Consider the following 72,089-nt stretch of genomic DNA (forward strand, 5'->3'; position numbering starts at 1 on the left):
TAGACGCTTATGTTCATAAACGTTTGATTGTAAGACATTATTCATTTAGACATTTAGATGTTATTTGTAAAACGTTGTTTGTACACATCGTCTATTAGATGATTCAATAAGAGCAATATTTTCTTTTCTTAGACGTTGCTTATAAACTTTGTTCATTAGACAATATAGTCTAGAAAACATTATTATAAGTTTGATTTTGTCTATAGAAGATGTTTCAAAATATTTTTCTCATAGACGTTATTTCTTTAAAACAACTTTTCATACATAACGATATTTCATTTGATGCTTTTGTTAAACTTCAAAACCTGAGTTGCTAGACGGTCTAATCTCTAGACGATCTTGTTTTAAAACAAGTGGGCCAGTGCAACAACTCCCCAAACATATCCTTCACATGTTTACAAGTCTTTGAAGAGAAATAAGTACAATACAAGGATGAAGGTAGTGCTCTTTGTTAAAATATTACATCTAACAAGATGTAAAAAGTAGGTCCGTGCGACTTACTCCCACTACTAGTTCTCACAACACAACATTCGTTTTATAGGTCTCTCAACCAACTCAATCTTACTTATGGACCACGACATTGCCTCAACTTAGATGTAACTTCGCATGGTCCACGCCCAATAAGTCGGTAAGAGTTTCCAAAGCCACTTCAAAGTCTAGGACTTCATTCAGACATAATTCTCCCACTATGGGCAGATGTAGTAGTGTAGACACCTCATCTCACCAACAAAGGCATGGAAATTATTTGTCTCTCTATGTCATCTCTCAACAAACACCAATATCAAGCCATTATCAGTGTAATATTAAGAAATATCACATAAAGACAACAAACTGAAATTCATCACAAAATTTTGAACAACCAAATGACATGCTCTAAATTTGTTTAATTTTTCTCATGAGAGACCAACTTGATCTCCCATCGATCCTAGATAAAACAATTGCATATAAAGTTCAAACAACTAATAAAGCATCAAAATTCAAAGAAATATTCAACTACTTCACTAACCTAGCCGTGCCACAAGGCGAATGCAACATGATCGATATAACTCGTTAACAATATCATGTGGACCTCTAAGATATCCACCTACTTCATGTTATTCTTAAACAATATCCTCTGTTGCTTAACAACATCATGTTACTCTTCAATAACATTTTGTTCCTGCTTATGAAGATTAGGATGAGGTAATGTTGTAGCTTTTTCAAGACAACCTCTTCTACGAGCATATGTCGTAGGTCTTTTTCTGACTTCACCTTGTGAAAACTCTCAATCCGATATCTAGATGCATCTCATATTCTTGCCAATTCTATAACAAACAAATTCACAACAAATTAAAATCAATAACATAAAAAATAACTAATTTAATGAAACAAAATAAAAAAATAACACAAAACTCATACAAAATTGTACATAAACATTAAAAATTACAATAAAAATTAATATATATATATATATATATATATATATATATATATATATATATATATATATATAAACCCTATCACCTTGAAGAAAAACGTAAACAAATAAATAAAATTAAAAAAATAAAAAACAATAACTATTAAAAGTAAATTAAAATATATAAGAAATAATTAAAATAACAAATTAAATTAATATAAAATAAAATTAAATATATTAAACTTTTTTTTAGAGATTATAGTCAACATTTTCTCAATATTTTGAAAGATAAAATATTGAGACATGCATTAATCTTGCTTAGTCATTTGAAATTTATATTTTTCTTATCATTGTTATAATATTAAAATGAACTACTTTTTTCCATGCAACTTTTGGAAGGAAAACATTTTGCAGTAAAACAGTAATTTTGATTATTAAAATCATTAATCAAACACATAAATGCGTTTTTTCTGTTGATTATTTATTGAGATGAATTAAAAAAAAGTGATTAAGTATAATATGTAATTTAATACGTCTTCTGCAAAGGAACATTTTTTTTTATGCAATTCTTAATTTTAAAATAAAAATATTATTTTGTTAGTGTTGAATAAAAAGTGAATAAAAAATATTTTTGATACAATGCAATCACTCATAAAGAGAAACATCAATTCACCTCTTATAAGCTTATTTAAATGAAAAGTAACAGATTTGACCCAATTAATCACTACTTAAAATAATAAATTATTTCACTAGCTTACTAGGTTATGAAAAAACTCTTACTTTAGTAATAATTACTTATCGTTTAATTAATTCAAAGTATTATAACTAATTTTCCAGTTAAAAGGCCAAAAATTAGGTGATAACAATCTTTATCTTCGATTCATATTTCACACAATAAATTGTGAACTCTACTAATTTGAATAAAGAAAATCAGAATTAAAAAATAGAGAGAAAAATTGTGTAAGCATATATATCATGAGTGTATCAAGTATACTCATTAACTCACAAATAAAAATTAAAAATGTTTGAGAATGCAAGAGACAAATTAAAAAAAAGATAAAAAATAAAAAATATACTAGGACTGAAAATCATTTAGTAACTCTAACCTTAGTAACTTATGTTGGTTTTAAGTGAGAGACTAAATTGAACAATTTATTGATAAATGATAAATTACCAACAATCTCATGTACACACAAAAGATAATCAATAAAAATTACATTAATAGTGCTACATATCTTCATAAAGATGGACATTTTTTCTTAACATTGAACACTGAGTCTTTAACCATTATCTTTAACTATTAGAAACATGTTCTATTGAGATAATAAAAGAATAAAAGAAAATTAAGCTATCATTTATCAGAACCAGAAAAACTGATACAATCTTTATTACTTTGTTTTTAATAATTCATCAAATGTGAGTAAAATTGAAAAGCCAAACTGTTTTCTTGAAATTTGATTATTCTCTACTTGAAAAAATATATATCTTTTTTTAATAAAAGTTGTTCAAACTAAATATAATTGTTCAAAAATTTATAATCTGGTAAAAATTTGAAAATCCTTAAAAATGTTTGATTTTATTTCTTGTGGAACTTTGTTTTCAATAATAATTTGGGTTAGTCCAGCGGGTTAAAAAATTGATTTTCGTACCTCCTTTTACTTATGCACCCTCTTTTTTTATGTGTTTTTTGTACTTATTTATAAAAAAATATATTTTCCAGTTCTCTTGATTGTGATAAACATTTTGGCATTTTATTTCAATGTTAAAAATTACGTCTATAGATTTAATTCCAGAGTATATATTTTATTATTTAAGTATTTCAGAATTTGATTTTTCAAATATAATTTTTACATTTCCAAAACTGAATAAATTTTAGAATACACATATAGATAAGAGAACTTCAAGAATCAAGGATGTTCCACAGAGAATTAAAACAAAAAGATTTACAAAAATAAACAGAAAAAAAATGTACAATTAAAAAGAAGAAGAGGATTTCATCTTTACATCAATCTAAATAGGGTCCAATTAAATTGAGTGCTGCATTTGTTATGACTGTTCTTTTGTTTCTGCATGACATTTTAATTCAGACATTTTAACAGCAAAGACTTTCTTTATTATTATTATTATCTTCCATAAATTTCAAGTGCTTGTTCTTGACAGGGGACAACAAAGTGTAACATTTGGTCATAAGCCATGAAATTACTGTGATAACAGAGCTTGGCTGTGGAGATGTCAATCGATTCACTACTCAAAATCATGGTAAAACATTGAAAAAGTGGAAGAAATAATTAGTTTCTTTGATTTGAATGTGAAGTGGAAAACAATTTGTTTCAATGTCACTGTGTGATCATGTGATCCTTCTGGTTCAACAATGTGCTATAATGTGAACTAGTCATGACACATGTATATTTGTATATCACACAGATGACATTTCAACATGAATAATGTACACAAACAAACAAAATAGTTGACATCTTCATGTCACAAGTGTTAAAGAAAAAAAAAAGGCATGGATCTTTGTGCAAGATTTATATATTTGTTACAACATAGCCAAAAGTATTTGATTCCACGTATCAGGAACTCCAGGCAAACACCAGTGTATGCAATCTGCGTTTTCTGGATTAGCCCTTTCCTCTTCATTCAACAGTTTCCCTCCAGTTTCAGTGTAAACTGAGGAATGGCCATCAATTCTGTACTCTGATAACTGTGTTATGTTGATGAATGTCACTGGAACTTTCATTTCCTTCACTACTTTGGACACCACACTCATTATTCTCTTGTCAGAACCAGTTCCCCAGTGCTTCTTTTTCATCACTGGCTTTGTCTCATTGAAGCATTTCACACCTTCCATGTTGCCCCAGTCTTGGCTTCTGAGAAACAACACACTCGAATTGTTACAATATTGAGCATTTTACTGAGAAATATAAAGGAAGCAAATAACTGCTTGACTTATGTTTTTTTGATTTTGATGTGATTTATGTTCGAGGATAGATTAATCTAAATGTAAACTAGTGATAAACTTTGGTATAATTGTTTATTGTCCAATGGAAAAAACTAGTTGAAGGGCTTCAACTTGATACTAAAGGATGTGAATATTTACCTAACTAGTATTTGAACATGGCTGTAGAGAATTTACTGTGAATCCAAACATGCATTTAGCTTATAGCTTAAGTTGTTGCTATAATAATAAGTTGGACTTAGTTTTCTTAAGAAAGAGACCTTGTGTGTGTTGGTGACATAGTGGTGAAAAAGACCCTGGTTTTGTTTGGATTGATGGTTGAGTCGATCCAATTGGCCCACGTTTTCAAAGCTAACTTGTAAGCAATTGGGGTGTCAAATTCTTCATACCCTTCTTGTCCATTGGCAAAGGAACCCCATCTGAAATTTGTAAACTAGAGGTCAGACACTGTCTTCTTGCTTTTGTTAAAGATCAAATGCTGAAAGAGACTACTGAATGTTTGCCATGAATAACAGAAATATTATGCTGATTTAGTAGTATCAAAGAAAGTTTACATTGTTTTTATCCTAATACCACTCATCCACCATACGTAGGTGTTGAATACAAGGATGTCCACTCCTGTCCAGTTTTTGGCTCTTTCAGCTATAGCATCCACTTTTATTATCCTTTTCCTTATATCTATGATGTCAATGTCACTGTTGGACTCCACAAGATAAGGGGCCCAATAGAATTCTATGGTGGCATTGTATGCCTGTGAAAGCACAGATACAAAAAAGAACGAGCTTGAGTTTTCAGAAAAGAAGCATGATCTCTCAGTGTTAGTGTGTTTATTTACTGTGTTTGTGCCAATTACACAATTTCAAATGTGCTTTTTTGGTATTGTTTTCCAATTAGAATTGGAGTTTGACATTTATAACTCATGTAACAATTTGATAAAATATTTTATTGAAGTGAAGCTCCAATTCTGATCGGAAAACAACAGCAAAAGCATTTGTAAAACTGCATCTAAGTTTTAATCAATATATTTAAGCATCATTTCAGTCAAGTAATACCTTAGCAGTGAAGACTGAATGAACTCTCCCCAGTCTCATAGATTTATGCTTATGAGGTATGATCCATTCTACCAAGCAGACAAAAGACTCCCACTGGTTTCTCTGCAGTGAATCCCCAACAAATAGCAGTCTTTTCCCTTGAAGCTTTCTGAGGGCTAGCTCTGGGTTGAAACTGCAAAATATAGTCATTTTTTAATGTACTTTACATAAAGTAAACATACATGTATATGATAAAAGATTGGCAAGTTGGAGTGTGGAACTTACCGTGGCAAGGTGCAGTCTTCTGGCTGCCACTCCCAATGGCGATAGTCAGAATCATTCCTCCCATTCTTGACACAAGAAAATTGTCTATCTATATATGGACAGCTTATGTCAGAGTAGAGAGGCGTTACTGAAGAGTTAAACACCCATTTTCCATTGGCAACATTGCACTCCTCAGGGTCAAAATCAAACCTGTCATCAATCCATGATGATGATGCATTCATAATCACAACATCTTCATCTGCCTTTTTGTCACCTGCTTTTTCTTCATCTGCCTTTCTGTCACCAGTCTTTTCTTCATCTGCTAGGACAATCATGATATGATGAGATAAACTGCATTAGAATCTCAAACTGATAATAGATAAAAGCATAAGAAGGCAGAGATGAGGTGAGGCATATGAGAAGGTGACTTACTAGACTTTGGTTTTGTGATTTGTCTAGGACATGGTTTGAACTTGAAAATGGAGTTGGAAGAGAGGAAACTGAGTCTCTCTGCATACAAGATAGCCACAAAAACAAGAACACAGGTTGTGATGATAATGATGGGGAGAGGAAGCTTTCCTCTGGGAGGCTTCATTATTCCTGAAGGGATCATGGGGATTAGTGGAGCTTAACGGTGGGAAGAAAGAGTTAATGAGGTGGTGCTCAACACAACAGAATGATGAGGACATTGTACAAAGGGTTTAGAGGGGGAGGTTTTATGCATTTTTGAGTAGGAGTGAAGTTAAAGCATAGTATAGTTTGGCATGACTAAAAAATGCTAAAAGATACTGGAGGTTAAGGAATGGGTTGAAAGGCTAACATCTTGGCACCTCATACTTTGGTCATGTAGACAAAGCTATGCATGTAGCCTCACATCATGCTTTCTAGTTTCTACATCATTAAGTAGACCCAGTAGAATATTCATTGGGTGGGAAATATACTATTCTTGTCAAGTTTCTGTCTCTCATATGAATAGTTGAATATTCAATAGATCTGTTCTCACCATCAAGCAGATGATGGTCCCAAATTATTACTATACTAAATTGTGTCTTACTCCATTTTAATACATTACTTTTTTATGTACGGTATAAACATTATGAATGACTCACACACATTGTGTATGAGTTGATGAATTGTCTTTGTAGTGTACTTGTGCCAAAAACTTGCTGTGGGATATCAGAATTCATGTAAGTTAAAATTTGACTTATACTTGGTAAATAATTTCTTTTGAAAAATTGAAGTTGTTCAAGCATTAAGCCTTTCAAATTATATTCCTAACTTAATCATGATTCTCTATTATTTTATAAAAGTCATTGTCTAAAAATTTTATATCAAGTCGTTAAGGTATTTGAGTAATTATACACCTAACTTAATCATGATTCTCTATTATTCTCCATTTAAAAGGAGGAATCATGTTCAGCAATTGAATGTTGTTCTCTACTCAAACAGCTACCAAACAAAGAATGTTAAGATCAGAAACCATGTTTGAATATATTCCTCATTCCCCAAACATGACTTTCTCTGTTGCATAGAATAAGTCCAGTGATATTACTCTGTACATTATATTGACCTATGTAAATTATGCAAGGTTGTCCCACTATTGAGTGGGACATGATAGCTTCCGATTTGTTCTTATTTCAATACTCAACTTATCCTTTCCTTTTTGATAGCAACTATTGGTTGCATGGGCAACCATCCTTCTTTCCACCCTGTATGTCCATTTGGCCTTTTGTGGTTTTGGAGGATTCTTGAAAATGCTTGAAATTTTGAACATCAATATATAAATGCTGGAAATTTTAGGTAAAAAAGGTCATGTTTTTTTAGTAGAAATGGCTATTCATGCTACTCTTGTAGTGTTGTTTGATTTTTTAAGAAATTTTACCTTTATGCAAACAGTGAGAAGAGATTATTCAAATGCACCTAGTTACCAAGAATGACTAAATTGGTCTAATTTAAAATGAAGCTAAGACAAAGAAAAGGGTGTGAAAGTAAAGAAAAGAAACAAAGTCTGAATTGATTAAGTAAAGTTCTCAAACAGAAATAAATCTATGGTTAAGGGATGAATTGCGTACGATATTGAAAGTAGACAAGAATACACAGTTTGATTGTACTTGAAACTTAGCATAAGAGGGAAACTTAGCTAATTCATTTTCACTTTGAAATTGAGGGATGGCTGAAATTATTTTCCCACATCCGAAAACAGTAATTAATTGCCTTACTTAAAATATTTCTGCTTATAAATTTCAATACTCCGTACCCCACCATTTATTTTCTGAGCTGATCTTGGTAATTTGAACATGTGCCAAATCCATTAACGATTGGTGAAGTCATTGGGAAGAAAAATGAGTAGTAACATGCATGCTAGCCAATTTTATATGGGTGTAATCAAGTGTATGCAGCAGTTGTCACATACAAAGATATTATTCATTTTCAAGAGCAGGTAATTATGAGGATCATTGTTTAACAAAGTGGGGTGTAAGGAGTGTGAAGGGTGAGCTGTTTTTGTGGAGAAGTTGGAGAGCAGAAGATGAGAATAGCTCCCAGAGAAGTAGCAAAGCAGCAATGAACCAACCCTAATGTGGGAGGCTTTAACAGCTTTGAAATTAATTTCATGGTGAAAGCCACCCATGATCTTGGCTTTGAAAAAGTTTCCAATTAAGAAATTGACATTACAACCTATAATGCACACAGTGGTTGCACTAACCTAGCTAACCAGACCGTACTGAAAATTGACATCCTTAAATTAATAACAATCAAAGTGCTGAATCAGATTATCATACACAATATCCTTAATCAACTCAACAAATCCTGAATGGGTGACCCTACAGTATTGAGGCTGAAAATACACCCAGCCAATCGTTAATAATCATTAGGCAATAGAAACCTCCACTGTAATCCAGCATCAACATCAAACTCATTGCTAAATTGGGTATAATGAATAAAGAAATCTACCACTTGCAATTTGAGGGAATTTTGATTAATCTGTTGCTTGAAAAGTGGATTTGACCTAAACCCATTACGTCAATTTTCTAATTGTAGGTAACACAAATTTCCGTCTAACTTTCTTTGCATACAATCTTGATCTTGTTTACTAGGCGGAAAGAAAATAGAAATATGTAGTTTTTGGTCAATGGAGAGGGTTGAAATAGTGAGTTTTCTTTTAGTCAGATGAAATATTTATTTCTGTCTAATTCAGAAGAAATATTTTGTTCTTTTCTTGCTGCATCTTGTGGGTCTTGAACAAATTAAAACCCATTTGTAGGACAAGGAAGAGTGGGTTTATGTTGCAATCATGGCAGTTTCTTTATGTTTCTTCCTACACCTCCTATAAACATACTTTACATTTTGTCTTTTTATAACCTCGCTATAATACACAACCTAGAAGTATTTTTTATCAAAAAGATGATGGCTTTTAGATTATATAATCCCAACAAAAAAGTACTTTAAAATAGTGTAATTCAGAAGTCAAAAGTATCTTTCAAGTTAGGGAGAATTAAGAAAAAATAGTTTTTAATTGTAAGTTATTTTTTACATTTATACTGTATAATGTTTAAACTTTTTAGTTGTCACAGTTTAAACCAAAAATTAAAAAGAAAAATTCTAAATTATACTTGAAAGTTACTTTTAGCTTTCGAATTATGTAATCTAAAAATGATTTTCGGATTGTAATATCTAGAAGAGCTGGAGCTGCAATTGCATTGTAGTCATTTGTTAGAAATTTCTTCCTTACATCTCTCATATTTTTTATAAGAAAAATATACTTTTAAACATATAAATTTTTTATATTTATTTGATACAATTCTTTCTCAATTTTTACCTTTTATTTTCTGAAAAAATACAAAAATTCACTTTTTTATGGTAATTTTATTCTTATACTATGTGTCAAATGAATATAAAAGTGAATCATTTTACTATGACTTATATTCGATATAGTTCTAATTTTTATAATTTATGTTCAATTTAAATAATCATTTTTCTTAATACTGTCTAAATCTTTAACAACAGATGAAATGTGTAACATCCCAAAAATATAGCATAAAACTATATACAGGTGTTATCATTTAACAATATAATAAAATAGTTGTTGTATTAATAAAGTTAAACTTACAGTTATTACAAAATAACCATAAAATTTAAAACTTTACATAAGCTTCCTATACTACTACCAAACTAGATTCATATACAGGAACAACTGTCTTAGTATAACCAATGTATTTAAGCCTAACACAAGGGCGAAGTCTAATAATAATAATATAGGAACTATCACTAAACAGAATACCTAATCCAATAAGACTGATCATAAAGACATAACCATTAACACTTCAATCACTCCCTAAACCGAACGGTCATGTACGATTGAGACTCAAATGCTAACTCTACTAATAAATTATTAACTAATCATGACCGAACGGTCAAGACCGAACACCCAACATTCCCCAAAATCCAGAAACATACATTTCATACAATCATATACCAATCATCAAATCAATTCATTCCATACAGAGTCATATCAAACACAATTAAATTAAATAACTTCCCTTACCTCTTAACAGACCGAACCACTCACAATACAAAATGTGTCCACCACCAAACACACAAAGCCAAGATTCACTGTTTAAGGAAAACAGACCACCCAAAGGACCAGAAATGTGATCAGATTTGAAGAAGAATACGAAGATAAACACATGCAAATAGAAACTTAGTTTGCATGTACCAGAAACTAGATTTTTCTTAGAAGTAGAAAGACCTACCAGATCAACCACCGATTGATCGTTTGAAATGAGAATCCTTGCCACCAGCAACCCTCACACACTCTCTGATGAATGATTAGATGAAGAAAAACGTGAGAGTCAATGGAGGAAAATATGACAGTTTAGAGAGAAGTTAGAGAGAAGGATGAGAAAATGAGAGTTTAGAAAGTTTGGGGAAGAAAATGCATGCATAAAGTGGCACCAGATTTAAAATTTTTACTTAAGTACTACCGTCAAAACTAATCGGTCCACTCTGCTGCTCACACCTATCTTCCACTGTTTGAAGCTCTGAATTCCCACCCTTCCACCTGACTTCCATTTTCTCTACAACATTTAAAGGTTCTGACAAAATGTATGTGTAACATGTTAGTTCGTGATTTTTATAATTTTTTTTTAAATTTAAAAAAGTTGGACATATGTAAGACAATCATGTACCATATAACAATATTAATGTTATCTGTCAAGTCAATCATGTACCATGTAACAATGTTAATGTCATGTGTCAAATCAATATCAATATCAAGTGTCAAGTTACTATTAATGTCACATATTAGTGTCTTACATTTAATTTAGTTTCAATTTCCTTAATTGTTCAATTTAATCTCAAATTTTATTAATTTTGGGTCAAAATAATATATATATATATATATATATATATATATATTATTTTCTTAATGTTTAATTTTATAATCTTTTATTTACATATTTTTTTAATTAATGGTTTGACCTGTTTTATATCGATGAAATGAGTTCAATCAAGGTAATTTCTTTTTCATTATAATCTTTGTTAGGTGTATTATTAATGATAAATGATCAAATAGTTTTACATCTCACCTTTGAATATTTATACTCAATTTTTTAATATTTTTATTTATTATGTTTTTTTCATAAAAGTATTTTGGTCTTAATTTTAAATGTTTAATGGGATAAACCTTTCACTTAATAGGTAGTATATAAACCTTATCTTTTTTTCCTCTTTAATCCTTAATTTTTGTTTCATATGAAAAACTTTTGTTTTTCTAAAACAATTTTCTGAATTTATTAACGGTATGACTATTTTGATATTTGAAAGGTTTTTCTTACATTTTCAAGTTATCATACTTTTAATTATACATTTATTTTTCTTTTTATGTGAATTTATTGGATGATATATCAAATTGTTTTGATTTTTGATATAATTATTTTTATTTTTTAACTTATTTCATAAGTGTAATTTTATCATGTAATTGTATAGAGACATTTCATTTAGTATAATATAATAACTTAATGTTATTATCATACAACATTCAACATAGATTGAAGTTTGAAAGATAACAAATCTTTGCTAAAATTTAATTATTATTAGTTTAATTTCTATTTTTTTGTGTGATTTCTTTTAAGTGATGTACTATAATTTTTATTAATGTATAAAAAAATATTTAATTATAATTTAGAGGGAAGAAAAGAGACATTTAAAATATTTTTAAATTTAGATACTTTTTTTATAATTTTTAAAAATATTTTTTAATTTTATCAATTTTGTTTCATTAATGTTTATAAACTTAATAAATATTTTAGTTCTTAGAAAATTTTATTTGGTATTGAAATATATACAATTATAATTTTTTTCTAAATATTTGATATTAAAAAAATAAGAATACATTCTTTGATATTGAATATTTAATGATATTATGTTTTTTTATCGTGATTTTTATAAAAGTTAATTAATTAACATTGAAGTAGTAAAAAAATGGATAAGAGTATGGATATATGAGTGTATACTCATTATTCAGTAGAGATGATGATGAAATAAAAATATTATACCTGTTAGGTATAAGTATGGGATGAGGATGAATTTTTTTCTTTAAATATGATTATGGGATCGTTAAACCTATCCCGACCCATATGTCATCTCTGTTGCTATTCTAGGATTTCTTTAAACATTCATATTAGAAATATCTAAAATTGTTGTTTGCTAGTTATCTTTTTTCTCTATCTCTACCTCTTCCACCTTAAGAAACAATTCTTTCTCATTCCCAATACTTGTATCATTTTATGCAACCTAATGATTGTTCACCATTGAATTATTTTTTATGTGTAAAAATCCAAAAAAATAAGCAAAGAGTAATAGTAATTTTAAAAAAAGACACTCAATTATTTCATTATTTGAAACGTTATACTATAAATATAGTTTCTATTAATCGAGTTTCATTTAAAAAAAAACTATTATCTTTCTAAAACTTTTTTCTTTATAGTTTTATCCAAATCTTTGACTTTTGATATGGGCCTTTGGAGAGAAAATCACCAAGAGCCACAATACTAGTTAGACACTAATTCAATCACATTTAAGGAATTGATACCATATTTACCTAAAAACTTAAAATATTGATTTTATGAGTTTTTATCCCTATGTAGTGCTTAATTTTCTTAATTTTACTACTTAACCTTATATTTGAATTTTCCAACATAACTAACGTCTGATACATAAGAGAAACATGAACGTTAAGAGTAAGATTAATTTTGAATCCGAGCATAATACAAATTACGAAAATAAATACCATTTATAAAAGAATAAAATATAAACATATTAATTACCAAACATGAAATAAATAGATTGAATATAATTATCAAGATATTATAAATAATTAAGGAAAATGGTGGTGTTGAGTGATGGTTTTCGCGTGAATGAAGGAGACAAGGTGGCAAAGAGGAAGAAGCAACATTGTTGTTGCCACGTGTGGTGAGGTGTGTTTTCAACAAGTTAGAATTATAAACTTTTGTTGGGAGGAAACATATTTTTCCATCCATGCATGGTATACAAATTGGTCAAAATATTTGAAGTTTTGTTTGACCGTTGGAAAAAAAGTTCACGAGATGTTTGAAGATAAAAAATGTGTGATTACATATGTGTAATATATTCTAAAGTGATAAAGAATTTTAAAGATAAAAGAGACACATGTATATACACAATATTTTAATTTTAATTTTTTGTATTTTAATTATTAACTAAAATAACATGTTATGAATAATTTTACATTCAACTGCATATTCATAACATAAACATCACATTGAATTATATCAACGCATTTATAATATTGCAGTATTATTTAATGCTATTATTGTTGTATTAATATTTTTACAATGATCTATTTGTTTATTAAAAATTTGAATTTATACCTTTGAATTTGATTAAATGGGAGGAATGGTTGTAGAAAAGTCCAAATCTCCATCAAAACCACGACTACAGTTTTATTTTTGTCCAACTTTCTGAAGACGACAGCGTTGTGGAACGCATGAAATGGTGGACTATGCTAAAGTTAAAAGTAGCAACGTTTATTACAAGAACAGGTTGTGTTGGTCGATTACATCGTACATGCCACCGTTTAATGTCGATCTGATTTCATCTAGATGACCCTGAAAGATGAGTTTCAACCTAATTTTTCAAGCGTTGTCATGTGATACAGAATGAAGGTTCGTATTTTCTCCCAATGTTTTGAAGAATTAATGTGGGAAAGGAATAACAGAAATGTTGGAATTTCTTCCTAGACATCCTTTTCATCTACATGTATTATTGTGAATAATGAGGTTTATACAGTTTCTTAGAATTAATTTGATAGTTTTCTTCTCTACATGAACGAAGTGAAGAGAAATTTCAATATGGTTGGTTTTTTCATGGTGAGAAGGATTTGTAGGAATGTGGTAGCCTTGTTGTCACAATAAACAACCACATCATCAGTTGTATAAATATGAAAACCAGTTAATAAATTTCTTAACCAAACAAGTTCAGTAGATATAGATATATAAATATTCGTGAATAGTATAAGAAATATTAGGTCTTGAGATTGTTAAATATAATAACCTCCCTATAAGGCATCTATAATTCCCAGGATTAGTAAGGGAGGTTCCAAAATTAGTGTGGAGCTTCATATGAAGTACCATAGGAACAAATGATGGTTTACAAGCAAGCATCCCATACAATCTTTAAGAATGTTCAGAGCATTTTGAGATTTTGAGAGTTCACTACAAAAATAATTAATTTTAAGAGGGGTTATTTACCGGCGGTTTTAGAAATCCCGAATAATTCCTGCGGTTTATGTCTAAAACCGCAGGTATTTCTGGCGGTTATAATAAAACCGCCCCTAAAATATAATTTTTTAATTTTTATCCCCTCCCTCGCCTTCAGTCATTAATTTCAGGAATATTCCATCTAATCTAATTCTCTGAAACTATCTCTAAACCCTAACCTCCTTCCCCGCCTTCATCAAATTTTCCCGCAAACCCTTCACCGCACCACAATCTTCTCCTGCTTGGTTTCGTGTTCGTCTTCTCCTACTCTCCATCGTGTTCGTCTTCTCCTGCTTGGTTGAGCGTGTAGTTGAAGGCGTCGAGGTGTCGAGGCGTCGAGCCATCTGTGGATTGAGCGAGTTCGAGGTGCTCTGGCGCGCTCCCGCACTGACCGTCAAGGTAAGACTGTGTTCGATCTTGGCTCTCTTGTTCTTTGTTCAATCTACTGATGTTCGATCTTTGTGTTGTAACTCAAAACATTTCATCTCTGGAGAAGTTGTCTCTTTTGGAGTGGTTTGCAAATGAATATAAACGGTTTGGTTGCACTCTTGAGTTTGTCACCGATAAATCTCAAGAAGGTTCACAGTTTTGTAGAGGTTTTGGTGGGATAGGTGGAATCTCGCGTTACCAGCTTGATATGCGAACATTTGATGATTTCTCTCATGATGGAGGCGTCTATGACTCTGAATAGCAATCAATGAAATACTTCCTACTGCTGGTGTAGGAAAGGGGAGCCAAAATACCTGCACCAGTGTTGGAGCTGGTTGCATTCGCTGCTCCTCCTCCTCCATATCTGTCCGTCGTGTTGTTTGGAATGTTTGATTGTGAATCAAGGTTTAATTTTATTACCCTTTTTTTGTTTCATTTTTGGAATAGGTTTTAGATTAGGTATATTGTTCTGTTGAAAGTAAAGCAAGTTTCTCTAATTCTTTTCTTAATATGGTTTTTTCATATGCTTTGCCTCTGAAGTGCCTCTTTCTGATATGAGTTACTTTCTTGTTCTCCTATCTTGCACACTCTGGCTCCACAAATTTCTACAAAGCTTCTGGCAACACCCGGTGAAAATTTAGCATATCCTCTTACATGTAGTTTATTGCTATTATTTTTACTTAATGTGCGCATAATAATTTCTCTAAACATTGCTGTTTTTTGTTTTCTAGCTCCCCAGCTCTCTATTGCTTGCCCCCAGAAAAGCCAGAACAAATATATGTTCCTTAGAGAAATGCTGCTTGGAATCAAAGAAGGTCAGTACTCATCAACGAACATACACAACCAAAAATCTTTTATTCCTTTGGACATTTAATTTTAAACTGCTGAAAAGCAGAATGTAGACGTTGAGCTGTTTCTCATGCTTTCAGATCCCTCACACTGGCTGCCATCTTTCTCATATTCTATGCTATGCTAATACACTTTTCTTGACCATAGATCCACTGTGTGAAGAACTTATTTTTCTGGCTTAAGAATTGACTGACTGTTTCTTCATTGTTGGACATAATTGATGCCAATAGCATTGTTTCTTAGAGACTTTATGTTAAAGATACATATTCTATTTGGATTATTCAATGAAGGATTTTTTTTATTTAAATAACGGATATCTAAACTTTAACCTTATCTTTTCGATTGCCTTTTGAATTTGGAAACGTATTTTGTGGCTCTAGTTAATTTTGTCTTACTCTCCGAATTTATATCCGAGCTTAGATTGCAATCTTTGGCTATAGTTTTCTGTATTCTGGTGCATTCTTTTTTATGGTACAAGATTTCAAACAAATTGAAAGATTCTTTACATTGTAGTTTTCATTGAACTTCAAGCTGCCCAAAGTTTATATTTAGAACCTTACTTTTTAAGTTATTCTGCCTTAAGGTGCATTTTTATTTTTACCTTTTTCAATTGAACATGATGTCACATACAGTTCTTTGTTTTTGTTGAATAATAAAATGTTTTTTTATTAATGATAAGGTGGCTAATGGATTTTTTTATTTGTTTCATGTTCTGAATTGAGTAATGGTTTTGTAGGTGAACCCAGATGCTTCGCTGTACGCAGTGTTTTGAAGGATGCTCAAAACCATACCCTCATCTGAAGTCCAGGTTGCCCCCTTCTTCTTCCTCATTATTTGATTTCCACCAATTGTTAACAAGTTTGATCAAATAAAATACATTATCTGATCAACGTTCCTTTTAATTTTGTAGATACATTGTTGTGTTTGATCCTTTGGATGGATCCTCAAACATTGACTGCGAAGTTTCTATTTGAACTGTATGAATTTTAACTTCAAATTGTCAAACAAAATTGTTGCATTTAAAAACTGAAAACATTACAATAACTGCCAGCATTTTCTGTTGCACATAGATCTTTGGAATTTATATGGTAAAGAATGAGGCTAAAGTAAGTGTTGAAGATGCAATGCAACCTGGAAACCAAATGCTAGCAGCAGGTTACTACATGTATGGAAGCTCTTGCACGGTAAAACAGACAAAATCTGTGAAACACGACTTGTATAACTATTAAAAAAAATATTTCCTTTTCACAATGAATTTCAAGGTTGTCCTGTTTTTCTTATACTAACATAATTGTAAGTTCCCTATTTTTCTAGTCACGAATATATGTGATTGGTATTGATGAAGCACAATTCTTCGATGACCTTTATGAATTCTGCCATAAAGCTGCTGATGATGATGGAAAAACAATAATAGTTTCAGCATTTGTCATTGATTCTATTAATATAACTGCTGTTAGTAATGTTGATTCTTGTTCATATTTAGATGCATTTTTTTATAATGAAGTTGATTCTATACTTTTAAGATTAACAGCTCTTCAGTGTTAAAGATTTGAAAGTATGTTACAGATTTGGATTTTAGTTCTAATACTGTTGATATTCATGTGGATGCAGATTATTTTTGTTACTTGCTCTAGTCATTTTTTACCCATTTTAGTTTTTCATTTTAGTTTTTTTTAGAGTTCTCTTCATTTTGTATCATAGGTTTAAAGAGGACTTGGATACAATCTCATGTTTATGAATATTTAATATATACATACTTGATTTGTTCTTTTTAATATTAACATCATATTTTTCACTTTTTAAATAAATTTTTCTATTATAGGTATCTTTATTGACATCACAAGTCAATGAAATGAAGGCAATGATGACATTTTTGTTTCAACGATCATCGGTAATAATTCTTAAATTTATTTGTATGATTTTTTTATTATATATATTATCAACTAACTATTATGTTATATTGTAGGTATGTGATTAAGGGAGTGTGCCAAACAATGGATGTAATGAAGAAGAAAAAAATTAGATATTGTTATTGAATATCTTTCAGTCATATTTTTAGTATTGAAAATTTGTATTGAATATATATTGAACATATGTAATGAACATCTTTCATTTTAATTTTTATATATGAACAATTAATTGTATGAATGTTATTAGGTTGAACAATGTAATTTATTTTATATAATATTAATCAATTTTATTTCATATTAATTTATTGTTTGTTTTGTCAATGAAACCACTTTTACAATAATCCAATTTTATTACAATAAAAAATGAAAAAAAAATGAGTTGTATACATTTTCGGCGGTTTTAAAACCCCAGTTAACTAAACTATGCAAAATAGGGGCGGTTTTGAGAGAACTGCAACTAGTTCCAGCGGTTTTTGATTAACTCCGCTAATACCGGCGGTTTTCAAAAAAACCCCTGGAAATCCCGGCGGTTTTCAAGAAAACCCCTGGAAATTCTGGCGATTTTTTCAACCGCGGGAAATGCGTTTTCTGGGGGTTTAAACCGCCGGTAACCTAAAAAATAATCCCCAGAAAAATTGCAGATTTTTGTAGTGGTTCTAGCCCAAGAAAAAAAGTTTAAATCACCAAGATCATTCAATTTGAAGAAGTCCTTAGTTTAATTTTAACATAATTTATGATGCTATGAATGTTGGGATAAGTAATAATAGTATCATCAACCTAACCAAAAATAATAACAAAAGGTGGAGTCAAATCCTTAGTGATTAAAGATTAATCATACTTGCACTGATTGAATCCAAAAGAAGTACGATTGTTTCTAAATTTGAGACTTATGTAGACTACAACAGAAACAAAAGCAAATATATGGTTTTTTTTTACTTATTTAGACAAATTTGGTGCAATAATTATAGAAATAGGTGAATTTGAAAAAAATGATGAGAATTAGCAAGTCGTTGAGTTCTTACATAACTTGGAGAAGTTGTGCATCTCTTACAAGACTTTTACATAACTTTTGTTTTGACTGTGTTGAAATTGAAAGTCGTCAGTCTTTAATTACTTTAATATGATGTAATAGATTACAATAAATATGTAATCGATTACATTATATTGAAATTTCAGTCTCAATATAAAGTCGTCAGTCGGGCCATCTTGACAGCATATTTCATTAAAAAATTCGAATACACTTGAAACTTCATATTAGCACAGTCTGATAGTCTTGCCAAGGTCTGATACAACTCGGTTAAGGTCTAATACAGTTCGACCAAGATTTGATATAGTTCGATCAAGATTTGACATAGCTCAACCAAGGTTTGAAAGTCTAATATCACATGGAAACAAACTAAATTTTTTTATTTTTTATGTAAAAACAGGTTGATGACAAGCTAGAAAGGGCTGAAACGGACTGTTGTCTTCATTGTGTTAGATATTAGCTGAGCTGTTTCAGATCTTAGACGAGTTGTATCAAATCTTGGCTGAATTGTATCACACCTTGGTTGGGCTGTTGAACAATGTTAATATGAAGTGTCACACATAGTGTCATTTTTATTTTCCTTTCTCATTTTGGGAAATGAAAATAATGTTATTGGTAGGTTTGGGAAAGATGCTGCAAGTTCCAGGGATTTTAGGAATCCTTAACTCAGGATGACATCCTAAAAATAAGATAAAAGGGACAATGGTGTTGATGTGCAAGAATGTTTTGGACTTCAACATTGTCGTTGATCTTACCAAAGGAAACGTTGGTGGAGTCATTGGAATTGGTCTCAATGTTGTTGGTTCAACAGTTGATGACCTCACTGCCTTCTTAGGCCGAAATGTTTCTCCTTCTTTGATAATTGTTTATAAGTTCTTGTAATCGATACAATGTATATTATCGAATTTGAAGTCATCTTGCCCATAAACAACGTTTTTGGAGATTGAAAATCGTTAAGTCTCTCAACAACTTTACTTTAATGTAATATAATCAATTACATAGACTTTAATGTAATATAATCAATTACATATTTATTGTAATTGATTACATCACACTAAAGTCGTTGAAGGGATTAACGACTTTCAATTTTCAATACAATCAACATGAAAGTCATATAGAAAGTAAAGAATTTTTTTATTTAAAATCGTGTGGAAGCTACACCGAGTGGAAGCTACACGACTTATTTATTCTCGTATTTTTTTTTTAATTTGTCTATTTCCATAATTTATGTCTATAGGTAAATAAATCCAAATCTCTAATAGGTACATTTATACATAGGTAATAATGTGACACGTAGCTGACATTACCATGATTACAAAATAATAATATTGCATTATGATTCATTGTCCAAACTTGAAGTAATGGAGCCCCTTGTTTACAAGACTCATTGTCCTTAGAATTAGATATAAGTGATTTAGAGCTTATAAATAAGTTCGCCAGAGACCATTAACATCACCCCACATTGAATGCTGACTTTTAAGTTTTCAAACTTTTTGGTCAGCACTTTGTTATTCATTAGCAATGAGAATCCATCAAATCTTCTTCCATATCTTCATACCCTTGTGCATGATATACTTGAATATCATCATCAACGTAGCAACATGCCACCGTCTTGACCATCAACAATTCTTATTACTTCACTTGAAAGACAGCCTTCTATTCAACCCAGCCACATCCAAAAAATTGGTTTACTGGAACCAAAGTAGCGATTGCTGTCAATGGAATGGAGTAACATGCAGCAAGGGCGGTGTCATTGGTCTTGACTTGAGTGAGGAGTTTATTTTTGGAGGACTAGATAATTCCAGTCTCTTTGAACTGGAATATTTGCAGAGGTTGAATCTGGCTTACAATGATTTCAATTCTTCCATTCCTGTGAACTTCGGCAAGCTAAAGAGTTTGAGGTATTTGAATTTATCAAATGCTGGATTTCATGGCCAGATTCCAAATGAGATTTCTCATCTGACAGATTTGACAACACTTGACTTGTCAACACCACTTACCTCACAACCTATTCTTAAACTCCAGAATCCAAATATTGCAATGTTTTTGCAGAATCTTGCAAAAATCACAGAACTATACCTTGATGGTGTAATGGTATCTGCTGAGGGAAAGGAGTGGTGTCATGCTCTATCTTCTCTTCAAAATCTTGAAGTGTTGAGTATGTCATCATGCAATATCTCTGGACCAATTGATTCTTCGCTAGCAACACTTGAGAAACTCGCAATAGTTAGATTGAGTCTGAATGACATCTCAAGTTCGGTGCCAGAATTCTTTGCAAATTTCTCCAATTTGAATGTCTTAGAGATCAGCAGTTGCTCGCTGAATGGTCTCTTTCCAAAGGGCATCTTTCAACTTCAAACCCTAAAGGTTCTTGATATATCAAACAACAAGGATCTTCATGGAGTTTTGCCAAACTTCTTACCACATGCTGCTCTTCACACCATGAATCTTAGTAAGACAGATTTCTCTGGTAAGTTACCAGGTTCTATTTCAAATCTTACTCAGCTTGTTCAATTGGACTTGTCTTTTAATAGGTTTACTGGTCCGCTTCCCTCTTTCAAGATGGTAAAAAATCTCAGATATTTATCAATCTCGAACAATAATCTGACAGGAGTTATTACTACAACTCATTTTGAGGGACTTGAAAATCTCCTCTATATCAATTTAGGAGATAATTACCTTAGTGGAAACATTCCAATGTCTCTTTTTACACTTCTATCTTTGCAAGAGCTTACACTTTCTCATAATGGACTTAATGGTTTATTATATGAACTTACCAATGCTTCTTCCTCAAAATTAGAGTTGATTGACTTGAGCAGCAATAGATTGAATGGCCCTATTCCCGTATCTCTCTTTCATATTAAAGGACTTCGTTTCCTACAACTTTCTGACAATGAATTCAATGGCACCATGCGGCTTGATGTGGTTCAAGGGCTTCAAAATTTGCATACATTAGGTCTTTCTCACAATAAATTATCAGTTGATGCAACTCTTAATGATGATCATGCCATTTCATCCCTTCCGAGCATGAAATATTTATTTTTGGGTGCTTGCAATTTAGGAGAATTTCCGGGGTTCTTGAGAAACCAAAACCAAATAAATGCTTTAGACCTATCCAACAACCAGATTCAAGGAGAAATACCAAACTGGATTTGGAGATTTCAATCTCTGGTTTATTTAAACCTTTCCAACAATTTTCTCACAAATATGGAAGGACCCTTTCATGATCTGAATTCCAACCTATTCATTCTTGATCTTCATTCCAATAAACTTACTGGATTAGTTCCCACTTTCACAAAATTTGCGGTCCATTTGGACTACTCAAACAATAGTTTCATTGGTGCCCCACTCGACCTGGATAAGCATGTTCCTTTTGTATACTTTTTCTCCCTTTCAAATAACAACTTTCAAGGAAAAATCCCTAAGTCCTTTTGTAATCTGTCTTCTCTCCGGTTACTTGATCTTTCTTATAATCGCTTCAATGGTCTCATCCCCAAGTGCTTGATGAGAAGGAACAGTACCCTCCGAGTACTAAATCTTGCTCAAAACAAACTCCAGGATTATGTTTCTGACACCATTTCAAGTTCATGCAGTTTAAGATTCCTCAATCTCAATGGAAATCTCTTGGAAGGTGTTATCCCAAGCACACTTGCAAATTGCAAGAGTCTACAAGTCTTAAATCTTGGAAACAATATGTTTGACGATAGATTTCCTTGCTTCTTGATGAAAATTTCCACCCTGCGAGTGCTGATTTTGAGGTCAAACAAACTCAATGGTCCTATTGCATGCCCACGTAGCACTAGCAATTGGGAGATGCTCCACATTGTTGATCTAGCCTTCAATAACTTCACTGGTATTCTCCCTGGACCAGTTTTGAGAAGCTTGAAACAAATGATGCGACGTGATACCAAATCCCATGAGAAGTACGGGAATCTATTTTTTGATATGTTTGATGATGGTGACATCATGGTTTACAATAATTTGTCGTCGTGTGTCAACAAATTTCTAGTAATAAAATTGTACGGATTGTTGGAAACTGAACCTTATGATGTGCTTGTCCACATATTTAATTATTATAGCGTTACAAACGAATATGGAGGTCGCTACTTGGATTCAGTTACAGTTGTGGACAAAGCTTTGCAAATGAAGTTGCTCAAAATTCCCACTATCTTTGCTTCCTTGGATCTCTCCTCCAACCATTTTGAAGGTCCAATACCTCAAGAACTTGTGAATTTGAGTGCACTGAATGTTCTTAACTTGTCACATAATACTTTCTCAAGCCACATCCCCTCATCAATTGGAAATTTGATGAATATAGAATCCTTGGACTTGTCAAACAATAGGTTGAGCGGAAAAATCCCTTCTGAGTTTGCTGGTTTAAACTTTCTAGCATACTTGAATCTCTCACTTAACCATTTGTGGGGGGAAATTCCCACAGGTGCTCAAATGCAAACATTTGATACGAGTTCTTTTGAAGGCAATGAAGGATTATGTGGGCCACCACTAAGAGATTGCAGCAGTGATAGTGGGGGACATTCATCTCCAACACCAGTATATGAAATGCATGGATCAATTGACTGGAGTTTCTTAAGTGTGGAACTGGGATTTATCTTTGGCTTTGGAATTGTTATCCTCCCCCTTATTTTTTTTAACTGTTGGAGGCTTTTGTATTGGAAGCATGTGGATGACCTACTTTACATGCTTGTTCCTCAACTTGGTTTCCTTTATGAACATCATAAAGGACAAAGGTACAGGTCTTTAAGGTGGATCGGATAGTTGATCTAATGATGCTAAAACAAATAAATCTTGTACTATGATCTGCCCTCTTTGTGTTTGTGTCTGTGTTTTTTTCTTATGTTTCGGATTTATTGTGGTGAATAAGGAGTTTGTGCTTTGTAATGGAGTACTCAGTTAAACTTAGCAAGCTACAGACTTGCTTTATAATATATGATGCTTTGTCAAGAAAGGATCGAGTTTTAGAAAGCTATACACAGTTGCTAGAAAAATGAAAAATGGTTCGTAGTCAACATAGATGACTCCTCATGTACATGCAGAACTTGGATGATGACTGGAATCCCCTGTTGTCATTCATTGGCTGCAATGAAGTTCCTCAACATTGATGGAGAACAATTTATTGACTCTTGCTACATGAAGTCCAGATATGAGGAGACATATTCAACAATTATATATCCCTTAAATGGAGCCAACATGTGGAACATTACTCTATAACCTGATGTGTCTCCACCACACAAAAGAGTATTGCTTGGAAGACCAAAGAGAAAACGAAGACTAGAGCAATGGGAAATGAGGAAGGATGAATCAAGAATGACCAAATCTGGCTTGCGGAAGAGATGTGGCATATGTAGAGAACATGGCCATAACAGAACTCGTTGCCCATCAGCAACCCAAGCAGGAACTGTGCCCAGTACATCAGCAACCCAAGCAGGAACTGTGCCCAGTACATCAGGAACTGCTTGGGTTGCTGATGGGCAACGAGTTCTGTTATGGCCATGTTCTCTACATATGCCACATCTCTTCCGCAAGCCAGATTTGGTCATTCTTGATTCATCCTTCCTCATTTCCCATTGCTCTAGTCTTCGTTTTCTCTTTGGTCTTCCAAGCAATACTCTTTTGTGTGGTGGAGACACATCAGGATATGGAGTAATGTTCCACATGTTGGCTCCATTTAAGGGATATATAATTGTTGAATATGTCTCCTTATATCTGGACTTCATGTAGCAAGAGTCAATAAATTGTTCTCCATCAATGTTGAGGAACTTCATTGCAGCCAATGAATGACAACAGGGGATTCCAGTCATCATCCAAGTTCTGCATGTGCATGAGGAGTCATCTATGTTGACTACGAACTTATCTCCATTGTTAGACATGTGACGAACTTCAAATAGCTTGTTGCCTGACCAACTGTGTAGAAGAAGACAACAATAATTATTAACCACAGTAGTAAATTAATATAACATAGAAGTGATTATTGGAATTTACCTAGGAATCCAATTTTTAGTTAACTGAGATTCCTTTCTAAATCTGGATAGGATCTTGGGACAAATGGATCCAGTAAATGATGATATGCTTGACCTGTTCTTGGCCCATCTTTGCATGAGGTAAAGCCGTATCGTCTCCAACAAAGTAATTATGGGTTTACTCCTGGCAGAAAGGAGGACACTGTTGAAGCCCTCACTCATATTGTTTACTAAGGTGTCAGATTTAGCTCTTTTAGTGAACCTTGATCTTGACCAATATCTATAACAAATAATAGAATTATTATTCACATTATATGAATACGGAATTATGTTCTACTTTTGAAGACTAACCTTGGAGGGATGGCAATCAAATGCTTATAAGCATCTTCGTTCATTGCTCTTATGTTTCTCATTTCCATCTCCCAGGTTTATGGATGTGTGGCTGTAGCTGCCCTCCACATTAAACGCTTAAGATTTTTACCAGGATATTTCTTCCTGAAGTTGGCATACATATGTCTCACACAAAACCTTTGGTCAACTAAAGGAAGCAATTCATCTATTGCATGAAGTAGACCCTGCAATACAATATACAAGTAATGAATACAGCCAACAAATACTTAAGAACCTAAAGTTAAAATGTACAATTAGAAATTAATGATTAGTATTACCTTTTGTTGGTCTGATATAAAGGTAAATGAAAAACAAAGTTCAGCCCCTCCAAGGTCATCTACCAACAGTTCCAAGAACCACCTCCATGAATCCTTGTTGTCAACTTCAACAACACAGTATGCAATTGGCAACATCTGCTCATTCCCATCTCGGCCCACAGCTGTTAACAACTCACCACCGTACTTACCTTTCAAAAATGCTCCATCTAAACCAATAATTGGCCTGCATGACATAAAACTGTCTTTGCAAGCCTTTAAACATACATAGAATCTCTTGAAAATGACTTTACCCCCCACATCCTCAACCTTTAGTTTCACTGTTGATCCTGGATTTTTGGCCACCAACTCATGGGCATAATCATATAACCTTTTATACTTTTCTTTGAAAGAGCCATCAATTTGCTCTGTTGCTATGTTTTTGGCCCTATAGGCCATACACCTTGAAATACCAATGTTCCATTTCCTTTGAACTTTTTCCCTTATATCCACACCCTTAACTGTAGGATTATCTCTAATAGTTTTTTGTATCTTCTTGCTCAACCACTTGGCATCAATTAATTTAAGGTTGAATTCCCTGCTGCAGGTATGGTTGTCCAGCATTGTTCTCAATTGCCATGTTTTCACTGCCTTCATATAGCCACAATATAACCTCCAAGGGAATTTACCTTTTGCACCCACACACTTGAACCTCATTCTTTGTTTATCATTCTTAACAAACTTAATATTTCTTCCATTATCCAACGCATAACTTTTTATAGCCTCCAAAATGTCTTGCTTTTCAGCAAAATATGTCCCAACTTCCCACTTAAAGTCAACCACACTTTTTGGCAAGACGAATGTTGCAAAAGTCCCATAACCCTCTACATCGGTATCGTCTTCATCACTTTCTGCTCCACTAATTAATTGTTCAGATTCCCACTCATCATCTGACAAACCTCTATCATTCCCACCCTCCACGTTAACATCAAACATGCTATCAGAACTCACACTAGAACATGGTTCACTAGAGTCATTTGACATACTTTGGACTTCCACTTCCACATTTCCCTCAAAATCTGCATGTATATCATCATCTATATCACAACCAACATTGACATCAACAAGCCCCTCCAAGCACTCATTATTTCCATCACCACTACCATTCTCAAAAGAGGAATTCCAGCTTTGGATTTCCACATAACCTTCAACTTCATTCTCTTCTTCAACTCCATCAACCTCTTCCTCCATAACAGCCTCAACTTCCACTTGTTCACCCATCTCTTCCAACACACCACAAACTTCTTCAACTCCATCAACCTCTTCCTCCATAGCAGCCTCAACTTCCACTTGTTCACCAATCTCTTCCAACACACCACAAACTTCTTCAACTCCATCAACCTTTTCCTCCATAACAGCCTCAACTTCCACTTGTTCACCCATCTCTTCCGACACACCACAAACTTCTTCAACACTAACAACCTCTTCCTCCATAACAGCCTCAACTAACACTTGTTCACCCATCTCTTGTTCTTCACCATCAACATTACCCATCTCTTCCAACACACCACCAACTTCTTCAACTCTAACAACCTCTTCCTCCATAACAGCATCAACTTCCACTTCTTCACAATCAACATCACCCCTCTCTTCAACTTGTCCTTCGTCATTACCAACATATTCTAGCATATGTATGACATCGGGTTCAGAAACAGGGTGTATCAAAAACACATGCACCTCACCATTCAGCCTAGCTAAATTAACCATATGCAGGGCACCAGTGTCATCACACAGAGGCTCTAACTTATCCTCCAACACTGAAGCCCCTCCTATAGAGTACCACATATCTTTAAGCCCATGGTATCCCAAAGATTTCACTACACTAACAACCACGAAATAACTCCAAACATCTGGGTCAAACATAAACCTAGATGTCTCCCCCCCTTCATACTTAAGCTTCCCATCATTAACTAATTTCCCTCGATGGTGAAAGACAACCTCAATATCCTCGTCCATGATGCAAAACACTATATATAAGTATTTTTACACCTATAATGTAATCAATTGACGACAAAACATGTATTAAAACCACAAACAAAACGCACTCTCACACACACAGACAATTATCACTTTAAACATGGGGGGCATGGGGGGACCACAACATTGCAATAAAAAATGGAACACAATTCGACGACGGGGACCACAACATTGCAATAAAAAATAAAACACAATACAACGACGGGGACCACAACCAAACATCGCAATATAAAGTTTTGTAACAAAACCAAACTTTTACTGACCTGTCCACTCCAGATTGCAACTAAAGAAGGTCCCAATACTCCGATGACGACGACAACTGCACACTTTCTCAAGGTCAACTTCGATTAAACCCTAAATACCTAAATTGATACCCCAATTTGTGAAATGGAATGAACTTTGAACAAACCCTAGAAGCACTCAGAAGAATCCCAATCCCTTATTCGATCAATTGAAAATCTGAATCCCCATTTTGGTTTAAAACATTCATTTTATTTTTACTAAAAAAATTGTTATTATCCACGTGCTACACTGTCCCTGCTTCAGTCAACCACGTCAGTTAAGAAACTGACTACAGCGTGCCACGTCAAACACACACTAACACCGTTGGAGACAATTTAACGGAAATGATCCAATTGTTCCAATTTTCATAAATTTTGGACCCAATTGATATTTTCAGAAACAAATGGACTAAATTGAGATTCCACGTGAAAATAGGAACTTCATGAATGATTAAACCTTTATTATAATAGGTTTCTTTTTCCTATGTATAGGGCTTCTTAGCTAGTCTACAGCTTTATAAGATTTTTGTTCATGGGTTTTGGTTGGATCCCCATGAGTTCTTGGTATCTTTCTTTTTGTCTTTAATGATATTTTAATGTGATGACAAATGATAGATATCCTTGGAGTATCAACCTAGCCTAGTTGAGATGCCAAGATCAAAGTGATCCCTAACATGAGTTTAATAAAAAAAATTGAGAAATCAAAATAAAAATAAGACAATATTTTTAACATAAGTTAAAACAAAATATAAATTGGAGGGTTTTTTTTTTCACCAAGTCCTCAAAACAAAGTAAAATATCAGTCATTTATTGGAGAAATGAAAACTAATAAAAATTATTTAGTTATTATACATTATGATTTTGACTCATAAACCTTCTATTATTCGCTCTGAATTTTAAACTTGTTCTGATTAGTGTATGTAGCACTATGGAGTGAGGGATTGTATTTTGCGTTGTTCTGAGTTTCCTTTGTGATCTTTGGGTCCGTAGACTTCCCTTTCAGAAAGCTGGAGTACCATTCAGCAGAAAGCTTAGGTTGCCTCCTTAAGTTTGGATCATTCATATCTACGTAATATAGGCCATAACTTCTCTCATATCCACCCAATAACTCGAATGCATCCATGAAAGACCACACAAAGTAACCTTTTACGTTTAATCCACTCCTATAAATGTGTCAACAATGAAGCAAAATAATAAACAAAAATCTGCTTTTGTACACCCTTTTAACTTTCCCACTTGAAAATGAAAATAAAAGAAATACCTTAGTGCATCAACCATGCTTCCTATGTATGCATGCAAGTAATTCACCCTCGACGGGTCATCTAATGATGAATTTTGAGGTGTTTCTTGGCCTGCAAAGCTAAAAAGGCTTACCATACAACTAAATAATAGGACAATTGAACAAGTTGAAAAAAGAATCATGGAGCTTCTGAATTCCAAGTTGGGAAATTGCCATACCATTTTCATGTATGAAAATTGGAATATTGCCATAAGCGTTCCTTAGTGAGTCTAACATCCTTAGGAGAATCTTGGGAGTAATTGGCACCTAAACCCATCAGATGGTTAGTGGAAAGTATTATAGCTAAATCTTTATAAGAATAAAGGAATACATAGAGTGGAATAGCACCATGTTCTTGCTATTACCTCATATTTAGCTCTATTATTTGGAATGTATACTGCAACAAGAAAGAGTAATATTCAGCTGTTTCATTTCCAGAAAATTAGAGGAGGATGGATGACAACAGAGAAAATTCTCCTGAAGTTTACCATCTAAACAAGTTCTTAGTAATAACAAGACAATGTTCAATTTTACATGGATTTTTAAACATTATTTAACCAAAAAGATCCTTACATTCTGTAATAATCAGGAAACAAAGTCTATGGAAACGCATGTCAATAAGTCCAATTCCTTGCATCTTAAGAAAAAGTCCAATTCCATTCATAAGAAATATCTTGATTCTTAAGCTTTTGGATAGTACCTCTCACAATAAAGACACATTTATATACAAGTAACCTGTCTATCCAATGTATAGCCTTGGTTATGCAATAAAAAATGGGTCAGGGAAACAGCTTGTGACATACGTTGGAATTTTGCCGATAAATCTGCCAGGTAATCCCTGCTCTCCTTCTTCAGCTTGTTTGGACTGTCCTTAACATAAAGAGAGTAGTAAAAGTTTATTCCTAAGAAATCGATTGAGCCCTTCACTAGATTTGATTCCTTTTGAGTTAAGGAAGGAAGCCTTGAGCCAGCATTCTTTTTCATTATATCGGGGTAATCTCCAAATATAATGGGATTCATAAACCTGCACTGACAAGTCATAACAAAATCAAGTGTATAATTTAAAACTCAAACATTTATTTGCTTGGGAAAATTATGTTGGATTTTACTAAAATCTTTTACTAAAACATTGAGATATAAAACCATTCACGAACTTTATATCTGGTATAAAAAGCACGACTTAAGTAATCTAAGGAGTCTGACTTTACTTAGGAGCTAAAGTTAAAAATAATTTGTAGACATCACTGTTAGAGTACCCCTAAAAAGTTTCACATTGCCTAGAGATCAAAGTTTCAAAACGTAACAGACTTGAGATGGGAAGTAAACAAAGAGGTTCAATACTTTATTCCTTGTCACACCACACTTTTTTTATATTTGATTTGCAAGGTGTGTGTATTGTCACGCTTTAATTGTAAACTTTTATATGAAAGAGCATTTAGAGATACAAAATCTTGTTTCTTCACTTGAGTAAAATTATTTTGAAGTGTTGCTCTTTTCGAATCCCAATATGCAAATTTATTAATGTCAGCAGGCATCGGAAAGAGATACCATGGCTAGATTGTTACTTACCACCCGATCAAGAAGTCCTGGACCCTTTGAACGGCCATTAAATCTTCAGTAGAATTTGTTTGAGGAAGAAAACCAGGAAGAAGGTGACTAAACCCAATTAAGCCATGCTGCATGCCCTGCATCCAAAATACATTGTTTACAAAATAAAATTAAACTATCTTATCAGCATTTCCAAAAGACATCATAATAATGATCACCTTTCCTTCTATCCTTCCTGATTATGGTCTAAAATGCAAATAGAAGGCCTAACAAATGACGTAGTAGAGTGGCTAGAATGAGGCACTTGTTACATAACTTTTACCTGGTACTTCTTCCTATATACCCTAGCAGCTGAAGCATGTGCTAACAACATATGATGACCGACCAAATATGGCTCAGTTGAGGAATTTCCTCTGGAACAGTTTATTATAGGGGAAGGAGAACACCTCTGAGGTGGTAAGAGTCCTATATCATAGCTAAATACTGCATGCACATTGGCCTCATTCAACGTAGTCCAATACCTAACTCTGTCTCCAAATTCTCTAAAGCACACATCTGCATATGCTGTGAAGTCTTTACTACAAACATATATATAAATGTGTTAATCACAATAAATACCATTTCTCAATTTCATGGCAGATGTATTTTGCACAATCTCAACATAGGACAAGACTGTAACACAACTAGAGACGTTAAGTTTGGGAACCATACACAACTCTTCGACTGACCCATCCTCCATATTCATCCTCAAGTGCTTGTGGTAGGTCCCAATGGTATAATGTGGCATGTGCTTCTATTCCTACATTAAGAGAAATCATAGAGCAAAAACATATTTACTAGAAAACCTGGAAGAACCTCTTACGTGTTAAACAAATTTAAGAGGAAAATCTAGTCTTAACAAGAACCATTGCTGATCAATTCATCAATAAGGTTGTTGTAAAACTGTAGTCCCTTGGGATTCACTTGTCCTCTTCCATCTGGAAATACATGGAAACGACATGGTCAGAGCATGGAAATAATAAAGTTCGATCCAGGCAACCATATTCAACTGGAGTCAGAGAGACTCATTGCCCCCAAATTAAACCAAGTGTGTGTATCTAATATAACTTAGTTTTTCACATTTTAAATTAGACATTAGTTTAAGAGTCCGCCGACGACAGATTGATGATCACCTGGAATAAGCCTTGACCATGATATGGAAAATCTGTAGCCTTCTAAGCCCATGTTGGCCATGAGCTTAACATCTTCCTGCATGAAAGTCAAAGTAGGATAGTAGCTCAAAACAAACTATGAAATCTCTTTTAGTTGAACAAGAATTTAAAGCAAGTGGATCATAGAAGATCTGCATTTTCTATGTATATACAACAAATTCTTTTGGTTCTTTTTATATATATCCTTACACTCCAGGGTCACTAACCTTATATTTGTGATAATGATCACATGCAACATCTCCATCACCAGCATACAAATTCGCTGAAAAAATCTTTGCATTAAATTTCATGAAAAAGATAATAGCAATAAAGCTTAAAAATAGATTTAATATGTGAAAAGAAATGAAGCATAGTGTAGATATGAGAGTAGTGAGTAGAGGGTAGTACCATTTCCAGCATGAGAGAAGGTGTCCCATATGCTTGGCTTCCTGCCATCTTCATTGGCTGCACCTTCAACCTTTCACATAACGCCAATCACAAATTCAGCAAAGAATCACAAAAGTAGGACAGTGAAGAGTGTGAAAAGCAGAGAGGGAGGGAGACAGAAGAACCTGGTAAGCCGAGGTTGATGCACCAAACACGAAGTCACGAGGGAACTGGTGTCTGCTCAAGGCTTGAGCACCAGGGTGGACTATCAGAAGCACTAATTCTACAACTGCAAAAACCTTCAACATGAACCTCATACTCTCTGCTTTTCTTCTTAATGGCGTCATCTGTTTTAGTGTTTTGATTATTTATTTATTTAATTTGATTCCTTCGAGTTTTCTTGGAAGATCATCCGTGCCCACGGTGAAATTGAAGTTGACACGTGTAGGCTAGACCTTATCTTGCACAAAAAAATGTAAAACAATACATTTTATTTCATTTTCAAGACAAAAATTTAACAAACAACTTCAATTATTGTCACTATAATTTCAGGTTCAACATTGATATTTTATTACGGCTAAGCCATTGTTGTGGCAACTGGTAATGTTGAAACATCTTTTTAAAAAATGAAAGTTGATATGAAGTGATTTATAAATTTATAATGAAATTATTATATTATAAAATAAGAAAAAAAGATAAAAACTAAGCTTTTATAAACTAAAATTATATCACTTATTTTTGATTTATATTTAACATGTATATAAGTTGATTTTAACTTATAGACAAATAAACTTATTTTATTTTTACTTAGGTAAGTCAAATATTTAAAATAGTCTAAGATATTATCCAATCAAACTTATTTCCAATCATACATTTCATAAATATATATATATATATATATAATATAAAATATATGCATATAGAATAATGTTATTATAAGATTATTGTGGGATTTGTGTAGTGTAAAATGGGATGTCTATATAACAATTTTTATCTCACTTACTTTTTTTTAGTTGTTTTTCTCCTATTCAGATTATCTATTTTCTAGGTGATCAGATGCTTGTTTTAAAAATAATTTGATGCTTAAATTAATTTGAATTTGATCGGTTAAAAAATTAATGTTGTAAAAAATAGGCAAAAAAACGTTCCAACAATCATTTCTTCAATCTGTATTTATAGTTTTCTTTATGAGCTTTTGATTAAGATCGGTCTAATAATGACTCAATTATGTTAAACATGAATGTTGAGTCGCTTGGTGACGGAATGTTGAGTCGCTTGGTGACAGAATGTTGAGTCGCTTCGTGAACTATGTTGATGCTTTGCGAACAATTACATTTACTTAGTTCTTTTTCGAAAATATGACCGTTGACATTGGAAGGTCGAGCTGGAAATTTGAAAATTACTCGAATTTTAATCGATTACCTTTACTTTTTATCGATTAAATCAATCCTGATGGCCAATATATATCAAACTATGAGCAAAGTTGTGATTGATGATGAAAATAATGGTTTCTTGAATCCAATAGGCAAAGGTGTGTGAGATGTTGTGATCAACAGTTCCAATGAACAAAAGAAGACAAGAATTAAGAAGAACAAACTCAAAGAGTTTTATAGATCAAGAAAGCAAAACAAGAGGAGAAAAGATTCATCAACATCTTGGAGTCTACTACTGAAACTGCTATGGAATCTACAGAAAGTTTAGAGAATGGAGAGACAAATTTGATGGAAGAAAGGTTTTCTAAATTTTTTATATGCAAAAGAAAAAACTAACTTGAATCTTGCAGAAAACAAAGGGCATTCTAGAAAGCAAGATGAATGTTCTGCTTCTTCCAGTATTGAATGTGAAAGAGAAGGAGACATCAAACTAGAGTACCCTACACTCAAACTAAAGCAAGAACTGTAAGAAGGAAATGAAGGCAGAGATGAACATCAACCCATTAAAGGAGAAGATGCTGACTTAGTAAATGTGGAAATGTATACTGCAACACCTCCCTACAGACCAAAGACTGACTTTGAAACATATATGGTCAAGCAATGCAAACATTGGTTAACCATCATTCTACCTATACCTTCAGGCTTGACAAACTGAATCAAGAAATTGCTGAGCCCCAAAAAATAATGGGAAATCAAAATCTGGGTGATGAAAATGTAGCAGCAAATGATGAGATTGAGGGAAAATGGAGATGATGGCAGTGAGAAAAAGAAGAAGAAGAGGAAACAAATTTTTGTTTGATGGTAGGATCAACATGTTCTCAGAGCAGTTCTAGCAGTTTTGAGGATGAACCCATTGAAGAAATGTATTATCAACTACTTGATGCATTTCAAAAGTTGTATGATGAAGCTATGAAACTCTAACACTTAAACTACAAGTTTAAAAGTGAAAACTAGAGGTTGGAAAATAGAATAAAGGTTCTAGGTAATGAAAATGAAAGTCTAAAATAGAAACTAGAATCTATACAGAAATTTTCGAAAAACTCCATGCATGTGAACAACAAATGTGATCAAAATTGTGAAAATTGTCCAAGACAAGAGGAAAGAATCAAATATCTTATGAACATCTTGTCTAAGTTTACACTAGGCAGTTCGAATCTCAATGCTCTTCTTGGTTCACAAAGGAGTGTGTTGAATAGGGAAAGAATAGGGTATATTGGTAAAAATAATCGATTAAGAACCAAAAGGTTTATTGACACAAGCAAACCCTCTTCAATTGTCTGTTTTTATTGCAACCAGTTAGGTCATGCATCAAATTCATGTTATTACAAAAATTTTAGTGTTCCTAAAAGAAAGTTTAAATGGATTCCTAAGGAACCATTGAAATCTTCTAACATGAAAGGACCCACATTTAAATGGGTACATGCATCCAAACCCTTCAATTGTTTTGCAGGAGATTGAGAGGAATGGAAAAGGAATAGACTCAAGGTGATGCACAAAGCTGAAGCAAATCTCACAATTTAAAGTGCTCATAACACCTTGAGGACATCAAACTTGGTAACAAGCCTTGGTACTGGTAAAACATGCATAATTCTCATTCAACATAAACATTTTGATGTATGTGATATGTGCTTGTTGCTTGACATGAAGAGATTGAGTGAAAATATGAAAAATAGCAGTTTCCACAAAATTTAATCTGTTATATATATTGTCTAATCGATTAGGTTATCCTCTCTATTTTTCTGAAATTAGGTTCTGTAACTGATACAATCTTTTACGTTAAAAACATAATCTGTTAAATATGCTCCATAGAGAGTGTTTCAATCTCAAATAAATTTTCCCTCGTCTCTTAATCAATGGTATTAATTTCATGTTCATTATTATTAAATATTTTGGAGTTAATATTTCACATAATCTTAGATGTTTAACTTTTGAACTCTAAATTCTAGCATTATATCAGTATCATGTGATATCTATAAAATGTTTCTACATGTTTAAATCTGAGTGAAATAAATTTCTGCTATTAGCTAGTATCTGATTGAATAAAGTTCATTGGAATAGCAGATTAAAAATCTTTTTTTTTTAATTCATAGCATATTATATGACTTCTCAAGTTTTGAAATCATATTGACTAGCTAGAACAGAGACCTTGAAAATGTAACTCTAATGTGTAGTTCTAATATTAGAGTGATTGGTCATAATTACTAGAACACTACTACATAGTGATTAGTAACTGATGAGTCAATATTTTCTTCACTTCACTTAGTTTATTGTGCTAAAATTAATCACGAAAATGTGCTTAAACGTCCAGTATTTTTCTGTTTTTGCTAACTGTGCTTAATTTGACCAGAAATTCTTATTTTAATTAATTTGGATTATCTGAGCAAATTATTTGCATTATTAATTGAGGGAAAATTTTGGAAATATAATTTGAAACATTTAGAGGTTAAATGAGAAATAGAAATTGGGCCCAAAGGTGAAGGGTTATTTTTGATGTGCAACACAAGATTTTATTTTGGAGAATGCATTTGATTTTTCATATGGAAGCAACATGGGAGGTGCGCACGGACCGAAAGGCCCAACTTGATGGAGAAAAGCACTTATTCAAGGAAGTAGGTCCTGTGCAAATTTGAGAGAATCCAGCATTCACACGCGGCCCATATCCAGCCGTTGAGTCCAGCACACAGCCACGTCCACACGCCAGGGAGAAGATGTCACGACCCATGGAAAAGAAGTGCAAAAAGAAGAAGCATCCAGCAGCTTTACACGTCCACTTGAAGGAGGTCCAGCAGAAGAAATGGGTGTCACGGTCTAAGCACGCGTCCAGGTTTTATTTTGGGGAGAGTGGTCCGGAAGGAGGGATTCACTTGGATTCACGGGTCAGCACGTTCAATGAAGAAAGGAGTGCACAGTGTTGGAGAAAATGGGGTAACACACAGCAAGAAGTGAAGCCCACGGCTGCACGTCACGCTCCACACCTTCCTTCTACCACGTTCCAGCAGCATCCATCATTCCAGCATTGCAGCACGTGGAAGAGAAGTGTTGAGGTGTCCAAAGAAGAAGCAGCACATGCGTCCAGCAAGCACAGAGCAGCACACAGCAGCGTCTGGGAGGTGTGTGCTTGGAGAGATTCGGCCCACTTGGAAGCACAACACGGCAGCACTTCACACGCACATAGCCTCCACGGTCCAGCAAGCAGAAAGGGTGTGACATCCAGCAAGGGGCAGCCACGTTAGCAGCAGCGTGGGATGGTCCAGCGAAATTGGGGGGTGCGTCCAAGAAGCAGAACGTGAAGCAGATCTAGGGGCACGGTGTCATGACCTAGATAAAGAAAGGCACATGAGTTATTGAGAGGAGAGGTCTTGGCTTTAAAGAAAAGGAAGAACGGAGATTGAGAATGGAGGGTTACGGCTAGGGATTCTTTTTCTTTTTCTTTGCATTGAGCTGCTGTCCAGCACGTTGTGAGCAGCCGCCACACACAAGGACATCTTTTATCACATTCAATTTTCCTGGAGAGAAGAGTAGCAGGTTGACGGGAGAGAGCTGGGACGTGTTGGAGTCGCCACCTAAGGGAAGAGTTTTCTTTTGGCTGGGAACGTTTATTTCTTTAAAAAAAAAAACATGTGAATGCTGTTACGGAGAGGATAAAATGAGGGCTCAACGTTAAATCCTTGGCTTTTGAAAGAGTATACGCTGATTCATAGTGAGTGGGATGCAAGCGGTGCACATGTGGAGATTTAATTTCTTTTCTTTGCATTTATTTTTCTGGAAGAAGAGGTGCAACACGGTTTTTCTTTCTTTTAAGATGGGAAGCACGGTGATTCATGGAGAATGAGGATGATTCATTTTAAAAGAGACACATGGCGTTGAATTTATTTCTTTTAGAAAAAAAAAGGAAGTGTTGATTATGTTGATTGAAGGTGCACACGGTTATGTCCCAAGAGTTTTTTTTATATATATATTATCCTACGCTTATAATGAACATTTCACTTTTTAGTTTAGGGTTAAATATGTTTTTAGTCCCTAAACTATCTCGTTTTCGTCCCTCTTTCAAAGTAAGGTACAATTTGGTCCTCATTCTTTTCGAAACGTTCGTTTTCGTCCCTCGAAAACTAACACCGTTTAAAAATTTGGTCCTCATTAGTCAACAAATGAGGACTAAAACCAAAGTTTCGAGGACTAAAACGAACGTTTCGAAAAGAATGAGGACCAAATTGTACCTTACTTTGAAAGAGGGACGAAAACCAGAAACGACCAATAGTTTAGGGACTAAAAACATATTTAACCCTTTAAGTTTGACATTTCATGTTATTATAGAGTTAATGTGTTTTGTTATTTATTTCTTGCATTTCAATTTGTCACGCACCTTGAGCATTTAATTTTAAATTTTAAGTTGTGTTGGGCATTTAATCTTTTAGTTTAAGTATTACATTTGAATAGCACACCACATGTTTCTTTATTGTCTGTTACATTTTAATTAGTTCACACATCTTGCTTTAGGAATGTCGGTTCACTGCTTTCATTCACTTTAATTCAATTTACTGTTTTTATGTTGTTTGTTTTGTTCGGCTTCTTTATCTTCTTGCATTTCCAATTTCCTCACTTGTTTTAGAAACCGTTCGGTCTCAATGTAGAACCGTTCGATCTTCATGCTTTGTTCATTTATTTCAGTGTTTTCAATTATGTTTGGTTGTATTTAATTTCCAGTTTTCATTTAGTTCATTTCGAATTACAAAAACACTTTCAAAACCCCCCACTACGTGTTTGACCTAAGATTCGAACCATATTTGGTCCTTGAGAGACGACCTAGGAGTCACTTCCTAGCTTATACTGCATTATTTCTTGCAATCAAATTTGATGGGTCGCGACAGCCCGCTTCAGTAACATTATTATACTAGTTTGTGCTTAAACTTGGAATACAATATTTATCATTAGTATTGATTGTATCAAATGAGTGATTGCAAAAATTGAATTTGCTAATACATTGCATCAATGGGCTGAACATCTTTACAAAACCTCTGTCAAAGAAAAAATGTTATATTATCTGAAATGAACTAGGCATTCTTGATCAAAGTACTGCATTATGAATTTGAAAAGCATTCTAGTATTGCATATTGTTACATTTACATCATTGTGAATGTTGTCATTTTCTGAACAATGTTTGATATTTGATCTTTATAGTAATTATGCTTTAAATTGGTTAAAATTTGATTTGGATGATTAAACCAATTCTTGTATTTGCAATGTCTGAATGGATTGATTGAATCAAGTTAGTGATTGAATGACTCAGTTCTGAATGTTGACATTTGGAATATCACTTGGTCATGTGCTCAAATGTTCATTTTCATTCATTGATCATGCATTCTTATATAAAATTGTTGCTCAAATCATGTTTATTGTGATGCTAACATGGTACAATGTTGAGAAAGTTGTCTTTGTAGGTTATATTGTGTTTTTGATCAACTCTGCGGAATTTAACAGATTAAACAATTGCATAATTTGATAAATAATTTGTATTGCAGTTCATAATCTGTTACAATAATAATGTAATCGATTATGTGGCTAACTCTAGTTTTATATGCTTATAACTACATTTCTGAGTTACTGAACAAGTTTTAAATGTCATTATATACATGTTTGGCGTGCAACACATATCATATGTTGCATATAACTCAAAATTCGTTTGGAAATCCATCATATATGCATCACTATGAGTTTCACTACTTTGCTGTAGATTTGTTAACACTTATATCATATATTCGGCTGCATAATAGCTGGTATCTTACTGTCATTTGTGCAATGATACTTTATGCTTTATCTACATTGCATACATTACATGAGTATTAGAAAATGCACTTCATATCAAATGTTATTTTCATGTGAAATCAGTATATTTACTTTGATATTTGTTAAATACATTTGAGATACTGTTTTAAATCAGTACATTGAGCTTTGATACACATTGTGATATCAATCATTTACTGCTCACATACTGTTATTATGCAATATATCCTCTTGGTAGGGGGAACATCATATTCTCAAATGGTTTGTATGTAACTTTTGATGTTTCTTTTAGCACATACATATTACATGTTACTTTTTCTATCATCTTTTGTTAATGCCCAAAAGGGGAGAGTAACTGGAAAACATGTTTCTTATTGGTCATCATAAAAAAAGGGGGAGATTTTTTATAGAGGGAGCTAAATCTACCTTATATATCTTGGTTTTTGATGATGAACAAAAGAATGATTTTATAGTTTCTTACACAACAAATGACATAACAATTGTTATATATGTATCTTGTTTGTTTGTGCTTGTTATGAGAATTCATTTGTATTAAAATGAATAATGCTTTAAATAGATTGAATATATCATTTTTGGGTGAAATAATTGATTTAACAAAGTATATAATATGTTAGATTTCACCAGATATCATTGTATGCTTAACAGGGGCAAATTGCTTGTAATAATTGATTACATAAGTTATATAATCGATTAAAACAAAAAGTTATGCAATTACATGTTTCATTTGTGATATATCTGTTTAAAATGAAAATTAGATTGAAAATTTGCTTAAGTATAGGATTATTCGATTATATAAGTTGTATAATCGATTAAATCAATTTACTTTGTTCTAATACATTTCATTTAATAGCCTCAACAGTAATAACGGTCAAATGAATTTATAACTATCTAGTATGATTAAATAATCGATTATAAGCTTAGGATAATCTATTAAAATAGAAACAAACTTGTTAAAGCAGAAGGAAAAGCTTAACAGATTACATAAATACCTTAACCGATTATAATGCGTTAGGATTCAAAAAATCCTATATATATGCGTCTTGAGCTCTTTTTCAAAACATATAATTGTTATCACTTTCATATATTAACTACTTCATTAAGTTTTGAATACAGGAGTGTTCAAGAAGTGATCTTGAAGAATCAAGGTTCAAATGGGTGATTTGCTTATCAAGATTCTTTCAAGAAGGTGGGTTGAACTATTCTAGTATTATCTGCACCAAGAGGAGTGTGACTGGAAGATCAAGATTATCATTGAAAATTTGTAATTATCTACCTGTGCATGTTGGTCAGGTGTTGAGAATTGTGAGTGTTCTCAAGGGTTGTTGAAGGAGGACTTGATGTAGGCTTGGGATTATCCGAACCAGTATAGATTGTTTGTGTTGATCTTTCTCTTTACTCTTTACTCTTTCTCTTTACTCTTTACTCTTTCTCTTTTATTGTTTATTCATCACTTATTGTTTATTGATTTCAAGAAAGCCAAAGATTTCACAAAGATTTTAAAAAGAACAATTTTTAAGGCTTAACCCAATTCAACCCCCTTGGTTTGATATATAAGGCATTTCTTTTCTTACATCATCCTATTTTTTTGATTGAATGCATGCATTATTTTCTTTCTTTGAACCCAAGCCGGGTGCCCACTAGGTCAAACTTTTTTTAACAAATCATGGGTGGACCCCATAAAATAACCCAAAAGATTAAAATATCATTGTGGATCCCACGCATAAGAAACCAAAAAACCAGCCAATGAGAATTTTAGGCCCATGAGGATTTGAACCATTACCCCACCCCATGCACCACAAATACCAATCTCAACCACTAGACTACAAATCAGTCATTGACAATCATAAACAAACATACACATATAAATTCTACAAACCACACCCTATATAAATAAAATAATAATTTAATAAAACGAAGAATTAATTTATTTAACTGATAAAAATTATAACATAAACCAAAAAAAATTATATTATTATTAATTTTTTTATTATATATTTTATTTTATTTTCTTCGGTTTTTACATTGCACAAGATGTTCAATGTCTGCATAGTCGCCCTTACGTTTAGGTGAACTTGAGTAGGAGAAATGCTCAGCTCCCGTAGGACTCTAGCTTGGAAGTCCTTGAATGGTATGCAGACAAATAAGTCTGTGAAGAAGTAGGGGCAAAGGAAGAAGAAATCCAACATTGAATTTGCCTTGTTGTGACAAACCGATTGTTCCCCGACATACGTGGAGATGTACAACATCGTCCTCCACATTGTCTTTTAAAATATAGGTTCAATTGGTGAGGTCCACTAAATCATAGCCTCACCTGAAGCGACTGGCATCTTCGCTCACCTCGTGTGCGGCCCAACGATACTTGGAGACTTCTTAAAGGTTTTGTTTGTTCCTTTTAGAAACTATGTCTACTTAGATTTCTCCATATGTGTGACCACTCGTTTCCCTTACAAGCTTTTCTTTTCTCCCCTAGTCCCTTATCAAACCTTGGTAGTTTGAATAAGCGTCATGATTTTATCTACGAAAGTCAAACTTTTGCTCGGATGACCTTTGATCCTTAGACGATGACCCGAGCGATGATGTCGACACAAAGGCGACATCGACATATACCTTGCCCTCCTCGACCAGAGGAGCCTTTCGAAGATATCTCTATGGCAAAAAGTAATACCTTGAATGAAAAGAATAAGAAGCCAAAAGGTGCAAAAGTATGTGCTTAAGTGAAAGTGGTGAAAATGACCATCAGGTCCCTATTTATAGAAAATTTTGAACACACATGGTGCTTTCACAATCGTCAGATCATGAAGCATCCAATAGCAAATGGTGAGCGATATTTAACATCTGTTGTCATAACTAGCAGTGCGGTTGACGAGGTGACTCGACCTTCCAATGTCAACAGTCCTCTTTTTGAAAAAGAACTAAGTGAATGTAACTGTTCGCAAAGTATCAACATAGTTCAGGAAGCGACTCAACATTTTGTTACCAAGCGAATCAACATTCATGTTTAACATAATTGAGTCATTATTAGACCAACCTTAATCAAAAGCTCATAAAGAAAACCATAAATACAGATTGAAGAAATGGTTGTTGGAACGCTTGTTTACCCATTTTTTATAACATTAATTTTTTAACTGATCAAATTCAAATTAACTTAAGCATCAAATTATTTTTAAGGTTTAAACCCTTTAGTTGTCCCTATTTATGTGAGTTTTTCCCAATTTGATCTCCGACTTATTAGAATCCCCAATTGAGTCCTTAAAAGTGCTAATTTGAGTCAATTGAGCCCCTACCGTTAAATTTAGTTAACAGGGTTAAGTTTTTGCACAAATAGGAGGGTGATGTGTCAGTTTTTGAACACGTGGCATGGTGAGAGTTGAAACATGGAATTTGGCAACTTGTAAAATTATAATAATATGAATTTCTGAAAAAAAAAATTGTAGGACTGAAACTAAAGTTTTTAGAGAGGCCAAAAACATATTTTTTCTCAACCTGAAAAAAAAAATCAATTCTAATCTAAATGGTCTCTTCATGCCCAATGCTTCAGCTTCTCCAAACAACCATGAGTACTGCTCATAGTAACTCCCGCTTATATCATAATGCCAAAAACTAGAAATCTGCTGATTACAAGCCACTCGTGCTCGAAGTTGTGGTTGGCACCGAGAAAACATGACTAGGCTTTTTTCAAGTTGAGAAAAAATATGGATTTGTGAAAAGGGATTTAGGGTTCAATAAAACTGAATTTAGGATTCAATTTGGGATTAAAAATCTGAGAGGAATTTGGGATTTAAAGTATTTGGATTCAATTTGGGATTAAAAATCTGAGAGGAATTTGGGATTTAAAGTATTGAGATTCAGTTTGGGATTCAATTTGGAAGATGAGTGAAGTCGCAATTTAGGGTTTCTAGTGCGAAGAGATTTGGGGCTTTTTGTGTTTCAGGTTTTGCAGGTTGCGAGGAAGTGTTTCGCGATAAAGGAGATGAAGCGAGGAGCTTCATTTCGCGGTGATGCTCATGGTGACGTTGTGATTTCTGAAAGCAAGGTGCATCCTTCACCATAGCATGCAGTCCAAAAGGCTTCATCTCCAAAGGGAATCTTCCACCATCCCTTGATGACCAGTCCATGGCATCATTCAGCAGGTTTGACATGACAGTGTTGGTTCTGAACATAGAATCCACAACGAGTTTCTGTTCACGCTTTAAATTCTCTTCCTGCATCACTGAAAGCAGCCCCAAGATTGAGTGCATAGGCCTTCCCATTCCATTACTCATCACTTTCTAAAATCCTGCTCTGGCCTGGTTGGCCCTCATAGCATTAATCTTTTCCACTTGCAATGCTCGATTTTGTTCCTCCAACTTCCCCCTCATCATATAAGACTCATCAAGAATTGCAGCATGAGTGCTCCATGATTTAGCCTCCGTGATGATCTCCAACAACCACCTTGATGATCTCCAGCTCTTGAGTGCTCCATGATTTAGCCTCCGTGACAGGGATAATCAAAACCAACACGACATAACATGTCTGCCTCAACTCCGACGTTCCTTTGAAATTGCTAACCCGAAGCATTGGCATTCGGATTGCAGCAACTGGTCCTGCCACGTTTCAAAAAATTACACATCAACTCTGACATCAACATGCCATGTTTCAAAAAATTACACATCAACCTCCTACCTGTACAAAAACTTAACCTCGTTAACTAAATTTAACGGCAAGGGCTCAATTAACTCAAATTAGCACTTTTAAGGACTCACGTAAATAGGGAAAACTAAAGGGTTTAAACCTATTTTTAAAACAAGCATCTGATCACCTAGAAAATAGATAATCCGAATAGGAGAAGAACAACTAAAAGTAAAAGTAAGTGAGATTTAAGAAACCATTATTTTCATCATCAATCATAACTTTGCTCATAGTCTGATATATATTGGCCATCAAGAATGATTTAATAGATTAAAAAGTAAAGGTAATCGATTAAAATTCAAGTAATTTTCAAATTTCCAACTCTGGTGCGAATTGTAAGAAAAGAAATGTCTTATGTCTCAAACCAACAGGGAGAGGGGGGAGGAGAGGGCGGGGAGGGGGGGGGGGGTGAATTGGATTAAGCCTTAAAAAGTGTTTTTTTTTTAAATCTTTGTGAAATCTTTGGCTTTCTTGAAGTTAATAAACAATAAGTGATGAATCAACAATAAAAGTGAGGGAGTAAAGAGAAAGATCAAGACAAACAATCTGTTAAGCTATTTATGTAATTTGTTAAGCTTTTCCTTCTACTTTAACAAGTTTGTTTCTTTTTTAATAGATTGTCTTAAGCATGTAATCAATTATTTAATCATACTAGCATGTTATAAATTCATTTCACCGTTATGATAGTTCAAGATACTAAATGAAATAGATTTGAACAAAGTAAATTGATTCAACTGATTATAGAACATATGTAATCGATTAATCCTGTACTTAAGCAAAATTTCAATCCAATTTTCATTTTAAACAGATATATCACAAATGAAACATATAATGGCATAACTTTTTGTTTTAATCAACTATACAACTTATGTAATTGATTATTACAGAGCAATTTTCCCTTGTTAAGCATACAACGATATCTGGTGAAATCAAACATATTATCTACTTTTTTGAATTGATTATTTCACCCAGAAAACAATATATTCAATCTGTTTAAAGCATGATTCATTTTAATATAAATCAATTCTTATAACAAGCACAAACAAACAAGATACAGATATAACAATTGTTATGCCATTTGTTGTGCAAGAAACTATAAAACCATTATTTTGTTTATCATAAAAAACCAAGATATATAAGGTAGATTTAGAGCCCCCTATCAACATGTGAGTTAAGGGAGAAGTGGTAAAGGGTTCTCATGTGAATTAGTGCATGGTGCTTTTCAAACAAAGAGAGAGGAAACTCAATAGAATGGTATAATTTAGAAACAAGAAATAATAATGTGTGCTCTCAATGGAAACGAGAATGAGTTTTCAAGCATATATCTCCAAGGATTAAAGAAACAAAATGGGTATATCTTCAAGAAACTAAGGAGAATGAATTGGGCCCAAAGAGAAAGAAAGCATGTGGTTTTTTTTTTGTAGGGTTTGTTTTCTTTGGTGAGTATAACTACATGAGAAGAGGAGAAAGAAAGGGGAAGAAAGAGAGAACCAATAGAAAGGGAGAGAACCGTGGAAAAAAGAGACGTGAAATGTAGAGAGAATTGTGAGACGCTAACTATGAGAAAGAGTCGTGAGATAAAGCGTGAGAGAAGAGGCTAATGAGAGCACCATAATAAGGCATTGAAGTGGAAGTAAAAGCTTGAGGGAAAGGATAAAAATATGAAGCAAAGGAAGAAGGCTTCGATCCATCAAGGTAGGGGGTGCTAATATGAGTTATCTTTGAAACCGTGAGTGATGGTTTGATTGGTGTTTACTTCCCCTTTCTATCATAGATGTTCTATGTATGTTGCCATATATCATGTAGAAATTATGATGTATTTTAATCCTTAACTTGATTGATATGTCACTGATGAATCATTATTTTCGCCTATTCACTTATCTTTTTGTATCAGATTTAATTATTGAATTGTGCTTAACTGTCTATTATTTTCTCAAGTTTTTTTATTAGGTTTAATTTGACTAGTATTTCATATTTTAATTAACTTGAATTTTCTAAACTTAATTATTCCCATTATTATTTTCAGGGAAATTTTGGAATTATATTATGGACTTCAAAAGGGGTGCCATGTCATCTACCATTGTCAACCTCAACGTTTTATTTCGTTTGTAATTTTATTTCTTTGTAAATTTTGAGCATACTTATGACTTTGGGCCCATTTTTAGAATTAGGGAGAAACCCATTTTTGGCGCAAAATTACCTTGCCTAGGGTTTTGTTACCATGCAGCCACACTTTCATTTTTAACTTCTGAAACGAAAACAGGGGACTCTCTCCTTTCGATGTGAATAGCTGCTGCTACTTAGGTTTTCTCTTTCATTTTTCTGTCTTTCGTTTTTTCTTTCTTAGGTTTTGGTTGTGTTGTTGTTTCGTTTTTGTATTTTCTAAACCTTTGTTGATCAATGAATGAAATTCAGTTTGTGTTCTTCGTTTTCTATTTAATGGAAGCTTAATTCTGTTTGATTGGTAACTAGGGAGATTACAATGTTTCCTTGAGATTTTTGCACTACCATTGTTTCTGCTCTTCTTTCCTCTATGATGAGTCAATATTTTCTTAACTTCACTTAGTTTATTATGCTAGAGTTAATCAGGGAATTGTGATTAATTGTCCGATATTTCTCCGCTTTTGTTAATTGTGCTTAATTTGACCAGAAATTCTTATTTTAATTAATTTGAACTATCTGAGTTAATTATTTTCATCATTGATTGCAGGAAAATTTTGGAGATACATTTTGGAACATCAGGAAGAATACCAAATGAATTCAAGACTCTCCACATAGACATTTTAGAACTAATTAAATTGTAATTCAATAGTTTAGAATTTTTGAATCAACTCTTACATTTTGGGTCAATTTTTGGTAAAGTAGACTAGACCCAAAAGTAGAGATGAGTGACTTGGACCCTAGGGTTTTTCTTTTGTGTGGACCCCACCCTCATTAAAGGGGAGACAAACGGCTTGGTGTCCAGCCGCCACCCTCATGAAACTTCACTTTGGAAACATTTTTTTCTTTCTTTGATGAACGAAAGCTTGTGCACGCTAGAGATTTTTATTCAATTTCTTCTCACTTTCTTTGATTGAGGATGCTGATTTACTTTACTGGAAGCTTGCACACGGATGCTGTTACGTTTCAATTGGCTATTAATTTCATTTTTGGTGCATGAAGCTTGAGTGAAGTTTCGGTCATCCAGGTCCAGTAAGAGAGGCACACGTTTACGCTGGATTCAATTTCGAAAAGGGGGCTGGAATAAGGCACACGGCCTGTACGTGTGTTGGGCAGCCACTTGTTTTGGGGGTCTCGACTTTTGAACATTGCACGGAGAATGGATGGGAGGCTATGGCACGGTGCATTCAAATTGGCTTTGAAAGAAGTTCTCACACGTTGAGCTGGAAGCACAAGGAGTTTTTCATTGTTTTCTTTTAAAAGCACACACACGGACAGTAGAAGAAGAATTCCAGCAGGTTGCTTGTCACGCATATTCACGGTAGAAGAGATAGGTAGCGCATTTAAATTGGAAGGGGAGTGTGTGAGTGTGTCACATCCAGCATTATTAGAAGGAATAGTGTCACGACTGTTGGAAGAAAAAGATTTGTTTTTGTTTTTATGAAATGAGAAGTAGATTAGGTGGGAGAATGATGGGACATTGGCAGTAGTGTAGCAACAATGCATTTCTTTTATTACTTGGAGAATGAAGAGGTGATTAGGCTTGGAGTAGGTGCTGATTTGAGTTGCACGGTGATTGAAAAAGAAGTGGTGTCACGACTTTTAAAGGCTCATGAGGTTTTTCATTTTGGAAGCTCACGGAGGGGAAGCAGCTGCACGCACACGTGAGTTGGAGAATAGAATGGAGAGGCATGGATCCCATGGTTGAAGGGTGTGCATGTTGCTTGATGTGGAGAGCACAGTTTCAATTACTTTTCATTTAGGAAAAAGAAAAGAAGTATTAATTCATAGGTTAGGAGTACGGTGATTGGGCTAGAAAGCATATGATTTTCTTGGAGAATGAAGTGGAGATGGATGTTGGAAAGACACATTGCTGGAAGAGGGGACCGATTCCCATTTTTATTTTCCTTTGAATGAAACACATGGAAGCTCAACATGTCACGGCTAGAGAGGACTTTTAGAAGAATTTGCAATTTCAAATTCTCTTGGGAGCTGCTCACGGTCACGGGTTGCATCCACATCTTTTCTTTCTTTTAGATTCATTACTTTTGATGTTTAGCTTACAACATTATGCATTTAGTGTTTTAGCTTGTCGCATTTCTATAGTTTGAGTTGTGTTTGGATATTTATGTGTGGCATTGTTCACTTTAATGTTTTCATGCACTTTAATGCTTTTAATTATGTTCGATTGTGTTTAATTGTCATTTTAATTTAATCATTTGCATTCACAAATCCTTTCACAAACCCCCCCTACGTGTCTGACCTAATCCTTGAACCACATTTGGTCCTCGAGAGACGACCTAGGAGTCACTTCCTAGCACTATACTGCATTCTTTTATGCACATCAAATTTGATGGGCCGCGACAGCCTGCATCACTCTACATCATGTGTAATTTGTTTTGTACGTGATAACGGTTGAATTTACCATTATCTGTGATGCAATTTTGATACTAAATCAACTTTATTTGACTTTGAAACTTGCTTAAACTCTTGTTTTAGTTGAATTTGGTGAATAAGTTAATAGAGGTTATATTTAATGATTTTTATCACTCATTCCCTCACTTTTGTAGGTTATTTGTATGTTTCGGAAGATGAGTAAAGTATCAAGGAGTTGGAACCCAGGAAGGACAACAGAAGCACAAGAATAGAAGGCTACATAAGGATCAAGGATTCCTAGTTGCCCTTTTCTGGGGCCCTAGGCACTGGTTGTCACGCAACGACGCTTGGTTGCCCTTTTCTCGGGCCCTCAGTGCTGGTGGTCATGCATGGACGCTTGGTGATAACGGTTTAAAATACCGTTATCGGTAATGTAATTTTGATACTAAATGCACCCTTTTTGACTTAGAAACTTGCTTTGACTCATGTTTTGGCTTTAGTTTTGTGAATAAGAGAGTTGAGGTTATACTTGATGATTTTATGACCAAATTCCCTTGATTTTGTAGGCTATTGGAATGATTTGAAGGAAGAATTAAAGTACCAAATAGTTGGAATGCAGAAAAGTCAACCAGAATGCAGAAAAGTCAACTAGAGTGTAGAAAAGTCAACCGCGAAGCATGGGCGGCCAGAAATCGACGCCCACTGCCCAGGCGGCCAAAAACGGGCGCCCGAGCATCGTGCATCGTGAAATAGGCCCATTTTTTGCTCTGTTTCGACTCTTTTGGACGTAACCCTATTTCTACCCTTTTCTGACTCTATTTAAAGGATCCCGACGCTCTAGGTTTGGTATCTCTGGCTGGAGCAACACAACAACACACTCTTCTACTCTCTGAAGGCAGATCTGGAGGCGGGAGCTTCCTCTTCTACTCTTAGGGTTTTACTATCTCATGTTTTTCCATTGTTCATATAGTTTCTCCATGTATATGGGAAACTAAACTCTAATTGTTGTTGGGGAATGATGTAACCTTGTGAACTCTCATGTATTTGAATTGATTCTTAATCATATATGTTTTATTCATTAATTGTTAGGGAATTCATTTGTTTTAATACTGGCTCTATTTAACTCATTTAGTTGCATGATTTATGAATTGCATGAGTGCCGGGAGGTTCCTTACAATTCAGGTTCTTGTTGAATTCTCCCAAGGGTAATATTTCTCAGGGATGAGGGTATGAGTACTTGGTCGTCTTAAGCTCTTGATCTTCAGACTTAATTTTCTAGGAACGCTAGGAATTGCACGAACTATGAATTAAGGCAGGCTTATTGCGCCAAAGGATTGGGTTCTAAGTACTTTAGTGAGTGACGTTAACATTAATGCATAAAGAGGAATTCTTATATACATGAGAGGGAACTTAGTGAAATCTAACTTCAACAACATATTCATCTCATATTAAACAACAATCGTTCATCGCTGTGTTACTCTACTATTGATCAATTTGCATTCATATTTTATTTTCTATTTTTGCATCTTAAACCAATGATCTCTTTTTATTTAAGTCTTAATTAATTAATTTATCATGCAACTGTTTAGTGCCGAGAGTCCTTTAGGATACGATACTTGGTCTTACCATTTTATATTACTTGTGCGATTTGGTACACTTGCCAATCAATGAACACTTGGGCGCGCTCTTCAGGGGCGTTGAGGGCCAAGGATTTGACAAGCACACTTGGGCGACCCCTTTAGGGGCGCTGAGTGCCAATCAACTACACCGCAGGATGCCTGGTTGCCCTCAGCCAAGGCACTGAGGGCCAATCTCTTCGTAGTTGCGCCTCCTTACCCTACTTAGGGCGCTGAGTGCCAGTGACGTTGGCCCATGATCCAATTTTGATCTATTTAAAGGCTTCTACACATTAGGGTTGGTATCTTTGGACGACTGAAGCACAAAAAAGCTAGTTTCGATCCTTTGGAGGCAGATTGGGATGCAGGAGCTTTCCTTCTCACTTTGTAAGGCTTCCATTTATTCATTCTTCCATTGTACACCAAGGTTCTCCATGATAATGGAGAGCTAAATTCATTTGTTGTTGGGGATGATGTAACCTCTAAACTTTCATGTATTTGAACATGTTTTAAATATTTTATGCTTCTTTCATTGAATGTTAGTGATTTTCTCCTATTCTTAATGCTTGTCTTGTTTTGGTCATTCATGACTTGATGTTTGATTTGTTTGAGTATTGGGAAATATCTTATAAATCATGATCTGGAGGATTTCACCCAAAGGGGTATTGCCTAGGGATAGGGATAGGTGGTTTGGTTGTCTTAAGCTTCTTTTCTTAATGCGAAATTGGTTATTAGGGATTCAAGGGATTGAGGTCTAATAATTAAGACTAGGCTTTTTACGCCCAGAAATCGAGTTTTAAGTAATTTCGTAAGTGACATTAACATTCTAATGAAGAATATGAGTTATAATATGCTTGAAAATAAAGTAGGTGAAATCTAACCCCAACAACATCATCATCTCATATCATCAATATCATTCATTCATTCGTTCTTGCTTTTAGTTCCAAAAGATCAAGATTTTACATTTAAGTTTATGTTTACTTTTATTGCATTTTACCCTTAATCATTGGAATCATTCTTTAGTCTTAATTAGTCAAGGTATTACACGATTGTTTAGTAACACGAGTCTCTTGGGAAACGATACTTGGTCTTACCATTTTATATTACTTGATACAATTTGGTACATTTGCCAATGAGTTAACAGTACATTGCAATTAGGTACAGGCTTAATGGTCTAATTCATATTCATTTAATCTCTGCTTAGTTGATTAAAGCCGTAATTGCTTAATCTGTGGCGGTGCAGAAGTGATTAAATATATGCATTGCATTTGCTTAATTCGCTGTTATGAAAACCGTTTTAATCTCCACTTAGTTGATTAATTTGTGTTGGATTGGGAGTTAGAGGAACACATGAATTATTGTTAATCCAGGATTGAAAGCATTGCAATCTGACTAGTAGACATCCGATTTTTAATTCGTGTTTTGTTCGCATAATCTGTTCAACCCCCCACTACGTGTTTGATCCTCTAACGAAACCAGAATTGGTCCTTGAGAGACAATCTAGGAGTCACTTCCTAGTATACTGCACTTAATTTGCAACATTTATATTTGATCGGATATGACCTCAATCAGGCACGATAATGCATGATTCATAAGTGTGATCCAGATTAGGGTTGTTTTGGGGTGTAAACTTGGGTTCCCATGCATTTTGGCTTTATATTGGGTAATAAAAATTTAATGTGAGGGTGAGTTGGACAACATTTGTTTTTGAAGGAAACAAAGTTGTAGAGGTATTGAATTAATTGTAGCGTGACTTTGGCATTAAAAAATACATCTTTCATGTGGAAATTGGTGTTGGCAATAGAAATAGATGTGTCATGTGAATGATGGTTTTTAATTAGGGAAAAATTAATGCTATGTGGGGACATGTCATCGGGCGGTATGATAATTATATAGAATATAATATGATGCATGCACAATTGGGGCATAAAGTTATGTGAATGGGGAAATTTGGTGGACCAACATGGGGTTCACTTGGGTAGGTAGATGGGATTTTATGATTAGGCATAAGTGGGCTTGGAAAAATAAAGGGGTGTAGTTAGTATATGTTGGACCTTTTATGTTTTTTATTGACTTTGAATTGTTATGATATTTACTTATTCATTGTCTTGAGAATGCCACTATGTGATGAATGATTTTGAATAGGTTACGAGACATGTTTTTTTTTTTTGTGTGAAGTTGAGAATATATGAGTTTTCATTTGGTTGTATGCAAGAAGATAAGACATGTTGTAGGGTTGTCTCGTCATACCTAGTAAATCCAATGATGACTCTTTTGCATGTACAAGAAAGTGGAAACAGGATCTCTTCGCTTCTGCGAGGCAGTGGAAGAGGATAGTTCGAGTGTTGTACCTTGAGATGTAGTGGAGAGGGGAAAAATGTTTACCTTCTTGCATAATTCGAGTGTTCTGCCTTCTTCCTCCGGCTCGTTGTTGAGTATAGTGCCTTGTGTGAGATTCATTGAAGTTTTTACTCGTAAGTCCTTAGGGACAAGAGAAACAGGTCTTGTTGCGATGGTGGGATGACTCGAATTGATCCGCTCTCAAGAACATATGGGATGGTAGGATACGAGGGATAAACCATTGGTTTGTGATAATGATGTGTAATCGTGTTTGAGTTATTGTTGTGTTTTTAATATTGTGATGAATATTTAGTACTTGTGAGTTATTTTATTCTACTTATATTTGATTCTCAGTTAGTTCACATTTGTGTTTGATTGTTTGTTGTGTGTGCAATGTAGATAAATCATATGTTGTATAGCTCGACGAGTTGATTGAAAGAATTGGAAAATTTATGGTCTCATGCAAAGCTTCCCAAGTCATTCTAGGGAGAGGCAATAGTGACGAAAACTGATTTGATCAACTTATCACACTAAAGACCATTAAATGAAAAGATAACAGAAGAAGTGTGGTCTGGTAAAAAGGTCTCATATTGCAACTTGAGAGTCTTCAGATGTAAGGCATCGGTTCACATTCCGAAAGATGAAAGGGCAAAGCCTAATGCTAAGGTGAAAGAATGTGTATACATATGTTCACCAAGAGATGAATCCGGTTTCAGATTGTGGGATCCTGTAAACAAAAAGATTGTTCAAAGCAAAGATGTGGTGTTCTTTGAAGATCAGACAATCCAAGACATCAAGAAAGTGGAGAAATCAATACTTAAGGAGATAAGTGATCAAAGTCCTATTGTGGTGAACAACTCAAGGGGAGAGACTCCTTAAATCGAGCTAGATAAGAGTTACAACTTGATGAGATGGTTGAAGAACCTTATCAACCTAACATGATGCTAGAAGATCAAGAAAATGAGAATGTTCCTCAAGAACCTCAATTGAGGGAATCAACAAGATAAAAGCTGATGAAATCATATTTATTCCCACATTTTAGATTTAATTTCAAAATTTTAGTGGAGTAATTATGCTTAAATGATTTATTTGAATAAGATTTTGCATGATTGGTTTTATCGGGTTTGGAAATTAAAGAGACTTAAAATGTGACTTTAGTTGCATAAATTATTTTGGAGAGTCTAATGTTTGTTGATGCAGCTGGAATTAAAGTTTGAATTTCAATTTTGAAAAGAAGGAAAAGGCTAAACTGCAATTAGAGGAAATTTCTAGACTTCAGTGCAATTTTGAATAAAATAAAAAGGGTTGAATTGTAATTTTGGGCAAGTTCAAATCTGTTAGATATTTTAAAAGATAATTTGGAGAAAATATATCTTAAGGTATTTTATTTGATATTGTTAAATAATTACCGTATTTAACTATATCAATAAATATCAAAAGATAATATTTGCCAAATCTTTTTGAATCTAAAAAAGATATTATCAAATATTCTCAAAAACCGATTAAATATGTTGAATATTTGGAAGATATTAGATATAAGATAAAAGATCTTATCAATAGAAGATTTAGAATCCAAGCCCAATCAACCCTATATAAAGAGAACCAGGGGAGGTAGAAATCAGAACTCATTCATTCTCAGACTCCCCCACTGGAAGCCATCATCCACCACTCCTCTCACTTTTATTTCATCATGTATTCTACTCCATTCATGGAGGGCTAAGCTCCTAGGACTATTCCATTGTAATTTCATTATGGATTCTAAGGTTAAGTTGAATTAATGCAATTGTTTCTTTTGATTATTGATTTGAGTTATTCTTCTTCTATGTCTTTCATCTCTCAATCATATTAAAGTAATGATTTTTGCATCATAAGGTGTTTGAATCTACATGCATATTAATCATATGAGTTCAAAGGTTTCTAGGTTTGATTGAGAGTCTACTTTAATTAAATTTAGGAACTTTCATATGATTAAACAGGTTTTTGCTATCAATTGAGAATGTACTTTGATTGGTGGTAACAATTGCAACAATAATTAATTGACAATTTACTTTGATTAATTAGCTCTCAATTTGGTTAGGAGATTTAAGAATAAACATGATTAAACACAATAGGATTGGATTGAGAATGTACTTTGGTTGAATTCATTGTGAATAATCTAGAAACGTCTTGCATTTGATTGAGAATCTACTTTGGTCAATTGCATGATCGCCCTTAAATTAATTAAGAATGTACTTTAATTAATTTGAAACTTGAACAATAATCAATTGAACAATGATCTATGGATAATCAACGGTGAATCTATCTTGGAAAAGCAGTGGAATTAGCGTATTTCATCATAATTGTTTCTAGGTTTCCTCTTTGTTCTTCAAACATTAATTCCATTAGCATAGCTTCTCAATTTTATTCTTGAGCATTGCATATTCATAAGATTCAAATATTGAAAGGCAATTCCGTATTCGTTGGGAGACGACTCAGAGCTACTTTAACCCTATCTACCTTTTTGACTACTAACTTGGCAATAATGAAGTTGCCTTGAAAAGTAGTATTAATTGGATAGCTTCAATGACAGAGTATCAAATTTGGCATTGTTGTCGGGGAGTACGGTTAGTATTTTGAATATTTTGATTCTTATTTTTATTTTTAACTTTATTTGTTTTTTTTTATTTATCACAAATACATTTAATTTAGTTTGAGTAATTTTGTAGCATTTAGTTATTCTTATTTTTAGCAAAATCTTTGTTCTTGTTTTAATTAAGAATTTCTCTTGAGAAGTATTTAAGGCTAGTTTGAATATACTCTGGCTAGGAAAGACTTGGTACTTAAGTTGTCCATTGTGACGCACCTCTCTTTCTTAGGAGTGGACCTAAACAAAGTCTTTGTTATCTGTTATTTGAAATCTTTCTCTAAGGCAAGAACAAAAGAAAAAGAGAAGTCAGAAACATAGAAACAATCTCAAGCAGACTGCGTAGTGCATGACCCGAGCTAACCCGAGAGAACTTTATCAAGTTAACCCGAAAATTGAAAGGAAAATCTACGAAAAAGATTATTATTTGGATGTTTTACTGGGGGAACACTTCCTACATTTGAATTCATACCACCTTCATTATCTCTAGTCACAAATATACCATCTAATCTTGATCCTAACCCAAACAGAATGACACAAAGAACTATCAGATAGCTAGCCACCTCCCACAATACAGTTATCTACAGTAACATTGAATATCCTAATGAGGAGTGGGAGTTGAGAACTGACTTATTAAATGCCCTACCAAAATTCAGTGGGTTATCAAAGGAGAATCCACACATACACCTTAGACAGTTCCACATGTTGTGTGAAAATTTTGGATCTCCTAGGATCACGATAGAAAATCTGAAGATGAGAGCTTTTCCTTTTAGTCTTCAAGGAGCAGCCTAGGATTGGTGGTAGTATCTCTCTACACGGATTACTAATTAGGAAACCATAGAAAGACTTTTTCTTGAAAAATATTTTCCAGCATCTAGAGTATCTGTCATTCGTAGAGAGATACATGATATAAGGCCAAGAGATAGAGAAACGCTTAGGGAATATTGGGAGAGATTCAACAAACTCTGTGCTTCCTGTCCTCAATTTGAAATAAAATATTTCATTTTAAGCTTTTATGAAGGCTTAAGTCCAACCGATAGGTCATGGGCAGATGCTGCAAGCGGATGATCCTTCTTAGACAAATCACCAGAATACACTATAGATCTAATAGAGCGAAAGGCAGATGATAGCCAATAGTTTAAAACAAGAGCACATTCCGTGACCATGTTGTTAAAAGGAGTTCATGAGATGAAAACTAGTTCTATAAAGATGATAAATGAAAGAATAGACGGACTAGAGAAAAATTGTGAGCTTGATTAAAATTTCAAATCCACAAGTTTCTAAGGTGTGTGGAATTTGCTCTTCAATAAGACATTATACTAAGGAATGTCTTAGTATAACAGAAACTACTATGGAGGAACCATCTTAAGCTTTTGTTGCAAACATGTTTGGAGGCAACAAGCCATATCAACAACACAAACAACCGTATGTTCTACCTCAGCAAAGGCAACAATTCCAAATTGAAATGTCACTAGAAGACTTCATGAAGACGATAGTTGACAAAAATTCAGAAATGAAGAAATCAATTGCAGAGTTGACTCAAAGGGTGGATAAGTTAGAGGCTAAGGAGTCAAATAAGTTGTCTACACAAACAGTTATCAACCCGCGAAATGTAAATACCATTACTTTAAGAACGAGGAAGCAAGTACAAGGCTTTGAGGGAGCCCAAGAGGATGAAGATAAAGAGAAAGAAGACACCCAAATTGACGACAATGGAGGACCAAGTGAACCACCACCTGAGACTACCACTGATAAATGCAGGTTAGTATCATCTAACTCTTTTTCTAAAAATTCTTCTTCATCTTATTCTTCACCTCGTTCATATCCAAATCGGTTGAAGCCGAGAAATAAAAAAATGGAGGAATTAGACCAAGGGATCTTAAATACTTTCAAAAAGGTGGAGATCAACATTCCCTTGCTAAATGTTGTTAAGCAAATTCCTAAATAAGCCAAGTTTTTGAAGGAACTTTGCACAAATAAAAGGCGTTTTAGGGATAACGAGGTTGTGAATTTGGGACAAAATGTGTCTAGCTTGGTTAAGAAACATATTGAGATACCACAGAAATGCAAGGATCTAGGTATGTTTTCTGTTCCTTGTGTTATTAGAAGTTCAAGGTTTGACAATGCCATGTTAAATTTAGGAGCTTCTATAAATGTAATGCCTTTATCAGTGTTTACTTCCCTATCTCTAGGATCTCTTAAGACTAATGGTGTGGTCATTCAACTGGCCAACCATAGCATAGTTAACCCTGCAGGTGTGCTTGAGGGCATCCTTGTTCGAGTAGACAAGTTAATTTTTCCTTTAGATTTATACATCTTGGATATGAAGGATGAGGAAGGAATCAAATCATCAACTATTATCTTGGGAAGACCTTTAATGATGATAACATGATCAAAGATAGATGCGCATGCAGGAACACTAACCATGGAGATAAGAGACGAGAAGGTGCATTTTAACGTATTGGAAGCCATGAAGCACCGAGTGGAAGATCATTCTCTGTTTTGTATCGATTTATTAAGTGATGTTGTAAACAATCTTTCTTTTAGTTTCCTAGACGTTTTTTCAACTTTTTCTCCATCTTTGGTTTTTTCTTTTTCAAATATGTCGTGCCTAACTATGGACGATGAAGAAAATTATAAAGCAGGTGATATTGTGGACGCGATGTTAATAGATGATACCTCTATGGCGTCCGAGTGTGACGTTGAGGTGGCTGAGGTTACCTTAGGCAGTAAAATGTTACCTTTTGTGGTACAACCACCCATTTTGGAGTTGAAACATTTACCATCCCATTTGAAATATGTTTATCTTGAGAAGGATGGGAAATTCCCTGTTATTATATCTGCATTGCTTACTGATGAGTAGGAAAAACAACTATTATAAGTTCTTAGAGATCACAAGAAAGCAATAGACTGGACTTTGGCAAATATTCCTGATATTAGCCATTCTTTTTTGTATTCACATAATTCTTTTGGAGGATGATGCTAAACCAGTGAGCCAACCTCAAAGAAGACTGAATCCTCAACTAATGGAGGTTGTGAAGAAAGAGGTCACCAAGTTGCTACAAACAGGTGTTATATATCCCATTTCTAACAACACTTGGGTGAGTCCTATACATGTGGTTCCCAAGAAATATGGAATCACAGTGGTAAAGAACGAGAAGGATGAGTTAATTCGTACTTGTATTCAGAATAGTTGGAGGGTTTTTATTGACTATAGAAGATTGAATCAATTCACTCGAAAGGACATTTACTTGTCCTTTTGGCACATATGCTTATCGGAAAATGCCATTTGACCTTTGCAATGCTCTTGGTACATTTCAACGATGTATGTTGAGTATTCTTACAGACTTATTGGAGCATTGTATTGAGGTTTTTATGGATGATTTCAAGTGTGTATGGTTCATCTTTTGATAATTGTTTAGCTAACCTTGCAAGAGTTTTGTAGAGATGTAAGGAAACTAACCTTGTCTTGAATTTTGAAAAGTGTCATTTTATGGTGGAACAAGGTATAGTTTTAGGTCATGTTGTTTCCAGGAATGATATATCTGTAAGCCCAGCTAAAATTGATGTTATTTCACAGTTGCCTTACCCCTCTTTTGTATGAGAGGTTCGATCTTTTCTTGGACATGTAGGGTTTTACAAGAGGTTTGTACAGGACTTTAGCAAGATAGCTAATCCTCTCTCCAACTTACTTCAGAAGGACGTACCATTTGACTTTGGAGAGAGGCACAAAGCCGTTTTTTATTCCTTGAAAAAGGCACTCACTACCACTCCTATCATTCAACCACCCGATTGGACATTGCCATTTGAGTTTATGTGTGATGCATCAAACTTTGCAGTAAGAGCGATACTTGCACAAAGAGATGGGAAGTTACCACATGTGATATATTATGCTTCTCGGACATTGGATACTGCACATGAAAATTATACCACAACTGAGAAGGAATTACTAGTTGTTGTATCCAAGGTAATTGTTTATACAAATAATGCTGCATTAAAATTCCTTCTAAAGAAAGTAGATTCCAAACAAAGGTTGATAAGATGGATGCTACTGCTCCAAGAGTTTGACATTGAGATTCAAGACAGAAGTGGAGCTCATAATATAGTAGCAGACCATCTTAGTAGGATTGAAAAAGAAGATGATGAAATTCCTATTCAGGATGATTTTCCTGATGAAATTCTACTAGCATTGACTATTGTAAAAGGTATGTATCCTGAACCTTGGTTTGCTCACATTGTTAACTATTTGGCCATTTCAGTTATTCCTCCATCTTTCTCCAAATCTGAGAAGGCCAAACTGAAAAGTGAGGCGAAGTACTATGTATGGGATGAACCATTCTTATGGCGCATTGGTAGTGACCAAGTCATAAGAAGGCGTGTTCTTGACATAGAGATACCTTATGTGCTTGAATTTTGTCATTCATCACCTTTTGGAAGACATTATGGCACGCAAAGGACATCTAGGAAGGTGTTGGATTGTTGATTATATTGGCCTACCATCTTTAAAGATGCACGAAGGATATATAAAATTGTGAGCAATGTTAGAGGGCAGCCAGATCCATCACCAGAAGGGAAGAGATGCCTCAACAATCCATGCTATATTGTGAGGTGTTTGATATTTGGGGTATTGACTTCATGGGTTTATTTCCTTCCTCTTCTGGGTTTACTTATATTTTACTTATTGTAGACTATGTTTCCAAGTGGGTGGAAGCCATAGCTACAAGGACTAATGATGCTCAAGTTGTGATGAGTTTTTTTCAAGTCTAACATTTTCTGTAGGTTTGGGATACCACGAGCCGTCGTTAGTGATCAAGGGACCCACTTTTGCAATAAGTTGTTAGAGAATATGTTGAAAATGTATGGGGTGACGCATTGCATTGCTATACCATATCAATCCCAAACTAATTGACAAGCTGAGGTATGTAATAGAGAGATCAAGAAGATGTTGTAAAAGTTGGTGAAGCCAAATAAGAAGGATTGGGCCACAAGATTGGATGATGCACTTTGGGCACATTGGACGACCTACAAAGCACTGTCACCTTTCAGGGTTGTTTTTGGAAAGGCTCGTAATCTACTTGTGGAGATTCAACATTGGACCTACTAGGCTATGAAAGTTTGTAACTTGGACATGGATGGATCAGGGAAAGAGCGAAAGCTCTAATTGCAAGAACTAGAGGAGATTAGGTTGACAACCTATGAAAACTTCAATTTCTACAAAGATAAAACCAAGAAATTCCATGACCAAAAGCTTGTGACCAAAAAGGATTACAACATAGATCAAAAGGTGTTGTTGTACAAGTCTAGGATGGGACCTATAAGTGGTAAATTACGATCTAAATGGGAAGGCCCATTCATTGTAACACAAGTATTTCCCTATCGAGTAGTGGAAATCAAGGAAGAATCTTCTGATAGAATCTTCAAAGTTAATGACCATTGTCTGCGGACATTCAATGAAAATCGAGACATCCTGAACAAGACAATGAATGAGGTGAATTTGACCACTCCAACACTCCTTTCACCATGAAGGAGGTAAGTACCCTCATACTTTCTTTTTGCATTCTATATAAGGCATACATTAAGGACAATGCATAGTTTAAGTGTGGGGGTGTGGGGAAACAATTTGATTTGTTCCCTATTTCATTTTTTAAAAAAAAAATATTTGCAATGGATTTGAGAGTTTGAATCAGTAACTAGAATGATCATGAATTCAAGAGAAGGAAAAAACGAGTCATGTTGATATGAGTGGATTGCTTCTATGATTTGTAATTGAGTTGACTTGAGAATTTCTTGATTAAATCATTTGTGAAAGAAATTTGAACCATGTGAGTTTTGTGCCTAATGTTAAGGATGGACCATCATGTGCCATACCTACTTTTCTTGAGTGATTTGCCCATGTTTTATTGATACTCTAATATTGTGCTTGATTTTGTGTTGCGCAACTGAGGTGAATATGCATGATTTGATATGATTGAGACATTTCTTGTTTTAGCTACTTTGCCAAATAAACTTGTTCTAACATTAATCCATTGGAAAACCCTTTGAGCCTTAAGACTATTTTCCTTGTTTTCAGTCATTGTCAAATGAGAAAAGAAGAAAAATCTATTGTTCCTTACCTTAGGAAAGAAGGAGTAATGGATTGTATTAGAAGTAAGTGATAAATAAGTGTGTGGGTGAGTGCCTCACCCACAAAATAATAAGATTGGCAAAAAGGAAGATGAAAAGTCATAATTTTGAGGAAAAAAAAGAAGGAAAAAGGAAAAGAAAAAAATCTTCCTTAAAATAGCAGCAAATAATAAAGGTGTTTTTGAAATCAAGTGTCATTACTCTTTCTATATCAATTTCAAAAACTCAGAAATTCCAAAAAAATTTCCTATCTTTACCTTAGCCTCAATAGAACCTTTAAAAAGCCCTCATGATCAATAATTGCATGTTTTCTGAAGTATGTGAATGTTAGAGTCTTGCTAAATATCAAGGGTGTCTATTTACATGAGTATTTTGAGCGTAAACACAAGCCAAACACACTTGAGAGAGATGAAGAGAAATAAATACATTTTAACTTGAGTGTTATCTTTCATATTTGATTTTCTTGGGAATTCATAAAGGTCAACACATATGTGGAGAATAAAGTGATTTCATTTGCATGTCCATGACAAATTCATTTTTAGATGATTGATCTATATCTACTGCTATTCATTCTTGTGATCCAGATGCAAATATGGAATAAAATGACCCAGAACAAAGTCTTGGAATTAATCAATTTTGCCCAGGAGTGCAAAAGGATAAGTGTGGGGGTGTGATGAATTCATATTTATTCCCACATTTTAGATTTAGTTTCAAAAGTTTAGTGGAATAATTGTGCTTAAATGATTGATTTGAGTACAATTTTGCATGATTGGCTTTATCGGGTTTGGTAATTAAAGAGACTTAAAATGTGATAATAGTTACATAAATTATTTTGGAGAGTCTAATGTTTGTTGATGCAGCTAGAATTAAAGTTTGAATTGCAATTTTCAAAAGAAAGAAAAGGCTAAAGTGCAATTGGAGGAAATTTCTGGACTTTAGTGCAATTTTGAATAAAATAAAAAGGGTTGAATTGTAATTTTGGGCAAGTTAAAATCTGTTAGATATTTTAAAAGATAATTTGGAGAAAATATATCTTAAGATATTTTATTTGATATTGTTAAATAATTACCGTATTTAACTATATCAATAAATATCAAAAGATAATATTTGCCAAATCTTTTTGAATCTAAAAAAGATATTATCAAATATTCTCAAAAACTGATTAAATATGTTGAATATTTGGAAGATATTAGATAAAAGATCTTATCAACAGAAGATGTAGAGTTCAAGCCCAATTAAGCCTATATAAAGAGACCTAGGGGAGGCAGAAATCAAAACTCATTCATTCTCAGACTCCCACACTGGAAGCCATCATCCACCATTGGAAGCCGTCATTCACCACTCCTCTCACTTTTATTTCATCATGTATTCTACTCCATTCATGGAGGGCTAAGCTCCTAGGGCTATTCCACAGTAATTTCATTATGGATTCTAAGGTTAAGTTGAATTAATGCAATTGTTTCTTTTGATTATGAATTTGAGTTATTCTTCTTCTATGTCTTTCATCTCCCAATAATATTAAAAGTAATGATTTTTGCATCATAAGGTGTTTGAATCTACATGCATATTAATGATATGAGTTCCAGGGTTTCTAGGTTTGATTAAGAATCTACTTTAATTGAATTTAGGAACTTTCATATGATTAAACGAATTTTTGCTATTTATTGAGAATATACTTTGATTGGTGGTAACAATTTCAACTATAATTAATTGAGAATATACTTTGATTAATTAGCTTTTAATTTGGTTAGGAGATTTAAGAACAAACATGATTAAACACAATAGGATTTGATTGAGAATGTACTTTGGTTGAATTCATTGTGAATAATCTAGAAAGGTTTTGCATTTGATTGAGAATCTACTTTGGTTAATTTCATAATCGCCCTCAAATTAATTAAGAATGTGCTTTAAGTGGAAACCTCGAATGGTCCTCATATTTGTAAGGAAATCGTAAGTGGGTCCTCATTTTTGCAACTGTCTTAATTGAGTCATAATATTTGTAAAATTGAGCCAATTTTTCCATATCCGTTAAGTTTTCACAAACGATGTTAAACTTTGATGACGTGTTTATGCTGATGTGCATGATTTGATTAGGTGGAATTTTTATTTAAATTAATGAATTAGGAAAATTAGGGTTTTTCATTCTGCAGAGGGGAGGAAAAGGTTGTGCCGTCACACACGTATTGGAGGCGCGAAGGAGATTGATTTTATGGCGGAAGGGTTCCCCTACTCTGCAAGTTCGAGATTCTTGTTATTGCCATGAAGGAGGCTCGTAGAGATTTGCAAATCGCAACGACCATGGAGGCATTACACGAAGAAGACGATGAAATTGATTTGGGGTTCCTGTTATTTCTGGTTTTTCTCAGTGTAGGTTTGGTAGTGGCGCCACCGCCGCATGAGTTTCCGCCGCCGCACATTATGCTCTTGTGGCCGTAGTTCCCCATGTCGTACCCTAAAACATCACTTCTACTACTCCGATTGGCCACCATCCCCATCCCGTCTTCAAGATCTTCCTAGAGGGGCAGATGTTCCTGGTGGGGAAAACATTCATCGCTGGCAAAGTAACAGTATGGCCGGAGTATATCAGCGGCACCGACGTCGATCTAGAGTCGGATCTCGTATGACCCGGTTTGAAACCACGAACATGGGTTTGGAAATGGAGTTTCAGGACAATGCCGGCGAAGGAAAGTTGACGCTGATGAACTATCGCAAGTGAATTAGGAGAGTAACTGCTTCAATCAAATCCCTCAACTCCTTCAATCTTGTAGGTATCTACGCCTTATCAGAAGGAAGCTCCTTCTCCAAATGAATCACGTGAGCATTCAAGAAAGCCCCATCTCCGAATTAAGGGACAACCCTAAAATGGGGATTTCAAGTGGTCAACGACCACCTTCACGGACTATGGCAAGCTTTTTTTTTTCTTCAGTAGTTGTGTTCATAGGTTGTTTTTCTCTGTTTTTGTGTCCAAAATTTTAAATCCGTTATTCTTGATGTTATGGGGGGATTGCCCGTAAAGGTGACACAATTGTGGCTACAATGATTTTAAAAACCTTTATTTTGTGGTGAAAATTGCAGATGAAGACTTTTCTTAACTTTCTCGTGACCCCTGTTGCTATTAATGTGTGAATGTTCCTGGGTATTTCATTGAATGTGTGATCCTAAGATTATGTTTTGAAAATGAAAAATTCTTCCTTTTAAATTTCTTTTGGCAAAGTTATTTGATCCTTTTGAGTGTTGATGCTTGATTTTACTGAAGCAGGGTTCTCTTTGATTTTTCTGCCCTTTCATTTATGGTGATCTATTTTGCATCTTTGTTTGTGATTTTTGGTCCAATTGATTTATAAATTTAATTTATAAGAGTAAAATCGCTGCTGCAGACACGGGTTCAGATACAAATTTCGGTCGGTGGCGGAATTCGATGGAGCTATCCCCCTAGGCCGGAATCCCAATCCGGAATTGACGATGGAGGGTGATGAAGACGATAGAGGATGATGAAGACGATGGAGGGTGATAAAGACGATGGAGGGTGATGAAGACGATGGAGGAATCCCAATCCCTTAACATTTCCAATTAAATTTTGTGCCTCTGTTCACCTAAAAAAAATTCCACGTAATATAATATTGTGAAATCTTATATAAGTAATGTAATCGATTAGATTTTTTTCAGTATTTTCTATGTTTTTCAAAACCTAAGATCTGTCGCACTTTAATCGGTTAAGAAACTAATATAATCAATTATATTTTTCATTGATTGCTATGATTGATGATTTTGTGTATTGAAATAAGATAATCGGTTACACGATTTTGCTAATCGGTTAAGTCAGGAAGTTTGGGCTTTTATGATTTGCAATTGGGTTTCCCTCTAAGCTTAATCCATTAAGATAAAACCTTAATTTGTTAAAGTGTTCATCAAACTTTCATCTGGAATCACACATCCAGATTTGTACCCCTTGACCTGTGTGCCATTGATTTCTTCCTTTTGTACTGAGAAGAAGTAGAGCCCATTGTGAGGAGGTTTGATGGATGATGTTGAGGAAGTGTGACTTTGAGAGAGTTGAAGTTTCATGCAAATCATACAGTAAGAGGAACATCATTGATAAAACTGCCTTGCATCATATGAATCTTCGACATGGACCAGATAGATGGACATTCAAAGATGAAAATCTAGATGAAGAAGAGGCCTCTACTGGATCGATCATCTACTGCAAATTTCCGACCTAAGTCAGAATTTGAGAAATTTATGGTCAGTCAGATGCATTCTCTCCATACTAGGGATGGCAACGGGTCGGGTCGGGCACGGATAGTGTGATACCCGAACTCGACCTGCATGTAAAAAAGTGTAAGTGTTACCCGCCCCGCTACCCGTCGAGTACCCGCATAAAAAAAACTCGCGGATTTTTCCCAACCTGCGAATATCTGTTGGATACCCGTTAACATTGCTTGTATTATTATCCAAGCCTAAGTTCTGACCCAAACTCTATTTTCCTTTCTTTTTCAAAACTTATAAACCCTAGATCTTCACTTCAAAACTCAGATCTACACCAAAATATTTCATATCTGCATTAAAACATCTCAGATCTGCACTTAAGGATCTCAGATCTGCCTCAAAGAATCTCAGATATGCACTAAAGATTCTCAGATCTACACCAAAGCATCTCAGATCTGCCTTTCGTCGTCGCTCCCGATGTGGTTCATCCTTTCAAGCTCTACGAACGGGATCACCTGTTGCTGGCTGGCTCCAACGCTGGCCGCAGCCGGAGCCGTGAATAATGGAAGAAGAAGCTGCACATGCTGCACAGCGGCAACGTGAGGTCCTCACGGCGTCGTTGGGAACGGTGATTCTTGTTGTTGGTAGGTGGCGGAAAGAAGAAGGGAAGGGAAGTTTGAGAAAGAAGAAGAAAGAAGAAGGGAAAGGAAGTTTGAGAAAGAATAAGAAAGAAGAAGGGAAGGAAGTTTGAGAGAGAAGAAGAAAGATGAAGAAGGGACCCTTTACTTCCTCTGCACTGTAACAGAGGCAAAATTAAAAACAAATATTTTAATTTATTTTGTAATTTCATAAAAAAGTAATGGGTAAAATTGAAACTTCCTTTTTTAAACGGGTAACGGATACCCGCAGATACGGATAGTGTGATATCTGTACCCGACCCGTTAACGAGCGGGTATTAAATTACCTACTACCCACTACCCGTGGGTACCTTTTACCCGCAGATACTAGATACCCACAACAGATTTTGCCTGCGGGTACGGGTTTTATTGCCATCCCTACTCCATACCCTCTACACATCTCAGTTTCACAAGCTCAACAATGACATAGCTTTTATCCAAGAGAACCTTGGCATCCAAAGGTTAGATAATGATGAAGAAGAAAATGATGAGGTTATAGCTGATGATGATGAGCATGAGAGTATTCCTGATGAAAGTGATGATGATATCTTACTTAGGGATATGATATAATGAACTTAGTTGGATTAGTTTTAGTTCTGTTAATTCTAGGATTAATGTAATTTGGCCATAAGGCCCTCTACTTTGAACAATTTCATATTCTATTGTCGGTTGTTTGAATAGGTTTGAGCTTGGGCTTAGTGACCCATTTACGTTAGTAGAGGGACAATGTTTAACCATATCCTAATAACAACTAGTACTCGGTGCACCATAGGTATCGATTCTGGTAAACCGACATGTAATTGATCAGGTCGTCTAGTAGTAATCATGTATTATGCGGATATGACATATTTAGTTATAGACACTTAGAATGTATTTGATTATAATCTGTGGGCATCGTCCAAGGACAAGTCCAATATTAGAATGACCGAAGGATACTCATCACATACAGTATATGTAGCATCCCATTTTTACCAAAAGAAATATGAAATTTAAGAATAGAAGCCTTGTTTATTCGAAACGTCATTCCTATCTAAAAATTAGAACGAATTTTAAATATTACAACTTAAAACATTTTCAAATGCTTTCCAAAAACTGTCAAAAAGATCCCGCAACATGTCTCCTTACACTTATACGTCTTCAACTATATTTGTATCAAAATCTACTCTCGTATAACACATACGTTATACAATCATCACACAAAAACAAGCACAAACAAGTAGGGGTAAGTTAACATGCAAAAGATCATTCATAAAACATGCATAAATATTTTACTACACATAACGATAATTATATTATCATGCAACAATCATACTAGACTCAATCATCCCATCATACAATAATCATACTAGACTCGATCATCTCGTCATATAATAATCATACTAGACTCGACCATCTGGATGAAACGTTGATGCAAAATCACGGAAGGTCGTACACTTGCGGGGGCCTCCACTGCTCTTTACAAAGACATTGCCAATGCAATACTCCATGCTATCCACAAGATTAGCCTATTAACACGTATGTCCAAAATCGGCACATAAACTATGACCTCATCCCCCTTTCACCACATAACTCATTGTTCTTTACTTGAGACTGAATGATTATTAGAGTATCAGGATAACCTCCAACAACAGGTCTCCTAACATCAACATATACACTAATCCATTTTAAACACAAAATCTCTCTACGAGACCCTTGGCCAAAATCTCATATCATGTCCATATTCATCGACCAACTAATCATGCAATACATCTGTGATCCAAATTCATGTTCGTAGCTTAACATAGAATAGTGTTCAAGTCAATGATGCAACCACATATATATTTAAAAACAATAATAATTATTAAAACTACAAATAAAATTAGAATTTTAAATATTAAATTAAGTTTGTATAAAGGTAGGAAGTTTTTTACAACATTTATTAATTTTGTAAGATTATTTATGTTATGATATTCATTTAATTAACAAATTAATTGTTCTTAATTTTAAGGAAACAATGAATTATATTATATATTTGATTATGTTGTATTTGTTTTTTATGGTTAAAACACAATCATTTACTATTTATTGTATATATTATTATTTATTAGGATTTTATTAAAGAAATTATTTAGAGAAGAAATATTTATAGAATATGTATTAACTTTAAGTATTATATATTTTAAATTTATTTATTATATGTTAAATTAAGAAATTAATTATCGTGATTTTGATTAAAGAATTAATTATATGGTGTATTTTAGTGTTGTCAAAATGAGTTGTAACCTGCGAGCCAACCCGGCTCACCACGGGTTTGATTTGGGTTAGGTTTACAAAAATGTAATTTTTTATGCGGGCTAGTATTCAACCCAGCTCACTCAGAACCCGGCTCACTGGGTTGAACCCGTGGTGAGCCGGATTGGCTCACCAACCCACCTAATTTAATTTAGTTATTTATTATTTTGTGTTTTAATATTATTAGTTAACATTTTTTTATTATATTGTACATAGTGATAAAAAAAAAGATGTTTTAAGAGAGAAAAATATTATAGATTTATTTATTTAAGACTATAATATTATAAATTAACAAGTGAGACAAAAATTATCAATATTAAAAACTTATTTGTTCGCCTTTCGTACATGTTTTTGGATTACGCTTAGATTGTATGATACTTCTTCTTTTGGTTTTGAATTATCTTTCGAGTTTAACATCGTTTTAGAGTGACATTTATATAGATTTGAATTAAAAAAAAATATTTATTTTTTTATTTAAAAAAAGAACTTATAATTAAATGAGTCAGTGAGTCAACCCGTTTAACCTACCTGTGGTGGGTCGAGCCGGGTTCAAATTTTTTTAGCTCGCTAATAAGTGAGCCGGGTTGGGTTGACTCACTAAGTGCCCAACCCGTGGTGGACTGAGCCAGGTTATCCATTTTGACAGTTCTAGTGTATCTGACTTTGCTGTGTTTTTTTTTATGGTAAAAATAAAATTATTTACTATTTAATATGTATATTGTTGAGTTTATTACGATTTTGTTAAGGCAAGAGAAAATATCTGTAAATATGTAATATATTTAATTTAATTTATTTATTTTAATTATTTTTTTCAGAGGTTTTTTGTATAGTAAAATATTTATGCTATTGTATTTTGAATTAAAAAATTAATTATATTTACTTTTAGGGGAAATATTAAGATTAAAATTTAAAAAATTAATGCATAATTTACTTTTTTTCTTATTGAGTTTATTGTTGGATAAAATTCTGGAGGAAAATAATTTGTATATGTACAAGGGTCATGATTTATACCAACATACCCACATTACAAAGAAAATTATCAAATTTGAAAGGAAGTTTCAGAAGATGAGGAGTTTGTTCATTGGAATTCTATGCATTGCCTTTATCCTAATTGCTTCAGGTAAAAAATATATATTAATCTTTTTCTTTAGTTTATTTAATGGTTAAATAATATTAATATCTTTCATTTAACCTATTTTAAAAAACTGTATTTTGGTTTTAAATCAATTTATAATCTTTATACATTTTGTTTCAATATTTTATGAAAGTAATATAAAGTATTGTCTCTTACAAATAACATATAAAAGATATATTATAGTCTATTGAGATATTTCATTTGTCTCATAAGAAATTCTCCATGTAATTTATTGTGAAGAATTTTTTAAAATAAAAACAGATAATACATATTTTATAATTTAATTTAAGGATGAAAGACAACTTTATTATAATATGGAAATGAAAATGTTTCTTTCTTTCTTTTTTCTAAATAAATACGGCATTGTATAAACTCCTAAATTTTCAAATTAAATTGGAGTTAAATTAATTTCTAATACATTAAATTAGAGTGTATTAAAATTAATATCCTTTAAAAAATAGTACCAAACATTCTCTCTCTATATATAAAATAATGTTACTATCTTACTTGATGGTAGTTAACTTTTGAATTTTGACACTTTTTCGTACCAACATATTCACAAAATATCCTAACATGGATGATTTCGTATTTGTATTCTTAATTGAATAATATTTCACCAAATTACTATATTTATTAATATTAAATAATAAAATGTTAAAGAATTTTGAAGGTCCTATATTTAAGTTGAGAAAAAAAATGATAATAAAACAACTTTTCATTTTGACTTTCTAGAAACCCCTTTGTTTAGAATAAAAATATTTACAAAAATAAAATAAAATGTAATGTACATAGGTTATTCGAAAATAATAGGTAAATAATCTATTATTATTGAAAATGGTAATTTATATGTGTATAAATTTGTTATTATTGTAGGGCCAACAATGTGTATAGGGCGTATATATATATATATATATATATATATATATATATATATATATATATATATATATATATATATATATATATATCCGATTAAGGTTTGTTTAGGGTCATGCAATGGTAATTGGGCCAAAGATTGTCTTATAAGTGGATATTTTAGTGGATCATGTACTGTTCAGGTTAGATTTATGTATCCCATGTGTTGTTGTATTTAATCATAAACTATTACATAATGAAAGAGTAACGGTAGAGTGATTTTATATTATAAAGATAAAATAGTTATAAAAAAATAAATTTTAATACTTGTAAAACAAAATAGTATGAAATGAATTTAAAATATTTGTGTATTAAAGTATTATTTCTAAAAATAAAACTATCTGCGCTGAAACTAGTATTTTATTATTAAAAATAAGATGTTACACTCATATTTATTTTATTATATTCTTTTAATTAAGAAATTAATTGTATGAATTAATTGTTCTTTAGTGAAACAATGAATTATATATATTATATGTTATATATTTAATTAAGAAATTAATTGTTCTTTAACGAAATTAATTGTTATTTTAATTAAATTATATATGTTCTTTAATGAAATTAATTGTTCTTTAAGGAAACAATGTATTAAATTTAAGTATTATATATTTTAAATTTATTTATTATATATTAAATTAAGAAATTAATTATCTTGATTTTGAGGAAACAATTAATTATATGGTGTATTTGACTTTGCTGTGTTTTTCTTTGTATGATAAAAATAAAATTGTTTTCTATATATTGTTGAGTTTATTACGATTTTGTTAAGGAAAGTATTTAAAGAGGAAATATCTGTAAATATGTAATATATTTAATTTAATTTTTATATTTTAATTATTTTTTGCAGAGGTTTTTTGTATAGTAAAATATTTATGCTATTGCATTTTGAATTAAAAAATTAAGTATATTTGCTTTTAAGATATTAAGATTAAAATTTAAAAATTAATGCATAATTTATTTTTTCCTTATTGAGTTTATTGTTGGATAAAATTATGGAGGAAAATAATTTGTATATATACAAGGGTCATGATATAAACCAACATACCCACATTACACAGAAAAATATCAAATTTGAAAGGAAGTTTCAGAAGATGAGGAGTTTGTTCATTGGAATTCTATGCATTGCCTTTATCCTAATTGTTTCAGGTAAAAAATATATATTAATCTTTTTCTTTAGTTTCTTTTGAAGAAATGAAATATGTAAAAAAGCTAATTTGGTTTTTAAAATGGATCATATAATTACTTCGGATTTTAGAATAAGTTTACCAATGATTTGGTTCAAAATTGATTTCTTATAACTTGTAAATAAATTCGTTCAATTTTTTTAATGGTTAAAAAATATTATATATTTCATTTAAGCTATTTTTAAAAACTGTATTTTGGTTTTAAATCAATTTATAATTTGTATACATTTTGTTTCAATATTTTATGAAAGTAATATAAAGTATTGTCTCTTACAAATAACATATAAAAGATATATTATAGTCAATTGAGATATTTCATTAGTCTCATAAAAAATTCTCCACTTAATTTATTGTGAAGAATGTTTTAAAATAAAAACAGAGAACAAATATTTGGGAATGAGAGTGTTTTTTTTTTTCTAAATACTGCATTGTATAACTCCAAAATTTACAAATTAAACCAGAGTTAAATTAATTTCTAATACATTAAATTTGAGTGTATTAAAATTAATATCTTTTAAAAAATAATACCTAACATTATATATATATATATATATAT

The 72,089-nt window shown here is 33.4% G+C and overlaps 4 protein-coding genes and 1 long non-coding RNA gene across 8 annotated transcripts; 1 reads left to right on the forward strand and 4 right to left on the reverse strand.

Annotated features, from left to right (window-relative positions):
• Positions 1-3,672: 3,672 nt before the first annotated feature.
• On the reverse strand, positions 3,673-6,508 carry LOC108320393 (protein trichome birefringence-like 3). 2 transcript variants are annotated; one of them, XM_017551793.2, is made up of 6 exons: positions 6,083-6,508; positions 5,672-5,972; positions 5,408-5,579; positions 4,910-5,106; positions 4,616-4,774; positions 3,673-4,266 (listed from the first exon to the last, which is right to left on the reverse strand). In XM_017551793.2, the coding sequence occupies exons 1-6, from the start codon at positions 6,261-6,263 to the stop codon at positions 3,936-3,938; spliced, it is 1,341 nt and encodes a 446-aa protein (XP_017407282.1). In that variant the 5' UTR covers positions 6,264-6,508; the 3' UTR covers positions 3,673-3,935. The 2 variants fall into 2 exon arrangements, with proteins under 2 accessions (XP_017407282.1, XP_017407283.1); XM_017551794.2 differs by having other exon boundaries at positions 5,672-5,969; positions 6,083-6,505.
• Positions 6,509-19,362: 12,854 nt separating this feature from the next.
• LOC108320385 (receptor-like protein 6) lies at positions 19,363-23,436 on the forward strand. Its single transcript, XM_017551788.1, has 2 exons — positions 19,363-19,538; positions 20,313-23,436. Exons 1-2 carry the CDS (start codon positions 19,363-19,365, stop codon positions 23,434-23,436), a joined length of 3,300 nt encoding a protein of 1,099 aa, XP_017407277.1.
• LOC108320400 (uncharacterized) lies at positions 19,951-27,720 on the reverse strand. The gene is made up of 5 exons (XM_017551810.2): positions 27,583-27,720; positions 25,307-27,331; positions 24,990-25,213; positions 24,661-24,918; positions 19,951-24,582 (listed from the first exon to the last, which is right to left on the reverse strand). The coding sequence occupies exons 2-3, from the start codon at positions 27,296-27,298 to the stop codon at positions 25,067-25,069; spliced, it is 2,139 nt and encodes a 712-aa protein (XP_017407299.1). The 5' UTR covers positions 27,299-27,331; positions 27,583-27,720; the 3' UTR covers positions 19,951-24,582; positions 24,661-24,918; positions 24,990-25,066.
• On the reverse strand, positions 27,338-32,388 carry LOC108320401 (beta-glucosidase 11). Of its 3 annotated transcripts, none has more exons than XM_017551812.2 (13): positions 32,190-32,388; positions 32,026-32,095; positions 31,845-31,900; positions 31,600-31,675; positions 31,333-31,404; positions 31,139-31,226; positions 30,750-31,005; positions 30,449-30,564; positions 29,683-29,903; positions 29,245-29,276; positions 29,059-29,146; positions 28,862-28,952; positions 27,338-27,638 (listed from the first exon to the last, which is right to left on the reverse strand). In XM_017551812.2, exons 1-13 carry the CDS (start codon positions 32,349-32,351, stop codon positions 27,575-27,577), a joined length of 1,392 nt encoding a protein of 463 aa, XP_017407301.1. In that variant the 5' UTR covers positions 32,352-32,388; the 3' UTR covers positions 27,338-27,574. The 3 variants fall into 3 exon arrangements, with proteins under 3 accessions (XP_017407301.1, XP_052728897.1, XP_017407300.1); XM_052872937.1 differs by having other exon boundaries at positions 27,591-27,681; XM_017551811.2 differs by lacking the exon at positions 27,338-27,638 and adding an exon at positions 28,350-28,763.
• A 3,904-nt stretch (positions 32,389-36,292) lies between these two features.
• On the reverse strand, positions 36,293-37,026 carry LOC128195433 (uncharacterized). The gene is made up of 2 exons (XR_008246926.1): positions 36,844-37,026; positions 36,293-36,755 (listed from the first exon to the last, which is right to left on the reverse strand). It is a non-coding gene; the product is annotated as an uncharacterized LOC128195433 (long non-coding RNA).
• Positions 37,027-72,089: the final 35,063 nt, after the last annotated feature.

The sequence above is a fragment of the Vigna angularis genome, chromosome 2 (assembly GCF_016808095.1).
Source record: "Vigna angularis cultivar LongXiaoDou No.4 chromosome 2, ASM1680809v1, whole genome shotgun sequence".
NCBI classification, from domain to species: Eukaryota; Viridiplantae; Streptophyta; class Magnoliopsida; order Fabales; family Fabaceae; genus Vigna; species Vigna angularis.

Coding starts and splice junctions, on each gene's coding strand:
- LOC108320393 (XM_017551793.2), bottom strand. CDS start 6,263: ATGATCCCTTCAGGAATAATGAAGCCTCCCAGAGGAAAGCTTCCTCTC. Junction 5,580..5,671: donor GAAGACTGCACCTTGCCACG/GTAAGTTCCACA, acceptor TATATTTTGCAG/TTTCAACCCAGAGCTAGCCC. Junction 4,267..4,615: donor ATGTCACCAACACACACAAG/GTCTCTTTCTTA, acceptor GTTGTTTCTCAG/AAGCCAAGACTGGGGCAACA.
- LOC108320385 (XM_017551788.1), top strand. CDS start 19,363: ATGGTGTTGATGTGCAAGAATGTTTTGGACTTCAACATTGTCGTTGAT. Junction 19,539..20,312: donor ATAATTGTTTATAAGTTCTT/GTAATCGATACA, acceptor CTTGAAAGACAG/CCTTCTATTCAACCCAGCCA.
- LOC108320400 (XM_017551810.2), bottom strand. CDS start 27,298: ATGGACGAGGATATTGAGGTTGTCTTTCACCATCGAGGGAAATTAGTT. Junction 25,214..25,306: donor TTATATCAGACCAACAAAAG/GTAATACTAATC, acceptor ATTGTATTGCAG/GGTCTACTTCATGCAATAGA.
- LOC108320401 (XM_017551811.2), bottom strand. CDS start 32,351: ATGACGCCATTAAGAAGAAAAGCAGAGAGTATGAGGTTCATGTTGAAG. Junction 31,676..31,844: donor ATCATTATCACAAATATAAG/GTTAGTGACCCT, acceptor ACTTTCATGCAG/GAAGATGTTAAGCTCATGGC. Junction 28,953..29,058: donor AATTTTCATACATGAAAATG/GTATGGCAATTT, acceptor TTAGCTTTGCAG/GCCAAGAAACACCTCAAAAT.